The 72,089-nt window shown below is 37.1% G+C and overlaps 3 protein-coding genes across 16 annotated transcripts; 1 reads left to right on the plus strand and 2 right to left on the minus strand.

The window, feature by feature from the left end:
* Positions 1-17,589: 17,589 nt before the first annotated feature.
* Positions 17,590-51,916, plus strand: LOC127810168 (oxysterol-binding protein-related protein 1D). 12 transcript variants are annotated; one of them, XM_052349476.1, is made up of 16 exons: positions 17,590-18,425; positions 21,094-21,450; positions 23,382-23,469; positions 30,007-30,485; positions 32,320-32,475; positions 33,305-33,613; positions 34,089-34,433; positions 45,073-45,399; positions 45,811-45,853; positions 45,998-46,333; positions 47,794-47,923; positions 48,063-48,236; positions 48,729-49,056; positions 50,371-50,496; positions 50,867-50,944; positions 51,036-51,916. In XM_052349476.1, exons 1-13 carry the CDS (start codon positions 17,922-17,924, stop codon positions 48,970-48,972), a joined length of 3,492 nt encoding a protein of 1,163 aa, XP_052205436.1. In that variant the 5' UTR covers positions 17,590-17,921; the 3' UTR covers positions 48,973-49,056; positions 50,371-50,496; positions 50,867-50,944; positions 51,036-51,916. The 12 variants fall into 12 exon arrangements, with proteins under 12 accessions (XP_052205436.1, XP_052205432.1, XP_052205433.1 ...); XM_052349472.1 differs by having other exon boundaries at positions 48,729-50,496; XM_052349473.1 differs by having other exon boundaries at positions 50,355-50,944.
* On the minus strand, positions 30,632-41,556 carry LOC127810169 (uncharacterized). Of its 3 annotated transcripts, none has more exons than XM_052349486.1 (2): positions 38,925-41,512; positions 30,632-31,502 (listed from the first exon to the last, which is right to left on the minus strand). In XM_052349486.1, the coding sequence occupies exons 1-2, from the start codon at positions 39,327-39,329 to the stop codon at positions 31,443-31,445; spliced, it is 465 nt and encodes a 154-aa protein (XP_052205446.1). In that variant the 5' UTR covers positions 39,330-41,512; the 3' UTR covers positions 30,632-31,442. The 3 variants fall into 3 exon arrangements, 2 of the variants coding, with proteins under 2 accessions (XP_052205446.1, XP_052205444.1); XR_008025379.1 differs by lacking the exon at positions 30,632-31,502 and adding an exon at positions 32,471-33,194 and having other exon boundaries at positions 38,925-41,556; XM_052349484.1 differs by lacking the exon at positions 30,632-31,502 and adding an exon at positions 34,408-34,545.
* On the minus strand, positions 49,414-51,450 carry LOC127810170 (vignain-like). Its single transcript, XM_052349487.1, has 4 exons — positions 51,009-51,450; positions 50,655-50,887; positions 50,399-50,539; positions 49,414-50,046 (listed from the first exon to the last, which is right to left on the minus strand). The coding sequence occupies exons 1-4, from the start codon at positions 51,448-51,450 to the stop codon at positions 49,789-49,791; spliced, it is 1,074 nt and encodes a 357-aa protein (XP_052205447.1). The 3' UTR covers positions 49,414-49,788.
* Positions 51,917-72,089: the final 20,173 nt, after the last annotated feature.

Below are 72,089 nucleotides of genomic sequence, written 5' to 3' on the forward strand. Positions count from 1 at the left end.
AATTTTGCGTATTGGACCCTATCAGCTGAGGTCCGTCTTAACTTGGCTAAATAAGACCATTCGCGACCTACCAGGCACACGCCCTATAACGAGCTTCTCAGCCACTACATGTTAGACGAGATCACAAGGCTATCCGACTTTACATATATCTCGGCAAGGCTCTTGTTACTTCGTCAAAATATGCTGAACGGGGTTTCCTGGAAATTGCCTAAGTATGAGTGTTCGCGCTGATTATTACAACTATCATCAACGAGCTAGTTAAAAAGCGTTAGTCTACGAGCTGATAAAACTCTGGATCTACCTGGACCTATGTTCGAACAGTTCGTTATCAAGTTACATACTCAAAAGTTTCTTATCAGTGAATCTTTCAAAAATACGGGAGCTTTGTTGAAATGATTTTCAAGTTATACCATGAAGAAGTTACTTTCAAGTCACCTCATCGAAATTGGTTCAAGAATCGTTATGCCAAAACCTCGTCAGAGTTAACTTGAGTTCGCGAAGAAATCTGAGGCAACGTGCATAAAATGCCAATTTTTATTATTAGATGAAGCTCACGTTACAAAAAAAAAAAAAATATACATGTGGGAATCCTAGCTAAGAGGGGCGTTTGGTTCTATAGGATCAACCTCGACAGGGCGAGCTTAAGTAGATAGGGTCGGCTGGAGATCGACCTCGACAGCCCCGGCTGGACAAACCTCGGCAACCTCCACATGAGGCTCCTTGGCAGTCTCACCAGACTGAGCCGCGGCGACCCCGAATGGCTCGGCCTCGACCTGAGGAGCTTGCGTTGCGACCAAAAATGAGTCAAGGGGACTGGCATCGTCAGCGTCCTCTGCGGCCTCGGCAGCATACCGAGCCACCTCCTCGACAGCCTCCGCATCAAAGAAGGAGAAATCCATCTTAGGATGGTTCACCCAAAGGGTGTACAGAAATGCTGAGCAGGTGTCGGATCTGGTCTCCCTACGCGCAGCGTCCATCCGCTCTCCGACCTCCACCCTTATGTCGTCAATGGTCCTCTTGGCAAACTCCTCGCATCGGACAGCACGATCATCCGCCCGTGTCCGCTCCTCCTTTGCCGCCCTAAGCTCCGCCTCGGTTGATTTGAGTCGCTCCTCAGCCCTGCGCAACTCCGCCTTCGCTCTATTTAGCTCGCCGGTGAGCCTGGAGTTGGCTTGCTCCCACATGTTCTTCGACCTGTGAAGCTTCTCGTCGAGATCTTTATTCTTCTGGACCTCCATCCTCAGACACGTCAAGCAACCCTCCACCTCCTTTTGAGTGGCAAGGAGCTCGACTTGGAGATCTTTCTTCTCGCTCGAGAGCTTCGTTATTTCGGCCTTTTGGGCGTCCTTCTCGTCCTCAAGCTTCGCTATTTCGGCCTGACGGGACATGCTCACCGACTGAAGCCGCTCCTCAAAATCTTTGTACTGAGCTCGGAGCTTCACGGCAGCAAGAGAAGTCTGCAAAAGAAGAAATGTTAGCTCATTAAAAAGTAAACTAAGAAACCAAGGTACGAAGAATTCCCACTTACCACCAGGCTGTGACGGGCCACAAAATCACAAAGGGGGATTCCCTTTAACTTCAAGTCGTCGAGGGGCTTCGAGTTCGGACCCAGGAAGTCGGGCACGGAATCCAGGAGGGGACCAACAAAGACCCCTCCTGGCAGGGCCTCCAGGGCCAGCTCCTTCTCACGGACCTTGACCCATTTGGCCCTGATATCCTCCCCCTGTTGCAGCTAGTCCGATCTCCGTTTCGAGCTGGCGGCAGGAGCGTCTCGAACCTCCACTACGACCTCCTTCCCACGGGCTCCACTCGAACCATGGTCTCGGGAGGCAGGGGGCCGATGCCCCAGCTGCAGATGAGCTTGCTTTGGCTGTTGGGGCTGACGGGACAGAGTTCTTTGCCGCTACTCCTGCTGCCCCCCCCCCCCGTGGCTGTTGGGTTTGCTGCTGCTGAGGGCGTGATTGCGGCTGCGGCTGCTCTGACCTGCCATCCCACGAGCTATAGCTCGGGGTCATGGAGGACGTAGTGCTCGACCTCGCCCTAGGGCGCTTGGGTTGGAGGAGCTCGAGATCAACCATGTTATCGTCTCGGTCGGCTTCCCCTCTTAAATTGTTCGGTTCGGCGACCTGCAAGCCGGAAGGGAGAATCTTCGTACCCAAGTCCCTGAAATGATCTCCCTCGATAGTCTCGGTGCCAAGAGGAGGGGCGAGCTCGTATTCGCGAAGTAGCTCGTCCGAAAGTTCAAGAATTTCTGAACTCGACTCCGCAGCCACGAGTTTGCCAAGGATATCAGTCTCCTCGGCCGATAAAATCGGTTTCTTCCCCCCAAAATCTGCATCAAAGCGTGAGCAAGTTAAAACAAGCACTCTCGAAACAAAGGAAAGATTTATGAGAGCTCATATTCTCTTACCAGGGGTCAGTGCGAAGCTACAATTCCTAAGTAGAGAAAGGGAAGGGCAGGACACGAAGAACCAACTGGACTTGTAATCACCCACGTTGGACTTCCCCTTTGCTTTACCCTGAGGAAGGGCGGCCTTGTACGGGGAAGGACGAGCCGCCAGGTAATACAGCCCGTCCTTGGCATTTTTGAAAGAAAATAAAAATCTTATCAGTTTTGGCGAAGGGAGAGGAAGCTTATTTATAAGGAATAAGACAGCCAAAGAAGTGAGTTGGGCATACGAATTCGGTGTTAGTTGAAAGGGGGCGAGCTTGACGTCGTTCAAAAGGGCAATAAGGTACGGGGCTACTGGGAACCTAAAATCGGACTCGAGGTGTTGGGGGCTAATAGCTACGAAATTGGCTGGCGGGTAAGCTGCATGGGAGCTCGAAGTAGGGATGTATATTTGGCAGGTCCTGGGGAGACGAAACTCCTGAGCACAAGTCATCACCTCGTGAGACTTGACCTTGGATGGGAATCTCTTGAAGACCGCAAGATCAGCACTCCCACCAGCGATCTGATCTTGAACCTTCAGCTCGGTTTCCGGAGAGGTCGGGACACCGACCTCCCTGCATCCCGAGCTCGCACCCTCAAGATTTTGGCCCTCCATAATGAGACAATCTTCAGAGTTCGAAGTGTCATTTTCTCCTACGATATAATTGCAGCGCTTTTGACCTGAATTTCCACGGTGTTGGTCGGACATCTACAAAGGAAAAGAGAGAATAGTCAGGTCGCAAGTCGCGAACCAGACCTCAAGAATCTAGAAAAAACCCTAAAACATCCCCTAGGTCTTCCAGGCCGAGCGCTTCGCAAAGGGGTATCGCCTAGGGCGGAGGGGCTGCAGTCGCACGCCCGGTGTTCCATGAAAAGCTAATCCTAAGGTCATTGGGCCCAAAGGCCCAGCAAACGCCAAACTAAATCGTGTCGTTTCTCCAAAAATGAGAATGACATCGATCGACGAAGCCAGAAAAACCACCGACGGCTAAACAACGATAGGCGGCCTCACAAGAAGAAAATGAAAGTCACAACAAACTTACCTAAAAGCTGCGCCTGACGTCTGAATGGAGACTCGTACCAAGCACCGGACGAGAACGACAGACGTCTGAAAGCACGGCGATAATGGAGGCCTCGAGAGAGGAAAGAGAAAGCAGGGAGGCAAAGGTTTGAGGGAGTTTCAAAATAGCGTGAAAGAAGAAGCGGGTGGACACTCCCCACTATTTATACTGACGGCCTGGTTTATCCCAACCGTCGGATCAAATGACGACTTATCACATGCTCCGCATCCAGCGGCCGCACAACAACTTGTGGGTCACACGGGCGTAATCATGCCCAGAAATGGGGAGGGGGCGCGCATTGAATGCGCTGCCGACAAAGCGTGCTGCGTGGAACGACGAGACTTAAAGTGATTGGGCAGAAGTCGGAGGGATGGAAGAACAACTGGCACGCGTCAGTTCCCAGCGTGAAGATCGCGCCGCGAACTGGGGGGCTTATGTTATATGTATTTCCCGCATCACCCCGCATGGGCCAGACTCGGTCCTATAGACCGGCCCAATCACCCAAGGCCAAGAAGGCCCGGACGACCTCGTCAAGGAAAGTCCAGCCTCCACCAAAGATCCGGAACTCGTAAAGCGAGCATATGGCGAGCTCCTGGTAATCCCCCAACGAGCTCCAAGCAATCGACTAACGAGCTCCTGAAATATCCTTCAGATCGCTGGCCCATCCAGGTCGCTGGCCTAAAACCTCCAACTCGCATGAGTGGCAAAGCTGCTGAGAAGTCAGAGGTAGGGTCCGATCACTTTATCTGTAACAGCCCATGCCCCTCGTAATGAGGATCCCACTCCCGGTCTTGTGAAGGCGATAAGAACTATTTGTCCCCCATTATACAATCACTGTATTTTTATATATTATCTAAATTGTAAAAGCCCCTTAGTATAAATGAGAGTCAAAGAGACCATGAGGAGCAAGGACAGGAGGAATAATCAGATACCGCCACTCTGAGAGAATAATCAGACTGCGGTCGTGGACTAGGCATCGTTCTGGCCGAACCACGTAAAGATTCTGGTGTACACGCTTGGAATTTTGGGGAGGGGGGTTTCCTTTCTTTTAGGTATTTTTAGATTGACTCACCGCGGCCCAAAACGAATCACGGTCGGCCGAAATTGAACGTCAACAGAAATCTTTCAAGATTCAATGGCTATCACGCGATACAACCAACACCTAGATATTTTTCTTACCATGACTGCAAATCCCAATTGGTCAGAAATTACTTCAGCATTATTACTACATCAAAAAACCTATTGATCGTCCTAATTTAATTGCCCATGTTTTTGAGTTGAAGAGAAAATATTTGATGAAGGCGATAAAGACAAATAAAGTGTTTGGAAATAAAGTTACACATGTTTTTACAATTGAATTTAAAAAATGAGGCCTCCCTCATATGCATGCACTTTTATTTTTTCAAGGCCCAGACAAAATTCAAACATGTGCTCAAGTAAATAAATTGGTCTGTGCAGAATTTTCAGGCCCAAAAGATGATCCTATACTTTTTGAAACTATCAAAAGTTGTATGGTACTAAACCATATGGTGCTCAAAATCTGCAAGCACCATGTATGGAAAATGGTAGATGTACTAAAAGATACCCTCGAGTTTTCACAGAAACAACTATGGATCAAGATGGATACTTTATCTATCGTCGTCGTAATAATGGTCAAATACGTACTGTGATGGAGCAAGAAATTGATAACAGGGATGTCGTACTATACAATGTATATCTTTCTAGACTTTTCAATTATTGTATAAATTTGAAAGTTTGTGCTAGGATGAGATGTGTCAAATATATACATAAGTACATTTATAAGGGTTACGATCATACAACGAAGGTGTAACGTCCCGTTTTTCGAGCGCATTACAACTTAGGACAATTCTGGGATAATAATTTTTTTTTTCAATACTACTAAAACTAAACCATATCATTGCTCTTATCCATCCCAAAATTTTCATACATTTATCTCGAAAGAGAATCAACACAAACATTAAATGCGGAAGCAAGAATCGAACCTCAATATATCTCAAACATTAATCATAAATTAATTCTTACATTCTCATTAACCATAAATAAGGTTATGCATCATCATTAATTATAAAATGAGACTATACATTAACATTCCTCAAAACGTTCAGAATTCAAAGTAGCAGAACTTAAATACATGGGCTACATAACATACATTCAACTCATTATACACTTTGCTAAATGCCATTTCATGCCTCATTCATCATCGTTTTTACTACAATCTCCATCTGGAACGTTTGAATATTTCAGAGACAAAGCCCAAGTTAGATGATGAATCATCTAAGTAAGGGAACAAAACATTTAATGCTCATGTATGTATGCAATGCATATAACATCATAACTCTCAGGTTTGAGTCGATTGTACCTTAAGATTACCCCTCATTTTTACAGTCTCCCTGCCAGACTAGGGTGCATGAGTACACCCTTAGCAAAGCAACGACGCCAGTACCTAATCCCAAACCCATGTAACGTATAACCGTGAATCTCATCATGCTCATATGCATATTTCATAAATCAAAACATGTAAATGCAATCTATATGGCATAGTTACATCAAGGCATGACAACTTGACAAAATTATTTATATAAAATTAGATTTTGGGTCGAACCACTTACAAATTAAGCATTTTCATAAAATTAAATCCAGTTAGGAAGTACCACTTACCTTGGAAAAAGATAATTTTACCTTTAACGTAATTTTACCTCAAAATTCGCGTTAGACTTCCAATCGTACTCAATTATGAACGTTGACGTACCCTGGGTATCATAATTACTTAAAAAAAATCAGATTTTTAATTTTCTCTAATTTTCCTAATTTCTCCCATTTTCTCCTATTATTTTCTCAAGATTATGAAATAAATACTTTCTCATAAAATTTTCTCAATTTCTCTTCACAATAATTCCTAAAACAATATTTCTAAGCCCAAAAAATTTCCTCATAATTTTTAGTATCCAAGTTCTATTTATTTCTCATTTTCTCTTTGATTTTCAAGCATCTATTACCTCAAAAATCCATAATAAATACAAATCATGTATTTCTCTTCCAATTTCATCATCAACAATTATAAAATATCATTTTCATATTTCTAGAATTTTTGAAAAAAATTTCAAAGATAACTCACCTTCCTGCGGGGGGATTCAATATTCTTTTATATTGCGACGAAACTTCGATTTGCGTATCCAACGACGTCTTCTGTAACAAATTTTCACATGAACTACTAAAGCCAGCCTATAAGATTTTTCTAGAAATTTTTTGTATTTTTCTCTATATTTTGTTTTTTCTATTTTCTTTCTTTCTTTTTTTCAAATCTCTCTCTCACTCTCAAATCTTTTTTCTTACAACCTTTCTCTTTCTAATTTAAGTTCTCAAAGCTTTCAAGTTTCCTCTATTTATAGAAATTTGAATTAAGCTTAGCATAATTGTAATGACCCACTATCTTTAATTATTTTGTCACATTTCTTAATTCTTTTTCACTAAATCTCTCCGATAATCTTTAATTATTTGTCCACACCCTATTTTGTCTCCCACATTTCTCTATTATTTCACCAATTATTTTTGATTATTTGTCCACACCCTATTTTGTCTCCCATATTTCTCAATTATTTCAGCTCTTATCTTTCATTATTTTGTCACATTTTTAATTATTTTTCACTAAATCTCGCCTATAATATTTAATTATTTGTCCACACCCTATTTTGTCTCTCATATTTCTCAATTATTTCACCCATTATCTTTTATTATTTGTTTACACTCTACTTTGTCTCTCACATTTCTCAATTATTTCACCCATTATCTTTAATTATTTTATCACATTTTTTAATTATTTTTCACTAAATCTTACCCATAATCTTTAATTATTTGTCCACACCCTACTTTGTGTCTCAAAATTTTTAATTATTTCACCCACTATCTTTAATTATTTTGTCACCTTAATTATTTTCCGCTAAATCTTCTTTTGAATAGATTATTCTTTTATTTAGTTCATTAATTTTAAGCCAACTTTTTTAGCCTACTAATTCTAAGGCCATTTACTTAGTCTTTCCTTTTTTCAACTTAACTCACTAACTCTAAGCTCATTTACTTAGCCTTTCCCTTTTCAACTTAGCCCACTAACTCTAAACTCATTAGTTTTCTCAATTATAATCTCTAATGGATGTCAAAATATATTTTAAATACAAAAAAAATAATTATTATTATTCTCAAAATACTAGGATATTACATATGGTGTTAGGAATGATAAATGAGATTAAACAATATCTTGATGCAATGTATATTGGACCTCCAGAAGCTGCTTGGTGAATAGTTGATCATCCTTTGCATGCAGAGATGCCAACAGTTGTATGATTGACACTTCATTTACCTGAAATGCATCGCATTGTTTTTAACCCAAAAGAGTCATTAGAAACAATTCAATCTAGAACTGTTCAACAAATGTCAACTCTTACTGGCTTTTTTACATATTATGCTGGCAGTAAAAATGAATGTCCATTCACTTATCAAGAATTTTCACAACATTTTGTTTGGCTCAAGTCGAAAAAGAGATGAAAACCAAAAAAAGATGGATATGCAATTGGTAGAATGTACTTTGTTACCCCTAATTATGGTGACATATTTTATCTACGTTTGTTATTAACCATTGTCAAAGGACCAAAGTTGTTTCAGTCTTTACGCACAGTTGATAATGTTGTGCATGATATATTTAAATTAGCATGTGTTGCAATGGGGCTTTTAGAAAATGATGAATCCATGTGCATTATGGAATCAATTCTCAACGCATATATGTGATGACCATGCACATAAGATTCGTACATTTTTTTGCCATTTCTAACCCAATTGAGGCTCAAATTGAAGATTATGGTCTTCATCTTTTGAATCAAATGCTTCATGAATCAGGCAAACGTTTAATTGACTTCCTATCCATGCCACAACCTACTACAAATTAGAGTGCAGTAGTTCATAATCGATTGATATTTAAACATCAATAACTATAGAGTAAGGCACAACAGACATATCCATAAATTACTGTTGATTGTCTCAACAATTGATAATAGAATGCTTATAACACAATCACTTCTTCAGTTTTTCAAAATAAAGGAACTATTTTTCTTTCTGAATGAGAGTGCTGGAACAGGGAAAACATTTATGTACAATACGATTGCATTAAAATGTCGCAATCTTAGGCATACCATTATTATTGTGGCTTCATCTAGAATTGCATCATTGTTACTGGTAGGAGATCGCACTGCACATTCAACATTTTCCATTCCGTTATATGTCTTAAACAATTCAAATTGTGGGCTTAACAAACAATCATTACAAGCTGAATTATTTAGAGAAACAAAACTTATAATTTGGGATGAAGTTTCTATGCAACATAGACATTATGTTGAGGCAATTAATCGTACATTTAGGGATATTTGTGATAGTGAAAAACCATTTAGGGGTATTACTGTTGTTCTTAGTTGAGACTTTCGACAAATCTTATCAGTTATACCCGAAAGAGTTAGTGAGCAAATTATGAATGCATCATTAAGACACTCTATTCTTTGGAAGCATATACATATCTTAACTTTGGATTTGAATATGCGCTTGAATCATGAAGGCTATAAAAATGCTAATTTTGCAAATTTCTTGATGGAGGTAACACTACTTTAACCTTTTTTCTTATTATATAAATAATTTTAAATTAATAAATTATGTTTACACTCTTAATTTTTTTATTGATTTCACTTTTTTTAGATTGGAACTAATCCTCAAGAAATCATTAACCTCCCATCAACAATACACAAATGTCAAGATTTGAATGAATTACTCTCTACAGTTTACCCACAGTTGAATATGATAGAGACGTCAACCCCAACATTTTTAACAGAACGCACAATTTTATCTACCTGTAACGATAATATCAGTGACATTAATACTACTGTGTCGAATATCTTTTCAGGAATATTATGTACTTATCTTGTAGTAGATAAAATGTCTGAAGATAATGAAATTGATTCTACCATTATAAATAGATATCCTAATGAATATTTAAATTCATTGGATCCTTCTGGACTGCCAACTTTTAAGTTAGAGTTGAAAGTGGGTTGTCCTATAATATTATTGAGAAACATTGCACCAAAATATGGACTATGTAATGGTACAAGATTGATTGTAACATCCCGCTCGAGCGATAGGAAGAATCAGAACAACTTACCCTGATGGGCCTACGCGAACTTTCCAGGGGGGTCACCCATCCCTGGATTACCCCAGGTCAAGCACGCTTAACTTGGGAGTTCTTTGCCAACATTCAGCCCAAAAGGTATCCAGCTGGTATTGTTTCCTTTCTTACACTATCCTCGATATATTCTAACTTCTCTAGGCTCTCGGGGTATTATATTCTCCCCCCTTAAGCACATGACGTCCTCGTCATGTGACCTTACAACTGGTCCCAGACCTTCTCCCCTTGGGGGCTGCCATCCTAGAAGCCTGCCAAAAGCCACTCCTTGTACAGGCCCTCAAGCCCCCGCGCCATTCCCCGCCCTCATCGGACCGCCTTCGCCAAGGGTCGGCTCTGATACCATTTGTAACATCCCGCTCGAGCTATAGGAAGAATCGAAACAACTTACCCTGATGGGCCTACGCGAACTTCCCAGGGGGGTCACCCATCCCTGGATTACCCCATGTTAAGCACGCTTAACTTGGGAGTTATTTGCCAACATTCAGCCCAAAAGGTATCCAGCTGGTGTTGTTTCCTTTCTTACACTATCCTCGATATATTCTAACTTCTCTGGGCCCTCGGGGTATTACATTGATGGTTATTAGGTGCGACCCTCACATAATTGAAGCTCAAATTTTAACTGGAGAAAAGTTTGGCAATTTGGCATTCATACTAAGGATATCTTTGACACCATCTTTTTCATAAATGACTTTTTAAATGACAAGACGTCAATTTTCAATCTGATTAACATATGCCTTGACCATTAATAAATCTTAAGGACAATTTGTTCAATTTGTTGGGGTTGATTTGCACATGCCAGTGTTTAGTCATGGGCAATTATATGTGACATTGTCCAGATGTACATCATTTAATGGTATAAGTATTTTTCTCCCTAAAGATAGTTTGGATTCAACTAAAAATATTGTTTATTCTAAAGTATTGTTGTAATGTTCTATGTAGATTAAATCACGTTTTATCAGAAGGTAACCATATAGATTTATTTTTATTGATTATATAACTTTTTATAAAATTTCAATTTAATAATAACTTGAAATATGGACTTTTGTAGGATTGGATCGAAATACGACTAGCTTACTTCGATGGGAATATAATAAAGCAATTTCAATCTCAAAAGTATTTTGATATATGTATATTTCCAAAAAATGTATTAATCTATATTTTTTTTTTGTTTCCACAAATTACTAGATTATTGTGCCTGTTCCTCATTGGGGATACATACAAGTTGATACAAAGACTTTTTTGAAATTAATGAGAAGGAAGTTGTTGAATATTGATTCAAAGTTGCTGAGTCAAAATTATCAGTTATGATTGGGTCTTTGATTATGTTTACTGATTTAATGGGTTGAGATAATTTTGTTGTTTTTAAATTTAAATCCATCAGTAAATCCTACTTTCTTGTTATTCAGTTGACATGTATTGCCTATTTAAAGACATGATGATGCGAATAAAAATAATAAGGTTACAACCTTCACATTCATGTTTTTCTTTCTATAGGATTTGTTCTTTAACTTCATAGCTACCAATGTCTCTAAAATTCCAACAGTGGTATCAGAACATTCAATGATATTAAGGGGCCTGTGAGAGAGAACCCATCAATGCCTTCTTTATTTCTATGACTTCTACCAAACACATCATCTCTTTCACCACCAGCTTTTGATAGAAAAAATTATCAAGTATGGGCTGTCAAAAGAAAGCTCATTTGAGAGGTCTCAGTTTATGGCAGTGGGTCGAAAGTGAAAGGGAGATACCTTCGCTTGGCAACAATCCTACGCTCAATCAAATCAGAGCTCATGAAGAAGCAAAAGCTCAAGCTCCGAGGGCTTTATCTCAATTACACACTGCTGTCTCCGAATCAATTTTCTCAAGAATCATGGCTTGTGAAACGACTAAGGAAGCATGGGATGTATTGAAAGAGCTATATCAAGGGAATGCTAGAAAGAAAAGAATACAAGTGTTGAATCTCAAAAGAAATTTTGAGATTCTTAAAATGAATGAAAATGATACAATCCAAGAGTTCTCTGAAAAACTAATGATGGTAGTAAATAAAATTAGACTTATGGAAGAAGAGCTACCTGATAACAGGATCATAGAGAAAGTCTTAATAAGCATACCTAAGAGATTTGAGGCAAAAATCTCTTCCCTTGAAGATTCAAGGGACATTAGCCAAATTACATTAGCAGGATTAATTGGAGCCTTGTAAGCTCAGGAGCAAAGAAGGATTATGAGAAATGAATAAAGTGAAAAGACAATGGATGTAGCTTATCTTGCCAAAAGTTCATCGTCAAAGAAGAAAGGAAAAATTCTAGAATGTGACCATTGCAAAAAGCCTGGTCATAAAAAGAAAGATTGTTGGCACAAAATGAAGCCTCAATGCTTCCAGTGTAAAAGATTTGGGCATTTGAAAAATGATTACAGATTTAACATGAAAGAACAAGCAAATACAGTGAAGGCGGTTGAAGGGGCAATTGAAGAGGAAACGCTCTTCTAGTTGGTGAGAAGTGCAACAAGAAGAATTTTTTGGAGAGAAATGCTCTATGAAACTGAATTGAGTTTTTTTTTTTCAACATTTGAATGAAGTATTAATTGTGATGAAAAGTGCATCAAGAAGTGCTTCACAATTCGGAAGAAATTTGGAGATAAGTGCTCCATAAAAAGTTGAAGTTTTGTAACTTTGAATCAAGGAGGAATGTTGAATATTGATTCAAAGTTGCTGAGTCAAAATTGTCAGTTATGATTGGGTCTTTGATTCTGTTTACTGATTTAATGGGTTGAGATAATTTCGTTGTTTTTAAATTTAAGTCCAGTAGTAAATCTTATTTTCTTATTATTCAGTTGACATGTATTGCTTATTTAAAGGCATGATGACGTGAATAAAAATAATAAGGTTACAACCTTCATATTCATGTTTTTCTTTCTACAATTTTTGTTCGTTAATTTCATAGCTAAATGTCTCTAAAATTCTAACAGAAGTTTGGTCAAACACATGTTTGAAGACATGTTATTGACACATCTTTTGTAAAGCATACATATTTTTAAAATGTTTAACTCACTTTTTGTAAAGTTTTAACCCACTTTTTTGGTGTGATAATATAATGTTCGTTTTTCTTATATAGTTATAATTTGATGTTAGTAGCACTAATTGGTGTGCATTTTAATTTTAATTTCTTTTAAATTGCAGAGTACTGGCTGTTGTACATTATTTTATATTTATTTTTTTTATATTTGATTTGTTTGAAATTGTATAATACAGACTGTTATTTAACTGTAGAATACATGTTAGAATTGTAGAATACGGACAGGTATGTAGAATACAAGTAGCTTTATTATATTGAAATTTATTATAATATAGACTGATATGCAGAATACAGTCTGGTACTTTTTTTCTTTTTATTATAAAACATTAATAGGTATACAATAACTTTAATTTTTATTTTTTGTTCAGTGTTTACAATGTTTTTTTACTTACTCTTATATTTTGATTTGTAATATTGGTGAACATTATAAATTTAATATGCTTGTTTATGATTTAAGTTTTGTAGAGCGTTTAATACAAGCAAAATTATTACAAGTTTTTCACAAATTTTAACATAGACGTATAAATAATTATAACGATATTTTAATTTTAATATTATTTACATCATGCCTTTAAGCACAGGCATACGCTAGTATTATATATTATATATAATAGAAGTGTATTTTTCTTTTCAATAATATATCATATATATTATTTGAAATGCTATTTTTTTCCATATAATATGTCATATATACTGTATAGATAATGGAAATTCTCTTTTATTTTCCATATATCATATAAATAATGAAAATTCTCTTTTAATTTTCATATGTTACATTTAAATTAATTCTCTCAATATAATATAATACATGTATAACTATTATACATAAAATATTATAAAATAATTAATTACCCAATGATAACCATTCTCATTATTAATATCCAGTAAAAATCATTAACTCTTAATGAAGATTATAGCTTTCATCGTTTAGTCATCCACTATACTCGGATATGCGTGTGATCTTTTAGATTCACCACTAAGTAGCAATCAAGACACGTCAAAACTCTTTAATGTTAACCAAACATTTTGGTCTACAATGAGTATATCTATATCTCTTCGATATACTCTAAAAGACCCTGAGTAACAACTAACATTATGTTGGAGCAATTATACTAGTATTGAAGTCCTACTTATTAAAAACCTATTTGGCTTTTCGATTCCCGTGTACTATAATCCTTTCATCGATTAACATCCGATTGAGTAAGAGTCATGGATTGATTAAACTCACTAACTCGATAGTAATTCCAAGATCTAGTGTGGTGTGATCAAGATGACACATCAAAACACATTCCGACATTAGAAATACATTTCTAATCATGTGTTTCATGGTCAGGGGTGTATACGACCACAACCACCATTGATTGTATAAGATGTTCATCTCCTGCTAGAGGTCGATGAATTCCAATAGTAATCACCTACCTTAATATGACACTACACATGAACCACACAGTGCATTTTTCACTTAGTAACCGGATGGTTCTTAGCAACGACAAATCTTTGACACCGACATACAAGACAACTGTGTTGTCTCCGATCTAAGAACCAATAACACAATCGAAGCCAGTGACAAATCATAGATCGTCTCAGCCATGTGATCTATTACCTACGTCACATTCAATACATGTTTAACTAACATTTACCCACATGTTTACCATATCCATCTCATGGATTATGACATGCAATTCACTATCCTTTATTATTAGTATCTCATACTAATAAAATACAGTAACTTACATGTTAGTCCATAATTTCTCAATCATATCCATTTTCTAAGAAATCTAAGGATTGAAAATACTTTTAAGAAATTTTTAATCTAAAAGTATTTGTCATATATTATTAATACTTAAAAATAAAACTATCATTAGGAAATATAAGGGCTTATTCATATAATTGATTTGAGAGGTATGAGTGAAGATATGATCTTAAAATATGAAATTATATTTTATTATATTTGTAAGAATTATATCATTAGTCTCATAATTACAATTTTCAGATACCATCTAAATATAGAATTAGGGCACTAACATTATAAACACTAACAGAAGACTATACCCATACCATCCAATCTTTTTAATCCACACCCTCACTGTTCAACCTCCCATTCCTCTACACCATCACCATCTGGATTGTCTTTTGTTGCTATGATTGGTACGTCCTTACCATTCAAATTGTCTTATTTGGCAAAATTTCTAAAGGTTGGAACCCAAAATTGTTGTATTCAATCGAATCCCGTTTGTGATTGGTAGAACGTTTATGACCAAATCCTATTTTCTTCGACAATGTCTTCGAGTGAATCCTTGTTGCAATCAGCGATCTCTTCTTCCTTTGCATCGTCGATCAAATCCCCATTACTTTTTTGTGTAATCCAAGAACATAACAATCCACTACAAACAAAGTATAAGTTCATTAAACATGATACACTTCAAAAGAAAACTAATTAGTCATTTTTCTAACATTTGCCACATATCATGTTCTTATTTGCATGACCATGGTCTTAGCTGATGAACCCAATCCACACAAATATGTCTCCAATTAAGGGTTAAGAATACAATGAACATTTTGGGCCTCATGGTTGGACGAGGAAATCAAGTTGTTCAAATACATATTTTGGCTTTTATAACTGTATGTTTTTTTATTTAAATATCAAAATTTTTTGTTATTTCAATTATACCCTTAAATTATGTAATTTTGAGTTAATTTAACTCTTACATTGTGATATTTTTTTTTATATAAACACTCGAATTTTTCGTTATTTCGATTACACTTTTAAACTATACATTTTTGGTCAATTTAACTCATTCTAAAAAATAATATTCTATGTGATTAGTGTATCTAACACTTGTATTAATTAGATATGCAACAAAATGCACATTAAATATCATTTTTTTTATAAATCATTATTTTAAATATGTTTTGCAAACTTATAAATTAAATAAATAATAAATATTTTCATATATAATTAAAGAATAAAGTATTCAAATACCAACAGAAAAATAGAGATTTTTTTAAACAAAAAACTACATATAATAAAATTGAAACAACATATAACTATCACTAATTGAAATAGATAACATATATAAATTTAATTTTAATTTATTTTTATAATTGACATATTTATTACATTTTTTTAAAAATATAAATAAATTATTAGTTGATTAGATAGTTTACAACATGATATATTTATTATGAATTAATAAAATTATTTGAATGGTAAAAATAAGATGTAATAAATATATTTTATATAAAAATAAAATAAAATTTATCCCATTTATTAGGATAGTAATTACTATTATTATTTATTTATATATAACATTTTCTAATTAGAAGAGAGTAATTTTATAGCTAAGATAAAAAGATCTAAGAATCGTCTTAAAAGAAATTAATTTTGTCCTATTTGTATTTAATGAAAAAGAAAATATCAGCTACAGAAGCCATTAACACGATGGACGCAACATGCAATCCCCACCTTCCATTGCCGCCATCTTTGCGGATATCCGAACCGTTGCTCACAAATCGTTTTCAACCCAATCAAATTACTGAAGTGACCCCGGTTCGCAAGAAAACGCCCCCGTCCCCCGAGCCGAGGGGAAAGTGACGATGGGCAATCGCGTCATTTAAGAAGCGAGCCCTCGGGTTCTTCCCCTCACCCAACGGACAAAGGCTTCCCCACCCGGTCACTACCTGTGCGCCACTGCGCACGTTAGCTGTCTCCACAATCATTATTTCCCTTCCCCAAGCCAGAAACTACAAAACCGTCCATTTAAATATTTATTGCGCCCTAAGCTTAACCTACACCTGCCCTTTTTATCTCTCCAGTAATTTGTTACGCTGTGGTCGACCTCCTATGCCTGTCCGTGGGCTCTCAACCATTTCTTCTAACATTTTAACGTAATGAATCAAATACAAACTTTTTGTACTTGTATTTTATCTGATGATAAATCTTAATTTAATATCCACACTCAATTCGACTTAAATGAAAAGCATCTTTATTAAAAAACTTCAAATTGAGGTCATTAAAAAATTATTATTATAATCAAAATAGCATTTTTATTTATTAAATTAAATTTGAAGAGTGACTATGAGTCTAACTAGTCTTGAATTGGATAAATTATTTGATACATAACGAATTAACATTATGTTAATCCAACAATTATGTTTTTTTTATAAGACCAATCTTATTATATGGTTCAGAATGTTGGGTAGTTAAATACAAATATGAGTAAAAAACGAGTGTAACGGAGATGATGATGTTAAGATGGATGTACAGTCATACAAGAAAAGATAAAATTAGAAATAAAATTATTCGTAATAAGGTAGTAGTAGTGTCAATCAAGAAGAATATGGGAGAGCTTATACTAAGATGGTTTGATCATGTGAAAATGAGACCAAAAAATGTTTATATGAGGAGAGTTGATAAAATGAAACAATTAGTCAAAAAAAGAGTTAGAGATAGATCCAATAAGACTTTGAGAGAGACATTAAAGCTTAATATGAAGTGTATGGATCTAAATGAAAATATAACAAAAGACAAAAATACATGAAAGTTTAGAATTTATATAACCGACCTCACGTAGTGAGATAAATATTGGATATGTTGTTATTATTGTTGTACAATGTAAAGTGAAAAATGGCAATCCTCGTTAAAAAATCTAAAATTGATGGAAAAATATTGATAAATAAGCTAAAATAATAGTGGCGCAATTGAATTGAGGAATCAGGAGGAGTCCGTATGGATAGAGCCATGGGGAACACCACATCTTAGATCTACCCGTCTTCTCTCTTTCTCTCTCTCTGCGTGTGTGAGTGTTTATATATGGGAAGCGTGGTGACTGCACTGTTTACATACTGAAATTACTACTGAGCAGTGAATTAAATTGGATCTGTCACTCGTCGCCTCTCCGTCGTCGCTCTCATCTGCAGCTCCTTTATTGCCCTCAACTGTAACCAAACCAGCCGATCTACATCCCTCCGATCTCATTCTTATGTCATTTCAAGGACTTTCCGGCCTCCGATCCCCTTCCGACCGCGATCTCTCCCCTAAACGACGCCGTTACGGAGATCGCGCCGCGTTGTCCTCCAGCCGCATTCAATGCGATCTGTAGCCACCCGCCGTTGAGATGAATCCGCTCTGCTGCATTGCTCCGGTCTCGATCGAGCGCGATAGAGCCAATCCGGCGGTGGTGAAGCCCACGGCTCAGCTCGGGTTCGAGAGTTCTGTGAAAAATGTGGCGTTTGGTTCGAAGCCTAGCTTTTCGACTCAGGCTTCGTCGGTCGGCGCCGATTCGGACGGACTCTGTGCTGCTTTGAGTCACGAGGCCGAGGAGAGTGTGGTCGAGCCGAGAGATTCCAAGGTTGGCGGCAGTGTGGCTGGGGTTTTGTACAAGTGGGTGAACTATGCCAAGGGTTGGAGGGCGAGGTGGTTCATGCTGGAAGATGGAGTGCTTTCGTACTACAAGATTCATGGCCCGGATAAGATTGTGATGAGTCCTTCGAGGGAGAAAGGCGTGAAGGTCATCGGAGAGGATTCTCTGAGGTATATGAAAAAATCCAGCTGGAGCAGCAACAATCGATTTGGTGGTTCTGCTAAGCAATGGAAGCCCTTTGGGGAGATACACCTGAAGGTCTGTTCTGTTCTTTTAGTTTGATTTCCATCTCAATTAGAGTACACGCGTTGAGATGTGTTTTTATTTTCATCTGCATACATATCTTTGATTTACTCCTTTATTTTTCTTTGATTTATTGTCTACCGAGAAAACGAAACGGAAACATGGAATGCATGCAGCCATGTCTATACATACTTTCACAAATCACACGTGAAGGACAAGCGCATTGATCTGCTGAACTTTTACGTTGTGTTTGGTTTTTGAATTTGTTGTAAGAATATGAGAGATAAAAAACATAAATGGGAGATGCTTTAAATTTATTAGTTTTGTCATTTTGCTTCGTTGGGCTGGGAAAATCAATGATAAAAGTATATGCTCTTAGCAAGCTTATTTTCTATTGTCTACGTGTACATGATTCTGTTTTGAAGTTAGTTAGAAGTTTGTTATGCAGGCATATAAAAACACAAGAATCTATGTGTTCAGTTAAATACGATCAGAAATTAATTATTCTGTGTGTTCTTTCTTTTCTTCTTTCTTTTCATTCTCTGTTCAATTCTCAATTTCTTTTACAACCAGAACAATAAATATGGATAGGTATTTTTTAAACAATTCAGTTTCAATTTGCTTAGCCATATCTAAGTGAGTAGGAACACGTATAATTTCCTTTTTCCTTTATTTTTCTAAAGTTATACGAGATCCAAAAATTGCATTAGTGATAGGCACTCATACCATACTGAACTTTCTGCTTTGTTGGCCAACAAAAAGAACAAGTTAAATTGTGGAAATGTGATGTCCTATACATTGTTGTTAAAATCCCGATTTTATGCGTACGATTTTACGATTCGAAAACCCCCAAACGATTCAAGTCCCATGTAAAATCCAATTTGGGATAAAATCCTATAAAATCTCTATTTTACATGTACGATTTTACAATTTTACGCTTCAGAGATCCCCAAACGATTTTACGATTCAAAGACCTCCATTGATTTAAGTTGTAATTTAGAGTATGCTTCCAACGTCTCAATGTCACATAGCATCTGACATTGGAACTTATGCAATGAATTGTTATATTTTGCCTCTAAATTGGAACTTGATTTAACATTGATTGCATAAGTTCCAATGTCACATAGCATCTAACATTAATTGCATAAGTTTCAATTTACTTGATTTAAATTATAATTTTTACTTGATTTAACATTGATTGCATAAGTAAATCAAGACAAACAAGTAATTAATTAATGGACCACTCAACTCCAAATCGGGATATTACTTGATTTAATCAATTTTAAATCAAGAAAAATTGCAATCTAAATCTAATGGAAGACGTTAGAAGCATCCTCTAAAGAATTTTAAGCTATATTTTATCTCTAAATTGCCTATATCAACCTGCTAGTTTTTGAGCTATATTTTGGAAATATCATCTTTTGAATTATAATAAGGAATAATTAGGTTATTAAATGATATTAATTCATTTTCTACAAAATTATGTTATTATAAACATATATTTACAAAAATTAAAGGGTATTTTTAATTATCTCTAAAATCTTACGATTTTACGATTTGATTTTACGATACGATTTTATGGACCCTTTGTCGATCCCACTTAAAATCCCGATTTTAACAACCTTGGTCCTATAAGTTGAAGGTGATCATAACTCCTGTAGCTTTTCAGCAAAATAAACAGATGATCTTTAGCTACAAACTGAACTCTCTCTTCAGAAGTTAGTCAAAAATATTAGTTACTGAACCTATGAAGCAAACAGAAGATGGTAATAAACTTAATAAGAAATATTAGGAAACTGCTTGTAATTTGTCAAAGGAAGCTGATTACTTGGAAACAGGATTGTATTCCGGGATCTCCTCCACTTTAGGCTAGACATTTTGTACAGAAGTAGGGTCTAGAACTCAAAGTTGAGATGTGATGATGACAGAAGTTAAAATAGGTGCTGCAGTATTAAAAAAGTGTTGTTCCTTGGCCCTTAATAACAGGGAAACTTTTTGCTGATGTTATAGTTTAGAAGATAAAATGACAGGACATTTTTGTTAAAGTAACCTCATTTATGTGTAGATGTGGAACCCTAGTTGTGGCTTGAAGGAATAAACCACTAAAGAAGTCTGCCCTACTGGAGTGTTTGGGCACGAAAAATTTACTAGCTGTTAACTCTTGCCTCAAACCAATTTCAGTGGGCATAAAAGAAAAAAAAAGAAAGAAAACCAATTTCAATGACTTCCATGTTGTCCTAGATCAAATAATTTGAGATATAGCAGATTTGCCCTCTATTGTCGCCACTGAACCCTGAGACGAAGACATAGAAAAATATTGTACAGTAGGGGTTAATGCTTCATCGTATGATTGCTTAAAGTTGTATCAACTTGGATATTTGCTCCCTTTCTTGAGTCTCTGGATGTGATTGGTATGTTTTAACCTTGAGATACCATGCCATTTCTATAATGTGTTCCTCCAACCCTTATCTTAGATTCTAACCTCCTATAGACAAATTATACATTTTCCTTTGTATCTCAGCATGATATATTTGTTGTTCTACATTTCTAATTTGCAGTATTGTTTTGAAGAACACATGTCTATAATTTTATTCAGTTGGTGTGCAATTCTATGCTTTTGAACATATTTTTGATATTTTTTTTTATGGATGGTTGCTTAAATGATAATTAATACCTTTTATAGGTTTCTTCAATTCGGGCTAGCAAGTCAGATGACAAAAGGCTGTCAATATTTACGGGGACAAAAACTCTTCACCTCCGCTGTCTAACTAAAGAGGATAGAGCTGCATGGATTGATGCCTTGCTAGCTGCTAAAGATCAATTCCCCAGAGTTTTGACAAGCATTGATTTTGCACCATCTGAATACACTGCAGTTTCAACTGATAAGCTACGATCACGATTATTACAAGAAGGCATTAGTGAAATGGTGATAAAAGATTGTGAGTCTATCATGCTATATGAACTCTCTGAGCTGCAAAATCAGTTGAAAGCTCTTCAACTTAAACACATTATGCTGCTGGACAAACTAAGGCAGTTAGAGGCAAGGCATTTTTACTTATGGAGACTAGTTTGAATATTTTTTTAATTAAACTGAAGAAGATTAAATGATTGTGCTAGGCTAACTTGGTTCCTTTTGGTTATTAAGCCTTGTTGAGCCCATATATCTTGCATTTTCTTGTGGGGTCATCATACTTACTGGTATCATCTTTAAAATGTCGGCTATGCATACTGTACAATGTTGCAATTTCTAAAGAAAAGAAAATGCTAAATGTGTTTCTGAAGAAGTGGAGACACTCAAAGAAGTCACCCTATTGTGCTGAACATCATGTTGGATTTCAATATTTTTTTTAGACACTCCTATATGTGTGTTCGACTTGTCCAAGTCCATGCTAGTATGTTTGTTTTATTTTATTTTTTTAACTAAGGGATACTTGGGAAGACCTTGTTCATTCTGAGATCTGTCATGTCCATTGTTTAATCTGATTAGAACCATGTTATAATTTTAAACATAAATAAAAATCAGTTATAAAGAAAGAACAATGTGCATGCATATTTATTAATGCTCTCTCTGTTCGACTGAACAATATTGATGGATATTTATTAATGCTCTCTCTGTTAGGCTTCTTAATTGTAAAAATTGTTATTTCCAAAACTTTTCCTTGAAAGAAATGTTTCTAATATATTTATTAAAAACTTTTTATTCATACTTCCTATCACATAAAATGTAAGTTCTGTTCATATGTAGGCATTGAGTATATACTTTATTATTTAACGGGTCCCTGACTGTGTCTAAAATTCTCAAAAATTACCATATCAACGTATGTTTGTGGTGAGGCGTTTCACAGCCCTTGTGGGATCTGTGCCTTTTAGAATGTTTCAGTCCTGGAACTAGTTTTCTGCCAATGCACCTTTGTCTTTTTTTCTTCTTATGATAGGTACACCTATGTGTGCGATGTCTAGAAGAGCAAAAAATGTCTAATTAAGAAAATTCTGTTGATGTGCTCTCCTGCATTGTGCTCTTAAAACTTGTCCTCCAGATTGCCATTGGTTTTGTATATTCCTTTGCCTGTAACCTCTCTGTTGAGCTGTTGACACCCAAATGATTTATTACATCTATCAGTGAGTCCTAAAATGCAGAGTGAGCGAGAAAGCCTGAATGAAGAAAGAGTTTAAATGTTTCATTTCTGTTTTTGACAGTTTCAACTCTTTGATTCTTGAAAGAAATCTTGCATATAGATTAAAGTTTGAGTTAAAGAATAATTGATCACTTTTTATATGCATTATGCAGGGATGTGGTTTGTATTATATTGTGCTAGAATTCCATTGCGGAGTTCATAAATGATTATTGTAAGTAAAGGTATTGCCTTATGGAATTCTGGAAAATAGTATTTCTATATAACCTTGTCAAATGCTGTCAAAAGTTTTTCATGTCATATTGAAAGGAATGGATTTGAACCATGAAAAAGATGCGTGACCTCTGATTTAAAAGAAGATACAGCCCCAGGAAGAGTTGTTTATAAACAAGGATTCATGAGATGAATCCAACTTACCAAACCTACTGTTTCATTGAGATGGTTGACCCCTTTTAGCCTTTTATATTTATTCCTCAAACTTGATTCAAATTAAAGGTAGTCCATTCATGGTGCAAGGAACTTGGATGCTTCCCCAAAGTATTTGTAGTAATCAGAGATTTTGTTACATGCAACTTAAGTTTGGTCCTCCTTGGTGCTTTCCAATAGATTCACTGAAAAGAATTTAACTATTTATGCCTCCATGATATTGAAATTGGTTGGTTGAAATTATATGCTTTTCCATTATTTCTATTTATTTGAAAAAGTTCATTTATGCTGTGTCTATCTCTAACCATTTTATATGTTTTCCATCTAACATTTATTTCACATACTAGCAAGCACTGAAAACTTTCTTCAAGGAATAAGTTATTCCATTTTCTTCTTGCAACTTCATTTGCAGACAGAGAAAATTGAGTTGGAAGCAACTGTTGTGGATGAAACAAAGGAGCGTAAGTCATTTTGTGTAGAAGGGAATGGAAGATTCAGTGGTCAGTTCTTTTGCATCAATCTTTAATGATTTTGTCTATCAAATAGAAATTTTGTTAAACCAAATCTGATAACATTTTGTCTTTGATATAATAGTGTATATACATATATTGTACTCTACACTTGTATTACATTAGTACAATTGTATTACACTTGTACTGCTCAGTTACTTCCTGTATGTATTTGACTCAATATTAATAAAACACATACAAAATATTCACTCATAGGGTTTTTCATGGTATTAGAGCATAAACCCTTGAGTCCTACTGTGTTTCTCTTTCCAAAAACGTCTATGCTCGATTTTCTCTCTCTTCCCGCACCTGTCCAGGCTTGTTCACCCACTTCTGGTGATGTTTCAGAGATCCACTCACACCATTGTACTCAACAAGGTTTGATCAGCTTGACCTCGGAAGCTCGTTGCCAGAATCGCCGCTATGTGCCACCACGCGTTGCCTCTTCCGTTGCTTGCGCCACATCATCCAACCCTAGATTTGATGATGTCGACCTTTGATCTCGTTTTTTGGTGGTCGGTCTCTCGTCCGTCGCAACCCTGTTCCATTCATTAGATTTGTCTTGTCTAGCCTCGATGTCTCCTCTTTGTCATAGATCCATTGTCGATTGTCGTCACTCTACTCCCTGTACCATCACCATCACCATCATCGTTGCTAAGCTCCCTTCCGACATCGACCGTTTTCGCTTGTGCACAGATCTACTCCCGTCAAATAGGTAGTCTGTTCACTTGTCATAGTCAAAGCATTCCTGCTTTAGTCACACTACTGCGACCATCACTTTGTAGTCATTTGCTGCTCTAGAATACTTAGAGCTGCCTTCCACCCAAATCATGTCTAGCACTAGTTCTTCTGTTGATTTAGGTTCCAAATTTGGTACTTTCTCTTTGATTATCACTCCTTCTCCGGCCATTACTTGTGAAAAGTTGATTGGTAGTGCCCATTATATGTCTTGGGCTGCATATGTTGAATTATGGTTTTTGGGTCAAGGATATGAGGACCATTTGACTAAAAAGGTAGATGATATTCCTCTAGCTGAACAAGCTACTTGGAGGAAAGTTGATGCTCTCCTTTGCAATTTACTATGGCAATCTATTGACCCTAAACTTTATGTTATTTATAAAGCTTATAGGACTTGTTATCAGTTATGGACCATGGCTAAGACTCTTTACACTAATGATATCCAATGGTTCTATAATGTTGTGTTTAACATGGTTCACTTGAAGTGACACAATCTCGACATGTTTGAGTTTATTGGCAAACTTGAATCCCTTAAAGAGGAGTTTAATTCTCTCATGCCCGTTGGAACTAAAGAGGAGTTTAATGTTGAGGAACAACTGCAACAGAGAGACGGGTTTTTTATGGTCCTAGGGTTGATCGGACTTAGACCTGAACTCTCTCTAGTTTGAGATCAAATCCTAACCAGTCCTATCGTTCCATCTCTAAAGGATATTTTTGTTCTATTGCTTCATGTCTCTTCTCCAATCACAATGCCAGAGAGCCCTTCCATCGACTTTTTAGCTTTGGCCTCTCACATTAGTGCTCGAGGAGAGCAAGGAGGAGGATGGAATGGTAATTCAAACAGAGGAAATCGCCCCAAATGCAATGATTGTCACTGGTGGGGTCACACTCGAGAGAGTTGTCATAAATTTCATTGCCGACCTCCTTGTGCTGCTAATGTGGTTCAGGCAGTGTATCCTGACTCTTAGTCCTTGTAGTCCTTGCCATCTCTTCTCTTGACTGGAGCTGATTATGACGAATATCTTCGATATCAAGCCTATGAGTAGTCTACATCCTTTGTTGCTTTGGTCGCTCATATTGGTAATTTTGTTGCTTGCCTCACTTAGTCTTCCTCACATGGCCCTTGGGTTCTCGATTTTGGTGCATCTGACCATATATTTGGTAATTGTATTTTCTCCCATCTCAATCATTTCCCATGTCTTCCTTGTGCCGGTCTTGCCAATAGCTCTAAAGCGGTTTCCAATGGCATTGGTTAAGCTCAACCCCTTCCTTCATTAGCTTTGGATTCTGTTCTTTATGTTCCTAGATGTCCTTTTAATAGTCTCTCTATTATTAAACTAACTCGTGCTCTTAATTGTTCTATTACCTTTGTTGGTAATTTTGTTCTTGTGTAAGATCAGGGTATTGAATTGATGATTGGTATGACGCGAGTCATAGGGATTTTACCATTTTTCCACATCTCCATCACCAATTTCTGGCACTTCTATTGAGAACTCTTATCCACAATCGCTTGGCGCATCCGAGCCTTTCCAAACTCTAGAAGATGGTTTCAGGTCTTTCTAGTTTGTCTTCTTTAGATTGTCAGTTATGTTAGGTTGGTAAACATTGTCGTACTTCGTTTCCAAAGCTTTTCAATAATTGGGTTGCATCCCTCTTTGAATTGGTTCATACTGAAGTTTGGGGTCCTAATCGTTTCCTTTCTATTTTTAGATTTCAATATTTTGTAACCTTCATTGATGACTAGTCTCACTACACTTGGTTATTTTTAATGAAAAATCGTTTTGAATTATTCTCTATTTTTTAAGCTTTGTTGTGCTGAAATTTAGACCCAATTTCAAGCTTCTATATGTGTGTTGCGCAGTGATAATACCTGTGAATATTTTTCTGCTCCTCTCACTACATTTATGTCTTCTCAAGGTATTCTTCGTCAGTCTTCTTATGTTCATACACCTCAACAAAATGGAGTTGCGGAGCGTAAAAATCACCATCTCATTGAAATTGCCTACACTCTTTTGCTCCATCATAGTGTCCCTTCTCGTTTTTGGGTTGATGTGGTTCTTACTACTTGTTATTTGATTAATCACATGCCTTCCTCTATCTTGGAGCACCAAACTCCACACTCCATTTTATTCCCTCCTCAGAACACCTATCTTGTTTCCCTTTGTGTCTTTGGTTGCACTTGTTTCGTTTATGATCTAACCCCTGGGCACAACAAGCTTTCTACCAAGTTCATTAAGTGTATCTTCCCAGGCTATTCTCTCGACACTCGACGTTACTTCATCTCTGCTGACGTTACCTTCTTCGAGTCTTCTCCCTTCTTCCTTTCCCTTACTCCTGAGTAGGGGTGGTAATACGGGTTGGTGGGTCGTAATCGTGTCGTGTTGAGACACACGTATGATACGTATCAGGCTAATCCGAACACGACTCGTTTAATAATCGTGTCAAATTCCTTAAACTCGAACACGACACGTTTATTAAACGTATAACACGACACGACCTGTTTAACTAAACGTGTCGTGTCGTGTAACTTGTTAACCTGTTTAACCCGTTTAATTTAAACAGGTCGTGCTGTGTCACATGTTAAACGTGTTATTTAGTTTTAAACGTGTTATTTCGTGTATAATTGTGTTAACGTGTTCAGATCAACCCACTAACCCTTTTAATTAAACGTGTCATTTCGTATATAATCTTGTTAACGTGTTCGGGTCAACCCGTTTAATTAAACGGGTCATTACGTGTCTAAACGGGTTGACCCGCCTAAGATACGAAAATAATTGTGTCATGAACGGGTTGATTCGTTTATGACCCGAACGTGATTGACCTCAACCCTAACCCGCTTAACTTCGTGTCGTGTCCAAAATTGCCAGCCCTACTCCTGAGGGCATTATCATTTATGAGGTTCTCCTTATCCTTTATCTTGGTCCTCCCCTATTGGGCTATCATCATTGTCTGCATCCTAACCCTCCTCCAGGTACTGTGGATGTTCTCGATGACTCGCCTCCTGCTCCAGCATCTTCCCCTACCATGAACCTGCCCCCTACTTGCCCTTTCGCTTGATGTCATCCGGAAAGGTAATTGTTCTACCTGTAATCCTCATCCTATTTACACTTTTCTTAGTTATCATTGTTTGGTTTTACCCTATTATGCTTTTATGTCTTCTTTATCCTTTTTGTCTATTCCTAAAACAACTTGTGAGGCACTTTCAGATCCTGAGTGGCTCCAAGCCATGGTTGATGAAATGATTGCTTTGCATTCTAGTGGCACTCGGGGATTGGTTCCCTTGCCTCCTGGCAAGTCTACTGTTGGTTGTTACTGGATTTATATTGTGAAAGTTGGTCCTCACGAATAGATTGATCGCCTTAAAGTTCATCTTGTTGCAAAGGGTTACACTTAGATTTATGGCTTGGATTATGGTGAGACTCTCTCCCGTGGCCAAGATTGCTTCTGTTTAGTGGTTTCTTTCCATGGATGTTGTGTCATTGGCCTCTCTATCAGTTGGACATCAAAAATGCTTTTCTTCACGGTGATCTTTAGAAAGAGGTCAATATGGAGCAACTGCCAGGCTTGGTTGCTCAGGGGGAGTTTGGTTTGGTATGTTAGCTCCGTCACTCCCTTTATGGATTGAAACAATCTCCACAAGCTTGTTTTGGGCGATTCAGTGCCATTGTTCAAGTGTTTGGCATGATTTGCAGTGAGGTGGACCATTATATTTTCTTTCATCATTCATCACATGGCAAATGTATCTATCTTATTGTGTATGTAGACGATATTGTCTTCATCAGGAGTGATCAAGATGTTATTCTACAATTGAAGTAGCATCTCTTTAATCATTTCTAGACTAAAGATTTTTGCAGACTTAAGTATTTTCTTGATGTTGAGGTAGCTTAATCTAATAATGGTGTTGTCATCTCGCAGAGGAAATATGCCTTAGATATTCTTGAGGAAACTAGCATGTTAGAATGCAAACTTGTTGATACGCCCATGGATCTGAATGGTAAACTCTTACCAAGTTAGGGGGAGCCTTTGGCGAATCCTAAAAGATATAGAAGACTTGTTGAAAAGCTAAACTATCTGACTATCACTTGGCTAGACTTTTCTTTCGTTGTGAGTGTAGTTGGCCAGTTCCCAGAGTCTCTGTGTGACAGTCATTGGTTGTGATTCACATCCTTAGATATATCAAAGGAGCATCGGGCCAAGGATTGTTGTATAAAGATAAGGGGCATACTTAGGTGATTGGTTATTCTGAGGCAGACTGCCTAGGGTCTCCTTCAAATAAATGCTCTCCTTCGGGCTACTATATTCTCATTGGTGGTAATCTGGTATCCTAGAAGAGTAAAAAGCAAGATGTTGCCAAGGTAAGTGCAGAAGCTGAATATCGTGCTATGGCTCGGGCAACGTGGGAACTTATATGGTTGAGGCAATTACTTCAAGAATTGCAGTTTGGAGAGGTGGTGCAAATGAATTTAATTTGTGATAATCAAGTAGCATTGCATATCTCCTCTAATCTAATTTTTCATGAGGGGATCAAACACATTAAAATCAATTGTCACTTTATAGGAGAGAAGATTTTGTCTGCTTGTATTGCTATTAGTTTTTCAACTCTACTGACCAACAGGCCGATATCTTTTCTAAGTCTCTCAGAGGTTCTCGCATTGGTTTCATTTGTAACAAGCTTGGTGCGTATGACCCATATGCCCTCGCTTGGGGGGGGGGGGGGGGGGGGGGGAGTGTTAGTAGTCTATATACATATATTGTACTCTACACTTGTACTGCACAATTACTTCCTGTATATATTTGACTCGGTAATATCAATAAAACACACAACATATTCACCCATAGGGTTTTTTCAGTCTCTAGCCATTTTGTTTAACTTTTTTTCAATCATTTCACAAGTACTTTAGCATGCGTAAGGTCATATTTGTCAACATACTTCTAGGCCTGCTTGCTAAAATTTATTATGAGATGCTGTTAGCCTGTTACTTGTTCATGTTACCCAGATATGGCTCTTGGCCTCTATTTGGTGCTGTGATCTATTTAGATTGATACAACACTAGAGCTTTATGGACTTTTATAGTGCTTCATATCTGTTGGGCTGCATCCATAACATGTGTATCACTATGTTTGGACAGAAGAAATCAGGGGACAAGGATGTCCTTTGTAGGAACTATGGCTAGTAATAAGACTGCCATGTCAATGCAGGTCAGGTTTTTGGATTAGCCAGAAATGGTTCTTGGGAATATTGTATACATTTAAATGTTGCAGGAGTTAAATATTTTCAGCATTTAACTGGTTAAACTTTGCCTATAATATGAGATTCTTATGCAGGTGGGGGTAATGAGAATTCCAATTGGTACTGAAATCCCTTCCCTATTTAGGACGGTATACAGGATCCCATTCTATGTCTTATGATGCCACAAATAAATAATGGAGACCTGGGATGTGGTCTTTCCTACCAAACATTGGCTTAGTTGAATAACACTTTAATTTAAAGTAACCATTAAATGGGACCTTAGAAGTAAATGCTCACTATGAAGATTTATACTGTGAAATTATGTAATAGAGTCCATTTTCAAATGTCTGTGTTATTGACTGGTGTAATGAAGAAGAAATATTCAATTCACTAGTCCTAAGGTTCTTGCTTCAGAGTTTCCTGTAATATGATAATTAACTAGAGGGATAGTGGGGTTGGTGGAGTGGTTTCTGTAGATCTTTCCTTCATAACATGGTGCTGATGGTATTTGCTTTTTCAAGAGAGTTTTCTGGTTTCTTATCTTCCTTTTAATGTTACAGATTTCTATTCCATCATGTCGGAGGGCAGTGCAAGTGATTCTGATGCAGATAATGAAAGTCGAGATGGAGTAGATGTGGACACGGATGAAGAGGATGGAATGTATTTTGATACAAATGATTTTTTGTCTTCAGAATCTCTGAGAAGTGTGTCCTATCGTAGTAGAGAGAACATGGGAAATGATTGTAGTCCTCTGATGCATAATAAGGAGTCACTCTTTTCTGATCGTTTGCGTGAGGCGCAAATGGAGATAAAGCCAATTGAATACCCATTCATTAAAAGAAGATTTAGTCTGCCTGAACCAAAAGAGAAAGAGAAGCCAGTGGGGTTATGGTCAATAATCAAGGACAATATTGGCAAGGATCTTTCTGGCGTTTGCCTCCCTGTTTACTTTAATGAGCCACTATCCTCCTTGCAGAAATGCTTTGAAGATTTGGAGTACTCATACTTGATTGACCGAGCATTGGAATGGGGAAAGCAGGTCAGGTCCTCAGCTATGCTTTCTTTTGTGGCAAATCAGTTTCTTAAGGCATGATCTGCTTGTTTCATTTTATTCCAGGTAGTTGATTTGCAAGCTTAAGATTTGAAATGTACTTGTTGGTTGTTACTTGTCCAATCTTAGCTTAGCTATCTAGGTTTATCCATCAAGCCTCCTAAAATTTTCTTATGCTTTTTACTTGATGAATAATAATGTAAAAAATGGTTAGATTTAGTTTTAATTGTTGCCAAAAAGAATAAAATAAACTGAAGACTCTTCTAGTTATTAAGTTCGCAAATGCTTGTGTGGCTGTCTCCTTTTGTTCTTCTTTCCTCTAAACAGATTTGGAGGTTTGAGTCCTCTCTGTAAGCAATCTTAATTCTTCTCTGATGAAATAACCTGGGGGCCTCCTGCTGCCCTAGAAGTGATTAATCTTCCATGCAGATCAATTAGCAAAAATTATGTTTGTTAATTGGTAGTCCGTTAACTCCAATCTGGCCTTAAAATCTTAAGTAAACAAAAGAAATGTAGGGCAAATAAGTTTTCCATGTTTAACGGAAATAATTCTCCCTCTTTCTCCTGATGATGTACCACAGAAGGGAGGAAAAAACTGACAATACAAATGCATTCTGATAATAGCTTGTAGAGTTGGGTACATTATTTCATCATCCCACATATTTACTATGCAGGAAGCTGGCTTCCTGTTTACCGAGTCCACTTGGTCCTTTCTTATGGTAGAATTCAGAGTGTGCCTAGCCTTGGACCGAGAATCTAGGGATCAAACAAGGCAATGTCTATCCTAAGATTCAATTAGTGTTGTTTATATCCTCCACTGGGCCTCACCTTCCTATTTTGTATTGTAATGAATTAATGCCTGCCTTGGTATGCAATAGAGAATGGAAGTTCCTAGAACTCAATTCATTGTCCTGCACAGCTTGATATATTTCAATAGGATTCATCTTAAAGTTCAGCTTTGTTCTTCATTAGTGTCCTCATGCCATTGGCCTTGCTGTACAGAAGCTGCAGATTTACATGGTTAGTAAAAATATGGAAATTGGAAAAGATGAATTTAGTTTCACCTTTTTGTGAATGGATAAATATATTTGGCCAAACCGTGGGCAGTGTATTCCTTAGATTAACAGCTACAGGAGATAGACTAGTTTGCTTTTTTGTTATTTTTGTATTTATTCTTTTTGGAACATGCTTCTTTAAAAGAAGAATGCATCAGTTAATTTGGTCCATTATTAGTGTTTCTCTGGTTTATATTCTCATAATTGATAATCAATTTATCTAATTATTTGTTAGGCATTTCTTCAAGAATTAATGACTTGCTCAGATCTTGGCTTTTTCTTCATTTGTGGGTGTAATTGAGCAGCATAAAATTATGTTGAGTGCAGATTTAGTTTATGGTTTAATATTGAAAAGATGCAACTGGGATGAGGTGTCTTGTTAGAAAGCTTTGTAAATAGTTTTTTCACCCCTTATATTATTTTTGGAAATGTTTCATAAAACTAGTGCATATCAGAGTTACTTCTATAGGTTTCAAGTGCTTATGATTAAGGTATATTTTAGTGTCAAGTTTTACATAAATGACATGGTACAGAAATAGGTTTACAAAGGCCTTTAATATGTTGTATTGGAGAGTGGGTTCTTAAAACAGGAAAATTCATTCTGTTCCAAGTGCGGGCTCAGGAATTCTTCTCTTAGCTTTTTTTGTTTCCATTTTTTTTTTTGAGCTCTATCTGTGATGGTTCATTAAGTTTAAGCTATTATTGTTGTTGGTCTCTACTTGGCATTTGGGTTTTGCGACTGAACATAAGGAATATAACTGCTGCAGGGGAATGATTTGATGAGAATTTTAAACGTTGCAGCTTTTGCTGTGTCTGGTTATGCATCCACAGAAGGTCGCCAGTGCAAACCCTTCAATCCTCTTCTTGGGGAGACTTATGAAGCTGACTATCCAGACAAGGGTTTACGTTTCTTCTCCGAGAAGGTTGGTCCTTTCATTCTTTGGTCGGGCATTGATGTACTTTGGGTCTTTTGAAGGATCTAGTTTTAGACCTATGTTTCCGACATTTTTATAATAACAACATCAGCAACACCACAAAACCTGAACACCACTAGGTGGGTAAGTTACATAGTTCTAGCTTGACAATCATTTATTGTGTCTAGGATCCATGTTTAAAATATCTGAAGATTTGCATGTTGATTGCCATTTGATCTAAAAGCTTAAGTTGTTAATTGAGGGTTAATTAAACTTTTATATTATTATTTTTTCTCTCAACATGTCCCCTAATGTGCAGCTAAGCCTTACTGCATAATTGAACTATTTAAATATTAGGTTAGTGTTGAGATTTGAACCTAAGACTTTTGCCTGCTATGATAGCATATTAAATAGTTAACTGTCATCTCATCTAAAAGTTTAATCTGTTAGATAGAGGGTTAATTTTATCTTTTGAATTATTATTTTTACTCTCAATACTTAATGCGTCCCTCTTACTTCATCTGGGCTTTGGGATCAGCTGTGAGTCTGCGACACTAAAATTGTTGAAGGGATTACTGAAACCACATGCAAGTTGTTTCCTACCCTTTCATGATGAAAATATAGGACAAGTAGAATTCACTGCTTTTCTTTGCTTCCTTTCCTTGCTGTCTACAGTGAAATTTGAAGTAAGGCATACTTGATAATAACCACAAGTGTCAATGAAGTGCCTGTAAATAACCACGAGTTTCATTAAAATATTAGATATTTACCATGACTTTTCTAGTAAGACGCTTGAAAATAACAACTTTATGTTGTAAACTAAGTTGTTGTCTTGCAGGTAAGTCACCACCCAATGGTTGTTGCTTGTCATTGTGAGGGTAGAGGCTGGAAATTCTGGGCGGATTCTAACCTTAAAGGCAAGTTTTGGGGACGTTCTATCCAACTTGATCCTGTGGGGGCACTGACCCTACAATTTGAAGATGGTGAAACGTTTCAATGGAGCAAGGTCACTACTTCTATATACAATATCATAATTGGAAAAATCTATTGTGACCACTATGGTACTATGCGAATTAAGGGCAGTGGCAATTACTCTTGCAAGCTCAAATTCAAGGAACAATCAATCATTGACCGAAACCCTCATCAGGTAATTCCTTGAGTTGCTATTCTTGCGAATGAAAGTATCATAAATTAATTTGTTAGCGCTTACCTTGGTTCTGTTATAATAGATTGGCTGCCTAATTTTCATCTTTTTGTTTCCCAGTAATGTGGTCATGGAAACAAGAATGTCAAAAGATGGTGGTTCTAACAGCAGTCTTAAATGATGATCCAACTATCAACTTCCATTGACTGTTATGTTAACGCAGTATAGTCTTGCTAGCTGGTGTCTGTAGTGCATGAAAAACAAATAATTGATTTATCTCCTTTGCATGAAATATCATTAACTTGCAAATTTAAAAGCAGAGTACTTCAGAATATTTTTAATAGGAAAACTTTATTGTTATTCCCTAAAATTCTTAGCTATGTCAAAAGTGATTATTTTCCCCCCTTCTTTTGAGATACACATTCTGATTAGATATACTTTGGCAATTCTAACAATTAAACTTGTTATGCAATTACAGGTTCATGGATTCGTGCAAGATAATAGAACTGGGGAGAAGGCAGCCATTTTGGTAGGAAAATGGGATGAAGCGATGTACTATGTACTTGGAGATCCAACTATAAAGCCAAAGGGCTATGACCCAATGACAGAAGCTGTTTTACTGTGGGAAAGAGACAAATCTGTTACTAAGACAAGATACAACTTGACACCTTTTGCAATATCCTTAAATGAATTGACACCTGGCTTAATGGAGAAGCTGCCACCAACGGACTCAAGATTGAGGCCAGATCAACGGCATTTAGAGAATGGGGAATACGAGTTGGCGAACACAGAGAAGCTCAGACTTGAACATTTACAGAGACAGGTACAGTTCTTGCACTTGAATTATATTGTTTTAAACTTCCCAACTGTTGGTTAACTAAGAGCGATGAACTGAATGAAGGAAAACACCTGGAAATAATTTTTGGCATCCCTACCTGAAAAGTAAAAAAAATTCAAGAAAAATACTTTCCTGAGTTTTACATTGCTGAGCATATGCAAAACTGTAGTACTTCTGAATGTATCTTTTCACATCTAATTTTTATTCTTCTTTACAGCATAGTTACGAGTTTAATCTGTAGTGGAGATAGTATTTTTGTTTGACAATTTCTCATGTTATTTCATTACAATGTTGAGTTTAAGAATAAACAAGAATCAAATGATTCTTTCTGACATGGCTTTTAGAGAGCAATACCCCATTAAGATGTGGGTTCCCTGTACTCTGAGAAAACTTGGATGCTGTCACTTATCATAATCCCCAATTACACTGCAATCAATATCTACCCATAAAATGGAATGCAATAATATATGGGACAAGGAGTGGATATTACAGCACTTCATGGCAAGGAAATGCGATAGGCAAAATAGCTTCGTATCATAGATGAACTGCAAATGATGTGGGCACTACTTAAGAAATGATATTAATCCTATCCCATGAAAAGAAAAGGAAATGAATGTCAGACCTCTGAGTCTGGCAATGGGATTCTCATTGTTTCAGTGAGATTTAGATGAAATTGAAGGGGGATTTAGGAGTATAGGGAAAATTTAAAAGAGCAGAGAGTGAGTAAGAGAAAGAACGAGAGAGAGAATGCTGGGAGAGAATTCTGGAATTTGTATTCATAAAGCATAATCGGATAAGGCTAATCAGGCCTTATATACCGAGTACAAGGGATGGAATCTCCCAGTGACCTGGCTCCCTTTTCTACCTTCTAGAACAATTTGTTATAACCACCTAGGTACAACCCTCCCTCAGCCTAACAGCTAGGGTACAACTCTTCATAGCCTAGGTACATGACAATTTCCCCTCCCTTAAAGAGTCTTTTTGTCCTCAAGAAATGTTGAAAAGCTGGGCAGCACGAGGGAACTGCTTGAGGAGGTCTGGTAAGTATTCCCAAGTGTTGTTGTCCGGGTGGAGGTGAGACCATTTCACCAAAATTTGAGTCAGGGGAGCCCCTTGCTTGTAGATGACCCTCTGATCGATTATAGCCACTGGTTCCTCATTAGGATTGGTGTTTTTTTTAGGAAAGTTGGTATGATTGGACTGACTTGCTGTGTGCCCACTGACCCCTTGAGCATGTAGTTGTGAAATATGGGGTGGAATTGGCAATCATCCGGTAACTGAAGTTGATAGGAAACTCTCCCAAATCTGGCCGTAGCAGAGCATTGTCCATAAAATTTGGGACTGAGTTTAGTGACCTGTCCTTAGAAAGAGCCTTCTGATGAGCGTGCTTCAGCTTTAAATAGACTAAATCCCCCACTTCGAATTCCCTTTCACTCCTCTTTCTATCTGCAAACTGTTTCATCCGATTTGTTGCAGTTGACAACTCCTTTAGTGACTGTAGGTAAGTATCTACAGCTGCCACTGTAGTTGGTCCAACAAGGGCTGGTAGGAGTGGAGGTTTGTAACCATACATAGCCTCAAAGGGGGACATTTTGATCGAGTTGTGGTGGCATGAATTGTACCACCATTGAGCCAACGAGAGCCACTTGTGCCAACTCTTGGGTTGTAAGAAACAGGGGCAGCCCAGGTAGGTTTTGAGGCATTGGTTAACTCTCTCTGTTTGCCTGTTGATTTGGGGGTGGTAAATGTGAAGCTTAATTCCCAAGGATTTCAACAGTTACCTCCACATTAGGCTGGTGAACAACTTGTCTCTGTCTGAGATTATATTCTGTTGTATCCCATGCATCTTTACCACTTGGTCTAGAAAGATCCGAGCCACCTCTTGAGCTGTGAAGGGGTGGGAAAGCCCAAGGGAATGGGCGAATTTCGTGAATCGGTCAACCATCACAAATATGCATTCCTTCCCTTCAGACCGGGGTAAACCCCTTGAGATGCTACTCCATGTTTGGTCAGGGTTTGCCAATGGCTGCAGCAGCCCCAGGGGTGCAACCGTCTCATGCTTGCACCACTTACACATGTCACACGCCATCACAAACTCCATCACAGATTGCTTCATCCTTGGCCAATAGAAAATTTGTTTCACCTTGTGGTAAGTGTTCTGTATCCCTGAATGTCCTCCCAAAGGGGATCCATGCAAGGATTGCGGAATCCTACCTTTGAGTTCATCACTTCCCCCGGCTACCAATCTGCCTTTGGTACCTTAGGAGTCCATTAGTTAGTGTGAACCCCTGTCGGCTGGAAGGGTCAATAGTCAATTGTTCCAGCAGTTCTTTAGTCCACTCATCCCCTTTGTAGCTTGCTTTTAATTCCTGATACCAATCAGGAATCACTGAAGTAATGGTGGCAGATTCTCCTTCTTCAAAGCAGTGAGACAATGCATCAGCTGCCACATTCTCCTTCCGCCTTTTGTATTGTATGACATAATCCAGCCCCATAAGCTTGGCCATTCCCTTCCTCTGCAATTGTGTGTGTAGCTTATGTTGTAGCAAAAATTTTAAACTATAGTGGTCAGTTTTTATGACAAACTGATTTCCCTCGAGGTAATACCGCCATTTCTCCACAGCAGTCAATACGGCCAACAACTCTTTATCATATGTGCTCGAACCTTGGTGCCTAGGGGCTAACGGTTGGCTAATGAAAGCCCGTGGTCTGCCCTCCTACATTAATACAGCCCCGATCCCCATGTTACTCGCATCTGTTTCCAGCACAAATGGTTTACTAAAATCTGGTAGGGCCAACTTTGGAACCTCTTCCATCGCTTTTTTCAGCCTCATAAAGGTATCTTCAGCCTTGGAATCCCAATGGAAATTCCCCTTTTTTAACAGCTCTTTTAGTGGCTTATTGATTATCCCATAATCCTTCACAAACCTCCTATAGTAGCTTGTGAGCCTGAGGAATCCTCTCAATGCTTTTATAGAGGTTGGTCTTGGCCAAGAAGTCATGGAAGCGACCTCCTTCAGGTCTGTGCTAACCCCTGAACTGGAGATGATGTGCCCTAGATATTCAACTTGCCCTTTGGCAAAGGCACATTTTAACCTCTTTAACATATAATCGGTTGGGCCTAAGGACTTCACATGTAACTCTTGGGTGCTCAATATATTTGGAAAAGGATGGGCTATACACTAGGATATCATCAAAGAACACTATGATGAAATCTTGGAGGTAAGGGGCAAAGATTTGGTTCATTAGGGCTTGAAATGTGACTGGGGCGTTGGTAAGGCCAAAGGGCATCGTTGTGAATTCAAAATGCTCGTGGTGTGTTCTAAATGCAGTCTTGGGTATGTCTGTAGGTCTCATTTGAATCTGATGGTAACCCGATTGAAGGTCTAATTTGGAGAATATGGTGGCATTCTTTCATTCATCTAGGAGGTCATCAACAATGGGAATTGGGAACTTATTTTTGACTGTCATGGCGTTAAGTTGATGATAATCAACACAAAATTGCCAGGACCCGTCCCTTTTAACTAGAGATGGGAAATGGGCCTTGCCCGCATCCCGCTTGGCCCACCAATTTGGTGGGCTGGACTGAATTTGGCCCACGAGGGAGATGGGCTGGGCCGGGCCAAGGAAATGGAAACTTGGGCCCGGCACGGCCCTGTGGCCCTTAATAAATGGGCCAAAGTGGGCTGGGCCAAGCCTGTTGGGCAGGGCTGGCCCGTGGGCCTGGCTATTTGGGCTGGCCCGTGAGCTATTTATTTTTAATTTTTTTATATATAATTTTTTAAATATATATATATTTTTATTTTTTCCCAAATGTAACTAATATTTTTTAAAATATTTTTATTAATGTTTACTTATAATTTTGATGTTTGTAAAATTATGATGTTTACAGTAAACATTATGTTTACAAAAATTACACTAAAATTATGTTTACAAACATAATAAACATTATGTTTACAAACATAATTATGTTTACAAACATTACAATAAAATTATGTTTACAAGAAACATAATTTTTAATTATTATGTTTATAATTATTAAATACAAACATAATTTTTTAAATATTTTTTTATTTCTTGGTAGGCCGGGCCGGGCCGTTTTAGTGGGCTGGTTGATGGGCCGGCCCACGGGCTAATTTGGTGGGCTGGGCCACATATTATTGGCCCGGCCCGGCCCTCATTTTGCTAGGCGGGCCGGCCCATTTCCCATCTCTACTTTTAACAAGCAATGCAGGTGAGGTAAAAGGGCTGAGGCTTGGTCGGATGATGGATTTTTGAAGCATTTCCTTGACCAATTTCTCAATTTCAGTCTTTTGAATTGGGGGGTTATTGGTAAGATCGTATGTAGACTGGTTCGGAGTTGGGTTTGAGTGGAATGGTATGGTCAAGGGACCTTGTAGGTGGTAGGGAATTGGGCTCAATGAATAAGTCCTCAAATTCAACTAACAATATGTTGAGAGAATCAAGTTCTTGTACCTTTAAGTTGGGTTGTAATGGGCTGTTGACTGTTAACATGAGCTCTCTCCTTGGCTTGTTATCTTCCTCCAAACACTCCGCGGCTTGAATAGAGAACAGCTGTGCCACCAGGGACAGCTTGTTCTTGAGTATTTTCTGCAATCTCTTCCCCGTGATCATCTTGCATGTACCTGTTTCCAAGCTGGCTGTCAGTGTCATTTTCTTGCCATCCTTTTTGAACATCACCTCCATCTTGTTGAAATCGAAAATTATAGGGCTCACGTTCTTCATCCAGTCCACTCCCAACACTATGTCACATCCCCCTAGCTTTAACAGTCTTAAATCAGCCTCGAACTCTTCTCCTTGCATCTTCCAACAAAACCCAACGCATGCAGATTTGCTGACTACCTGGTTGCCATTATCCATGGTTATGGAAAGGGGATGAGTGCTGGTCGACCTCTCTTTGCTGTACCTTCATCCAAAAAGCTGTGGGTACTCTCACTATCAATTAAGGCCATCAGTTTGCAGTCTGGTATCCTCCCCTCTACCTTAATTATCTTACTGTTGGCCAGCCCTTTCAGTGCATGCAGCGAAATTTCCCCGTTATCCTCGGTTTCAGATTTCCCTTGAAATACAGGCATTCCTTCTTTAGTTTCTATCTCATCTTCCTCCCCCTCCAGCCAAAGTAGCTGTTTCCTGCAAACGTGCCCTGGGGAATATTTTTCTCCACACCGGAAGCATAACCCAGCTTGCCTCCTCTGCTCCATCAGTCTTCCCCCATGTGACTGCCTGGGGTTAACAGCTGTTGGAGCTGTCCAACCTCTCGAACCTGGGTTAAATTTAGTGAATTCCTGGTTAAATCCTTTCCCTTCTTGCTGTTGACCATCAAATTTATCCCCCTCGCCTGCAGCCTCTGTTTTTTCATTAGGGCCTCCACTGTTAATTCTTGCAACTTAGCACTTTCAGCTGCTTGCTTAATGGTTCTTGGCTGTAGCATCTTAACCATGGGCCTTAATTCATCGCTCAAGCCGCTAATGAACCTTGAGACGAAATAAGCCTCAGTTAGATGGGGGTTGTGATTAATCATCAGCGATTTCAACTCTTCAAACCTCAATTGATAGTCCTGTACTTTTCCCCCCTTCTCTAACTTATTTCCTCGATTATATCCGTCATATTACCATCACCAAACCTCTCACATAAATCCTCCACGAATTCAGCCCATTGATAGTTCTCCTTAACCCTCAACCAACCCTGAAACCAAGCATTCCCCAATATCGTTGAGGTATGCGGCAGCCATATTCACCTTCTGCTGCTCTTGTATATTGTACAAACTAAACATTCTTTCACACCTCCCAATCCACCATCTCGGGTGTCATGTACCTTGCTGCTACATTGAATACATTATAATAATTAGTAGCTATAGTCGTAGCTATTTCGTTGATTAGGGGAGGATTGAGCTTGCTGGCAGCATGTGTGGCAAAGCTAACTGTCTACAAGTGGGTAGGGCAAGTTGCTGATTCTAGAAGGGACTTGGGCAACCGTTTTGGCACCTGTTCCCCAGCTGAGCAGTATAACTACCCTGCTTCAGCTCAATTATAATCACTTTTGGATATTTGAATCAGTACTATTTCCCTCTCAAGCTCTCTTTCATTCTCTCTCTTTCTCTCTAACTTTTCCCTCCCAATTCTCGACTCTACCTTCCTTCTTAATTCCTGCAAGTTTCTCTCTTAATTATTGAGAATTCTCACAGTCAGATTCAGGATCTGACATTGGGCTAATACCATCAAACTGGGGAATCTCCATTTTTGGTAGAGGAAAAGGGGACTGATTTTGGGCAACCCGAACTCCCTGCTCCCCTTCAAACATATCCTCCCCATTCACTGCCGGTTCTTCCCCCAACTCTGACGTCCCGGCAGCATGATGGGTCTCCCCAAACCCCAGTAATATTGGCTCGGACCTCTCCCTAGGAGGGACGTTAGGGGAGAGTCTTACCGAATTTTGACCTGCGAACATCACCATGAAGCTTTGTAGTTGCTCCCAAATATGATTTCTGACTTCTCCTCCCAAATATGATTTTTGACCTCAATCGCATCTGGGTGATCGCCACATCCAGCTTCCTCTCCAATCCACTCATTGAATTTTCCAGTTTCCGGTCCAGCAAAGTGATCGCCTTATGATTCCGGTTGGACCCAACCTCCACCCGTTCTACTCTGCCTTGCAGGTCGTCGACGGTCGTGCCGAACGGCTACCGTTGCCGACCTGCTGCAGCTGGGTCTCAAAATTCCTCATTCTTGTTCCGTCCGCCATACGTTGAAGTCGCTGGAAGCTTGACGGCCGAGGATGGTGCTCTGATACCAATATTGTCAGACCTCTGAGTCTGGCAATGGGATTCTCACTGTTATGGTGAGATTTAGATGAAATGGAAGGGGTATTTAGGAGTATAGGGGGAATTTAGAAGACCAGAGAGAGAGCGCTAGGAGAGAATTCTGGAATTTGTATTCATAAAACATAATCGGATAAGGCTAGTCAGGGCTTGTATACCGAGTTCAAGGGATGGAATCTCCCGTACAGTGACCTGGCTCCCTTTTCTACCTTCTAGAACAATTTGTTATAACCACCTAGGTACAACCCTCCCTCAGCCTAACAGCTAGGATACAACTCTTCATAGCCTAGGTACATGACAATGAAGGAGAGAACAGGAGCAGGATTCGGATTGCACAGATATAGGCAGATTTTATGTCATCTTGCTACATGTTTCCTTGGAAAGCCACATGGAAGTTCAAAAAGAGGCACAGGTCTCCGTAGGACTACGCTGTGTGAATTAATTTACAATCGAGTATTTCAATTTTGTTTTGTCTGCATGTGCATGCAGTATTTTTATTTGATCTGTTTACACGTACTTACCATTTGCATATATATTCTTTCGCAAATCAAGTTGCAGAATAATATGATTTCACCTATTGGCTAACCGCTCTGGTGGTGTAAAGTGTGCTGGGCAGGACATCCGATTCTTTACATGGCAATATGTTTACAAATTGACATTTTCCTCCTAGGAATTTCAAAAGATTCTATTGATTCCATTAACATAATTCGCACTGCAGGCTAGGAAGTTGCAGGAAAGAGGCTGGCAGCCAAGATGGTTCCTTAAGGACAAAGAGGATGGCTGTTATCGCTACATTGGTGGGTACTGGGAAACTAGAGAGAGGGGGAACTGGGAAGGAATTCCTGATATATTCAGCCATAACACCGGCTCCCCTTCTTGTGCAGTAGAAGAGGAAGAAGAAGAAGAGTAAATTGTCACATTCCACAGCTAGCTTTTTTTGCCCCTTTTCTCCTCCTTTTGTTTTCCTGTTTCAGCTGTATTTTTCATGGACCTAAACTTAGGCTATATGATCATCATAGTGATTTAGAAGCTCCCTCCGATCTTCTATTCATGTGTACGGGTTTAAGCTCTAGTTACTTGTGTAGGAGCACACGGCCGGAACTTTACAGACAAATCGGATCCACATAGGCTTGAATTTTGTGTATTGGTAAATGGCGTCTGTATCAGCTATGGTTGGTTCCTGTCAAGGTGGCAAGTGATTGTTCCCCATTTGCTTTATGGCCTGCCTGGCTTTCTCAGCATCTAAATGTACACGTTCTGAACATGACAATGGCATTAGGGTACATGTGACTGCCGACATCTTTGAGAGAATGCTAATTTTCTCAAAGCCTCATAAGCAATGCCAAGGTCTACCCAATCAAGTAATCTAGCAGCCCAAGTCCTTGTCCCAATACTTAATGAAAAGGACGGACACTAATACTTAATTTTACAAAAATAAATATGTTTCATTGGTTTTAGAAGTTATTTTTGTGAGAATGAACAGAATATAGAAAGTCAATAATAATATATGAAAACTTTTCCGATGCGAGTCGATCAAGTTCTCATCTCACAATAATCAGTACATTATGATTTAGCTAGAGTCAAAGCATATTAGTCGTTTAAAAATGTTGCTCCGAGTAATCAATTAAAGTAACGCTATCAGTCTCCTTACTCTAATTTGTCAGTTTTATAGAGACCGAGCCAGTTAAACTAGGTGAAGGACACCTGACCTAGACTTGAAATCTCTTTTTAAGTAATAAGTTAGAAATTAGGAATAATTCTAACGGAGCTACCACGTGCTTGTAATTGAGTTTTTTTCTTTTTCTTGTAAATACAATTTAATAATAAACACTTGAATTTCAAACCGTGAAACAAACAGTGCGGCCTATCAGTAAGCAGCTAATTATAGTACGTACATGTACCCACGAACTGGATCAGTTAAAATTCAGCGAAAAACATAATTGTAACTAGATACGTAGGTTATCAAAAAGGTACAACTGGATAGAGGAGGGTCCGGATCACAGACGGCGTAGCGTGGGGTTGAGGTGTGTAGGAGCGTTTACAGGCGTTATCTTCCTTCCCACTTCCCCGACTCCGTTCACTTGTCTTTTAACTCTCCCGAAAATGAAGCTTCAGAATTTCCCCAGAAATTGTCCGATATCAGCCATCACAAATGAGTTTCATTCGGCTAGACTTCCAAACAGTCCCCAGGTCTCTCTCTCTCTCTCTCTCTCTCTCTCTCTCTCCGGGTATGTGTATATGTATATGTGCTTATATTTGCACACATATATAGACAATCCTGTGCAGTATGTATACGGAGGAGGATTATTATCAAGTATTGAAGTGGATATGTGTTCAATTACGTGATTATTATTTTAACTAGTTAAGTTGTCATAATGTATTAAATATAATATGGTGTTGAAAGTGTGGTTGTGCAAATGATTTATTTGGAGGAGTGTTGAGAAATTTTTTGCATTTCTGAACTGAAACGAGATTCTGATTGATTTTAGATGATGATAAGCGAGGTCTCTGTTCGGACAGAGAAAAGACGATCTTGCGGAGGAGGGTTTCTTGCTTTATCAATCCTTTCTTGCTTGAACTACCAATACCAAGTCCACTTTTTCCTGAATTGAGTAGGAGTTATTTGGACTGTTGCATTATTTTGAGACAAGGTGCTTTCTACTAATTGGATAGGATTTGGATAGTCGTTATATTTACAGAGGGAATGGAGATTCATTGCAACTCATAGATGACCATCACTTGATAAAGGCAGAAACGAGGGTTTAGATTCTGCCAATTTAACTCAGGTCAAGTGAATTCATTCGAGGCACACACTTGCTTTAAAAATAGTACTTGCTGGGGGCACTTCTATTTCGCACAAACTGTGAAAGCCAATGTAAAAAAAATGTGGGTGCTGAAGAAAGTTTTCACTGCAATTTATTGAATTGGAACCATCTTGGACTTCTATTCCTGTGTTTGTGTGGATCTCTCTGTTTCCCAGAATGGAGAAGGTAGGGTTTGGGTCCACGAACCAGGACATCAAGGTTGGCTTGGCAATTTTACCCTGTATTTGTTCAGGAGGACAGAAAGGAGGGAAATGAATGAAAAAAAAAAGTACATATCTGGGGAAGCAAATTGTGTCAAAAGAATAAAGGATGATAGAGTTTTATAATTTTTTTAACTATTTTATCTAAAGGATTATGGAAAGATTGAGGGAAAGTGATATTTTGCATGTTTGATAACATATCAGCATTTTGTCCCCTAAAATGTACTACAAGAGAAACATTCTCCCCTTTTTCTCTTCTCTCTTGCCTTCCCCTGACCAAGCCAGAGGAATTGGGCCCTTTCCCTCAACCAGTCCCTTCCCTATCATTCATTCCTCCAATGGAACACAGATGTTAACCATCTGGTCTTGTGAGCGTACACTGGCACATTGGCTGCAAGGTCTTTCATGAATTACTGGTACTTAAAATCGTTGTTTGTACTTGCAGATAATTTGGCCTCACAAGAATTATGTCATCAAATTAGCAGGTGGTTGCTTCTTTTTTGTCTTCTTGTACTATTGGTTGATGGAAAGGGAAGTGGTAGGGTTTACCACCCCTTGGCCATTAAGTTGGATGAAGGCAAGAATCAATGTTAAGTCTTTTGTATTTTTTAATAGACTTGACAAGCTAGAGCAACTTTTTCTATTGTTTACCTGCATCTTTCATTGTCTTAGATTCTTGAAGTGCATGCAACACTTTTGTTGTAGAAAAATATTATAGTTGATCAAAGTCGATAAAATAACTCCTCTTCTCTCAACTTCAGGGGCCTCCCCAAGTCAAATTGTGTGGTGAAGCTTTGATCTCAAAGTTGCTTGACAGAAGGTGGACATTGCTTAACCCAGATACCAAGATTCACCAAATAGTAGTTTCTGCCATGCAAACACAAAATCAAGATGATCCACTTGGAAATACGTTGTTCACAAACAACACTAGTCCATGTTTTGGGGATAGCATGATGAAAAAGAGCAGTCTACAAAAATCCTTCTATGTTGTGAGGGATGATTTGTTGCACCCACTTGTAAATGGTAACAAGGCCAGAAAACTTGATGCACTGTTTCCTCTTGTTGAAGATCATTCAGTGACTGATGTGGTGAGTGACATTGTTATGCTGTTTTGATTTGGCTTCTCAGTCCTGTTTAATATACTATTTTGTTGATTAGGAACAAAGGCTCACCATTTACTTTTGACATGTTCTTGAAAATAGGCTGTGTGCTGCTTTGTGGTCGACACACAAGCACATGACATAATCTTTGTATAATAAGTCTATGTGGTCCACATTGATTTGGATGCTTGGAACAAGTATGAATATAGACTTTAAAGAAATGTGTGCCATGTTTCCTTTTAGTATGTAAGAATGTGTTCTATGGTTGATCTTGGCTGCTTTTCATTTCATATGTTTCTATTTGAATAACAGAATCTTGTGTAACACCTATGAGATTTTATTCCTTGAACTTTGAGGCACCTTTAAGACTGAGTAATATCCAATCAGACATTTTTTTAGGTTACATGTGGAGGTTGTCAGAGTGCACATACTGCAGCAATTGGTTGGTATTTTATTTTTGTTGGGAAGTACAAATATTTCCTTTTCATGTATTTATTTATTTCTTTTTTGCAAACCCATTGTCATCTATCTTCTTGAAGTTAGCCCTAGAAGACTTTTCTTAATAATTGTCTTGTGTATTTGGCAGCCGTTTCATGTGCAGAGAGAGGGATAAGATCACATTTGCTTCTTAGAGGAGAACAGCCTGCAATTCCTACTGGCTATAATCTGATTTCTGCACTATATGGAAATGTCATTTATGTTCCAAGATCTCTTTATGCCAATAGGGAGGAAATGCTTGCTAAACATGCCGATTTAATTGCAGGCTGTCATGGTTCTGTTGTATGGCTTAGTGATATTTTAGAGGCTTCCTTGACTACTGAAATATCTGGTAGTCCAAATTGTGAGCAATTGGATGCTAGGCGTCCTTTCAAAAGGGCTTTTGTTGTCAATGAAGGTGCAGGAGATGCTGTAGGCTTACTAGGTACTCCAAATAAATTGCTTTGTTATTGATCTGTCATTAAATGGTGGTATTTTCCCTTATATTAGAGAACCAGCTGTGATGGGTTGCAGCTTCATTTCATCTATGCCTGACTGAATATCAGAGGAAACTGAAAACAATAACACTAGGCCTTATTCCCATGTGGGGTTGGCAACATGGATTCTAACTCGTCAATCATCTTTTCCTATGATTGTATCTTCTGTAAGCCCCTCATAATCCATGTTATGCCTAAGAGTTTAGAAAACTGAAAACAACAACAGTAAGCCTTATTCCCATGTGGGGCTGCCAACATGAATTCTAACTTGTCATTCATCTTTACCTATGATTGTATCTTCTGTAAGCCCCTCACAATCCATGTTATGCCTAAGAGTTTCCTACCAAGTTTTTCTTGATCTTTCTCTACTTCTTTTGCTACCAAATTCTTCCATTTCATTTACTCTTCTCACAAGAGCATTTATTGGTCTTTTTCTCATATAGTTAATCCATATTAGTAGTGTCTCATGCATCTTATCTTCAATAGGAGCCATTTTGACCTTATTATGGATAACCTTTTTTTTCTAATTCTGTCTTATATGGCTACAGATCGACTAAAACATCCTCATCTTAGTTGCCTCATATTTTGCCCAATATTCCATGCAATATAACAAAGCTGGTTTTACAGCTATCTGAAAAAGTGAAAAAGAAGGGGAAAAAAATAAAAAGAAGAAACTATTTTGGCACATTTGTAACATTTATATGTCACTTTACTAAATATTTATGGCATGATCTCACACTCATTGCTAACATGTGCCTTGATATGACCTGCCCATTTCCTTTCTGCATTTTTTGGGGCTTGTTTTTGGGTTCATTTTTCTTCTTTGCTTTGCCTTGTTTGTTTTGCTTAGTTTTTCAAGTCTTGTCTGTTTCTTTCATGACAAATGACCTGGTTGTGTGACAACTGTCAAATAAAAATTTAAGACTCATCCCAAGCAGTGAGGCTAAAGATTAAAAATAGTCATGGTTATCCTAGTGGTTGTTTCCTAGTGAGGTCCATTAAAGGTTATTTTCATACTGGTGGATAGGGCAGTTGGTTTGTTTCTTTTTCTTATTGATTTTATCCTTGATTTCTTTATATTTATAGTTGTTCTTTACTTCCAATAACTCCCCAGGCTTTTTTTCATGGGGGGTGGTGGTGGTTGTTGGTGGTTGTGGTTTGTGTCTGTGTAAGGTTGTCCTTGGAGCAGGGTTGAAAGTTGCTCTATTGTGACACGAGGGTTATGTGTTCAGACTATTTGAATAATCTCTCTACACATGCATACATTTGACAACCTAAAATTGCGGGAGCCTTGTCCATTTGGTGCCATTTTTCATTTTTACTCATTCTGAATTGGTTCTTTATCTGTACGAACTATTATTTTCTTTTCATACTGATGCAGTAAGCTGTCTAGTTTTCTCTCTTGTAGGCGTCATTCGCCTAGTAAAATACTTGTCCCAAAATCATGTTTTTGGAAGGGAGCAGCCTGTTAAAGTTGTTGTAGATGCTGGTACTGGGACTACAGCCATTGGTTTAGCACTTGGAGCCATATGTTTGGGGTGCGTCCCTATGTTTTATTTAATAACCTACTCAGTCAAATCTCATCATGTTTTGTATTGTTTTGATTATTCTCAAATGAGATTTTTTGTCTGATAGTGAATAGGCTAGCAGCCAAATAAAAGTTGCTGTTTTTATCAGGCTCCCGTGGGAAGTATATGCAATTATGCTAGCTGATAATATTGATGGATACAGAAATCAGGAGGAAAGATTGGTTTCTGAATTCCAAAGGTGTTATGATTTTCCTTTTGTTGACGAAGTCATATTCAGGGAAAGTCTACAACTTCACTGGTTAGAACGCAGCCTCCCAAGAAAGTAAGTAATATGGCTTTTTTTGCTAAATAAGTAATGTGGTTTTTACTAGACAATGACTTTCTACTTTCTCTCCTTTACTTTTGTTTTGTTTTTCTTTTCCCTTTTGGCATAACGGGAGGGGCCTAGGGCATAACAGAGGAGAGTGGAAGTTGATTTTCTTCAGTTCATGGTTCTTTCACACCAAAAATTTCTGCTAGTGGTGGCGTCCTGCCCAAAGTTATGCATTTCCTATATTTTAGATAATTATATTTGGTTCTGTCCCTAGCATGACCTAAAGAAAACACTGACAAAAAATTTAGGGTCACTTCAAATTGCTATGCTTATCTTTATGGAACAAAAGTGTATCATGTTTTGATACATTCATACTTACTTTCAAATAGATAAGAGTACTAGCTTTTTTCGATAAGACAAATCTGGACAACAGTTGGTTTATAGTGGACGTGCTCAAATAACTATGTTTTAATCAGATCTTTTAGCTGTTTGGCCTTTCAGATTTGGCAATGTGTTGCCCGGAGAGGTAAAGGTATGCCAACAAATTGCACAGGAAACTGGAATTCTGATTGATCCAATATACACTTTAGCCTCTTGGGAATTGGCAACACGACTTAGCCAAAGAGAAGCACATGGAGGTGCACAAGTGGTGATGCTCCATACTGGGGGCACATTGGGCATGTTTGGGTTAGCGCAGCGGTACAAGTCTCAGTTTGACTTGCTCAAAGGAGGAGCATGCAGTTAATAGCTATAGATGACTTTGAAAGTCTGGAGCATTCAAAATGCAAACTGAGTTGCAATGAAATCCAAATTCCTTTATATCCAGAGTGTAAGCCTGCTTGTTCATTGCGTTCTCTTTTCCTTTTTACTGTTTAACTCTCATCCTGGGATAAACCTGCCACATTAGAGCAAGTATTTTCATATAATTTTGATCTCACATTTTTGTACTTTACTGTTTAGCTTTCCAAAATTTGGTGCCATATTAGGCAGTTAAGTACCAGCAGTTGCAAAATACTAGTATAACTAAGATGTATAACTAAGATGAAGATATTGTAGTGGGTGTGTGATCATACAAAAAAAAAAAAAAAAAATAGAAATTATTATTAGCAATAAGGTTAAAGTGATGCTTGTCAAAGATAAAATGTGTGAGGGAAGACACATCTAAGATGATCAGGACATGTGAGAAGATCAACACACACTTCTGAGGAGAGTACATGGAATTAAGAAATTTATAACAAAAAGAGATAAAGAGGCAGGGTTAAGAGAACTTGGTGGTAAACTGTTAATAATGGCCTTAAAAGGTTGTGTGTGACAACAACTTAAATTAATAAAAGAAAAAGGATTGGTCTCATGTTTGTGAACTGTCATTTACATTTGGCGCAATCTTATTATCATCCAAACTAGTACATTAAAGTGTAAAACCAACCAAAACTATGCACAACTCCCCTTACAGAACCATATTATCTTACAGACAAAAGATTTATTTGTTCAGATTGAGGATCCTAACCTCTCAGTGTGACCTAAAGCTGCAACAAGGCTACATAGTACTGTGTATGAAAATCTAGAGCTCATCTTTAAAAGGTTCTCTTTGGGGATTGTTTGAGGACAACTTGATGGGGTAAGAGGCTTCCATTGCTATTCCACACAGTCCCTCTTCTGCACCCACCATGCGCTGCATCCTTATGTAGCCATGTTCTCCCCATTCTGGTCCCCATGAATTCTTTACTATCCAGTATTTGGTGCCATCCAGAGTTGTTCCATAGCCCACGACTGCCACCCCATGGTCCAGCTCTGTTCCACAGTGCCCATTGAAAACTCCCTAAAATTGCATCACCATTTCCGACAGTCTTTTAAGTTGATTGTGCAGAAATCCAATAAATTCTCACATAAATCTCGAACTATTAATGATGTTTGTGCAGAAAAGCAATGGTCCTTGGTTTTGGGTTTTGTACTTAATAATTTCAAGTTTCTGAACACCAGGGTTGTGTTTAGGTTGTTTTGGCTTGTGCCATACTGAACTACCTAGGTTGCTATTTTTTTGAAGCTATACTATATTGTGAATCTTATAAAATCAACTAAACACGACCCTTTGAAGTTTGGTTGTTTCTGTTCAATGTTGTTCTGAAGGTTTGAACATTGCCAGCAATTAAAATACGAGAAGCTTTAATTACCTCTGAATAGAATTGAAGATCAGAACCGCCGGCATCTATTGCAACGGACACAGGCTGATGTGCAACAGCTTTCTTCAAGGCGTATTCATTGTTGATAGGTACGTTTTCATGCCCATCAATCATCACCACCGGGGAATTCATCTGCAAAAATGTGAAAGATTAGCAGAAATTACCTATGTTAACTCATGTCACTTTAGATGCTTTACCAAATGATATGAGTTTTTGGTTAAACTTCTGAAGAATAGTTGTAGTATACTTTTGCTGAATCACAGTTGCCATCTCTTGCTCTGTAAGGGTATATCCACTCGGCTGTCAGCCCCCTAGTTTTCTTGATGAACTCAAATGCATTTTCCATTAGTCCTCCATTGCATCCTTCATTATCCTTTTCACAATCCACCAGTTCTTGCTCGGACAAAGAAACTAGCTCATTTGTTTTGATCTTGTTAATGCCCTCCACTGCAACGACAGCTGAGAATGCCCAGCAGCTACCTGTAACACCAAGCAATTGTTGTAAATAGCAAGCAATACTGTGATCAGAAGGCACAGGTAAAATTACATAATTGTTGAACAATATGCTCGAAATAGTAGTTTGATCAGAATTGAAACTAACCACATCTGCCTTGGTCTTTGACACCAGTGACTGCACCATTCCTCCTCCAATCGACGGACGGTGGCAGATTGCTGGCCTTCTCGTACATGAAGCTGGTGCAGCCTCGGCTGCCCCGGAGCATCCGGAAGTGCTTAATGTTGGAGCTGTAACTGCATCTGAACTCGTGGCTGGTCAGGTCTCCAAACTTGTTGAGTTTCAGCTTGTAAGGCCTGTCCATCTTGTTCACCCTGTGAATATACTGCACATTCATCTTGAACACGTTGAAACGCTGCCGCTTCTCGTCGAGGTCCCGGGACACCCGATGCTGGCTCCGCCACCTCTCGTACAAGTCCCACAATCTCTCTTCAGAAGCCAAGTCCTCTTCAGTAAAATCAAAGCTCCTGACCGCCCCAAAAACCAGAGCCAGTGAAAGAACCGCCACCAGAAGCTTTCCCAACTCCATTGTGGGTATTGCAGCTCGGGTTTCTGAAACTGATGATGGAAGAAGATGAACTCTTATCTTGTAGGTATTGCTGATCAAAAGTGGAACTGGTTAATATATAGTGTGGTCTGATGCTCTTTAAAGGCTTAAAGCTGAAAGTGAGGTGAAAAGAGGGTTGTCCTTTCCGAATTTGTTATGCTATTTTTAGAGTTTTGTTCACTTTATATAGGTTGTATGATTCGAGAGTTTCAGAGTTTGTTATGCTCTTGGTGTTGGGCACTCAAGAGTGACAAGTCTGGCTCTGCTGGGAAGGAAAAGAACACAAACCGCCGTGGCTTTCTTGGAACTTTTTTTATTTTTTATTCTTTTTAAATTTTTGTGTAGAAAGCCAGCTTCAGGCTTCAGGCTTCAGCTGTTGAATGCTGGGACTTGCGTACACTGATTTCTGCACTTCGGGCTGATAAACAAACAAAAGTTGTATTCTTCATATTTATGTTATAGCTAGTGGGAAAAAGGTTGTAAGTAGTTTACGTTTAACTTAAAATTTGTTAAGGGTCGAATATCATAAAAAATTTAGATAAATGGAAACAACTTTAGGGTGTAACCCTCTTATATGTTGTACTTCTCAATTAGTAGAATTAATACTTATGATTGCTTTTTTTTAATGTATGCCCTTTTATTGAAAAATAAAAAATAAATAGAAAATAATATACATGATATTATTTTCATGATATATTTAAATAAATACTACAGATCGAGTTGGCTCATATTATGTATAGTAAAAAAATTTGACAAATGTTAAATAAAAATGAGTATAATGGCAATTCTTTTATTGTGACTTAAAAGATAATACTGATCCAAACTTATTTAATAAAAGAGTAGCAAGTTGTTGTGTAAGTATGCCAAGCTAGGGCATGGGGTGTCGCAAGGTAGGGAAAAAAAGGCTCTTAGGAAGAGCTCTTAAACGTATTATAGAAATGCTTTTATATTTCACCCATACTTTATAGGGATTTGAATCTTGTAGGGTTTTGAATAATCAAGAACAGAAACATCAGTGTTTCTATACTTGACAATGTTAGAGCGTTTCTACATTTACATTAAAAATGTGCACCTTATAAACCCATTTTTTTTTTTTTTTATTGGCTAAAATGACTTCGTTTGGATTTGGTAGTTAAAACCACATGAACCTCTCTTTTTCCTCACTTCACAACCCTATCTTCACAGCAAACCCCCACTCATGATGACAACGAGCAACTGCTGAATAGGAGGCGACTACAAGAATCTACGAATGATGATCGACCATCTCATGAACCTTAGCAATCTCATCATTATCATAAGAAGCAACAAGTCAATTTTGTCATGTGTGTATAGATATGTATAAATACATATACTGCACATATTATTTATGTTAGTGATATGCCCTAATACTAGATTTAAATGATGCCATAAGGGCATGTGATGTGCTCTTGTTATTATTAATAAAATAGTCATTTCTTCTTTCATGCTCTCCGTTCTTATAAATGAGACTTTAGATATCTTGTTAAAGATCACATTCTTAAATTGTTAAGTGTTGTTATATTTTTAAGTAATTTTGATGATGAAAAAAAAATAGATAAATTTAGAATTTGAAAATGATTCACATTGATTTATGGTTTGAAGTTTTCAAATAAAAAAGTCTTAGCACAAGGTGTTATTTCCGCTTTATCAAGTCCTACAAAATTTTCTTTAAGGCTTACTCTATGAAAAATATTTCTATCTCTTGAAAAATATGGGTTAAGAATGTATGTTCAATCTTTGTCAAGTTTTCTATTCAAATCACACTGTGTTTCAAAATAATTCAAGTAAAAAATGTCACATTTCCTCTTTAAAATGTCAACTATTTCATGTTCTTATTTTTGTAAAAATTTGTGAGGCTATTTTTTGTCGACCTTCCATTAAAATAAGTCGACTTCTTTTGCTTCTTGAGAAAAATTAGTCAACAATTTTGGTAATCTGTCGACAGCCAAATTTCTGTTAGTGTTGTGTGCTCTAATATTAGATTTGGTGACATTTAGCAGACTTGTAATTTATACATTTATTATATCGTTGTATCTATTAATAAAAGACACATTTATTATCATTCATAAACTCTCTAGTTTGATATATTTGAATGAGTCCCTAGATCTCTTATTTGAGAATCTTATTCTCAAGATGTTGAAAATGTGTGACAAGATTATTTGGTAATAGAACTTCTTAAATGATTCCTGATCCTTAGATTAATTAGATGGGGACTCTGATTAGTCGAGTATGAATTAACATAGTGTTTACTACCTTGCCTAGTATGAGATAGTGATGGGAGAATAGTGCATCACATGTCATATGACATAGGGATGTTTCTAGTAAACTTGTAGATGGTTGTTGGGGAACAACACATTGAATGTGACGTTGATGATTGACCAGATGACATTGTGGATAATGGTCATGTCGTCTAGTTGCAATAGTGTATCTGATCCTTAAACTTGAATCGGCACGGTTGTTTTGTGTATCAATGTGCGAGATTTGCTAATGTGCCAAACCATTCAATTGCGAGGTGAAGAGGTTCATTTATGTGGTTTCGTATTGTTGATATATGGAGACATGTGTTGGGCATAAGATCTATCACCCTAGTTGTAACTAATGAGGTGAACGTCCTATGTGATCTACTATTAGTATGACGGGACAGTCCTTGGCCGGGGCAAATTGATTATCAGGAAATGATTTTTCTTAGGTGTCATCTAGTCGCATTGATAAGGTCAGATACATAGCTACAGAGTTTGTGAGTTTATCACTCCATGTCTTTTGCTCAGTCGGGACGCTAGGTGATGGAAGGATTATAGCACACGATAATCGTTAACTATAATAGGTTTACTTGAAGTGAGACTTTACTATCACCTATATTGTCCTGAACCGTTTCTAGGCGTTATCTAGGACCTTTTAGATCATCATCAGGATATAGAGAGATTCTTGTAATGGGTCAAGGAGTTAGCCAGTATCGAAATGGGTTTTAGTGCTATCTGTTTACTAGCGGACAGTGGACCTAGAAAGTTACACACACCATATAGTGTTACGTCTGATATTGATATTGTGCATTTGATGTGTCTTGATTTTTTCATTAAGTGTTAATGACGACAGTGGGTCAAAAGTTGACTTATTAGAGTAGGAGAGTCGACTCTTGGTGGTTGCCAATCGACTCTCAACCACCGCTTCAGCCTCCTAATCGTGTTCCATGTGGCATGTAATTGGAGAGGCAACTGTGTGGGTGAGGCAGTGAAATTGGAAGTGAGGCTTGATAGAATAGTTAGCTTAAGAAGAGAGGTGAATTAAGCTTTTTCACCTTTTTTAATTAATAAAATTAATTGAAATAAATCAAAGAAGAAATACTATAAATAAATTAAAGAAAGCAGTATGCGAGATGTAGAGTGGTTTAGCCTCAACCGCTTAGTCTACTACCTTGATCCACAACAAAGGATTTTTCAATTACACCTACTAGTGTATTCTATTACCTTGTAGTTTTAGCAAACTCACTACAAACTTTGTTGACTAATACTTGACTAATAAAAATGTATACTTGAGTATGAATATTCCATACTCGATTAATTTTGAAACACAGAAACATAGTCATATTTAGTCAAAGCCTTACTTGATTAACCCATGAAAATACTCGATTGAGTTTAAAGAAACAGAGAGCATGTGTAACTCACTCGATTGACAGATCCTTAATAGTTGATTGAAAGATTTTTGCTAAGAGCATGTAATCAACTAAGTTGAAATGCACATAGAAAAATACTCGATTGATTTTTCAAAAAGAAAAACAGGAGGAGTGTAAAACACTCAACAAACAAATACTGAATTAATTCAAGTATATTAGTCAATTATAACGTAGGCTTTACTTAATTCAATATATGCTCAGATTTTTATACTTTAGAGATACTTGGTTAATCTCAAGGCATACTCAAGTATGACAAGGATTTACCCATGATTATATGAAGTGCCAAACTCGATTGTGTTGGGGGTAGGTTTGGCACGATAAATGGCACCACACACCCAAGAAGGGGGGGGGGGGGGGAATGGGTGATTGAGAAATTAAAAAACTTTTTAGGAGGTTTCTAAAGATAAAAGTGAAAACAGTGAAATGCAAACAAAAACACAATCAAAGTAAATGCAAGATGAACACAACGATATATAGTGGTTCGGCTAAATTAAACCTAATCCACTACCTTAGCTTTTCACTAAGGATTTTAAACAATTTATTAAAATCTTGTACCAAACCCAGTAGGCCATTTAGCATTAATCATTAGAAAATAAAAACCTTCTACTTAGATAAGTAGCCTCTCTAACTACACAAGCTAGGCAATTACAAGAGAAGATCTAAGAGTAGAAGCTCTTAGTTACAAAGATCTCTTAAATATAAACACAAAGTCATGAACAAATGATATAAATGATTTACAAAGTCTTTTGAGATAAAATATGAAAGCATAAAAATGTGAATACAAATGTAAGCTCAAAATAATTTTCCTTGTGGTTCCATTAGCCTTCTCAAGAGATTCATTTGGTTGCATTTATAGGCATTCCAACCATCAAAAGAAACTAGCCGTTATAGAATCGTTAGAGCCAACAAAACTAGCCATTAGAGAATCCTGCAACAAAAGTAGTCAACAGGTTCTAAGAAATGGTCGTCTGGTTAGATTAAAAATAAAGGAGATGGTTGATAGGAAGCAAAAAATAGTCAATAGGTTTGATGTAGAGGCAGTCGGCAGCAAACTCTTGAGAGTAAGCATTGAACCGATCGATAACAAGGTTGAAATCGGTCGACTGATCCTCATGGGCGGTTAACAGATTGACCTCTGCCATTGAAAATATTTCTCCAAAAATACAAGGCTTCAAAACCATTTTTGATACAAAATTTTGAAACAAATTCTTTTAACAAATGAACTTTGATTTTCCAAATTCCATCAAGGAATTTGAGAATAAAATTCTTGACATTGGATTGCATGATGAAATTGATTTTCATTTTGGTGTTAATAGAACATATAAAAGGATTTAAGAGCACCAAAATAAGAACCATTTACAAAATATTTTCATCATCAAAACATAATTGTTTTTCATTATCAAAATCATAACAAAGGCAAAACATCAATCTTCCCCTTTTTGATGATGACAAAACTTACAATGAAATTCCTAAAAGATTGATCCTTTGGAAGAATAGATTTTGTATAACACATACTTGAGTTGGAACTTTGCAATAATTGATTGAATCACTTCAATACTCAATTAATTATAAGGGTAACACTGAGCAATACTTAAAAACCTTAAAAGGGCTTTTTATACTTAGCTGATTTTTCAAAAAAATATTTTCTCAAAAGCTTATTATCATGCTCGATTGATATATAAACATATTTCATCATTTTGGAAATATGTATAGGTATATGAGCATGAAGTTCTTCAATTTAAAATCACTTATAAAAAAATATTTTGAAAATCATTAATAAACCAAATTAATTAAAAATATATTTTCCAAAATTATTTTCTCCATAAATCAAAATATAAATTTCTTAACAAAGGGTATTGGCCTGCACACAAAGGTCTTACTGTGGTGTCATACCCCACACTTATCTAAGATCCATAATCAAATTGATGCTAGTAAGGGTCAAGCCTGGGTTAGATGCAACATTTGTTTAGCAAATGGACACAATCGATGAAAATGCCGCCCCAGGCAGACATCTTAACATTTTCATTTGTATTTGTATTTTGATGCTCATTTACTTTGTAATACATATTCTACTAAACTATTATGTTTCCATGATGATTTTTTGGGAACTTATTGATGTATATTCTTGTTGGCATATCTATGTTTTTCAACACCTGATGTTTGTTTGACATATCTATGTATCTTTATTCTTATACTATAAATTCACATATTTAGTGAACATTTTATATCCTTTGCTAAAATATATTAATCAATATTTATTGTGTTTCTTATAGGGCTACCAGATGCCCTTGATGATGCATATGGTGTAAGAGCCCACTCTCGAATATTGCCGCTAGCATAGGATATTCGAAAGAAGGTCATCACAGAGATGATATATAACAAACCATGAATAAACAGACAACTCATTTCATTACTAGCAGCAAAAACTAAATTAAGATTCAATTACACTTTCAAATCTCATGAGTTTAGGCTCGAAGGCCATACAAAATAAATAAGAGGCTCTAATGTTAACTAACAAAATAAAAATCATTTCATCTCAAGTCTCACCAAAATACTAATAAGGATTTTCAAGTCAGGACACGTTTCCGTACACCACTATCTCTAGGCTATAGTCCTATTGGACTCGCCCCCCAATAACAGACTTTTGTTTATCTAGAATGGTAAAGAAGATCAAGTGAGTCACAACACTCAGCAAGTTTGAGAAACAATAAATAATGAATAGGATCCAAAAACATGATGACACCAAGAAAAGTAATCAAGGACTTTGTAGTTATGTACAAAATTCATAATTCATGAATTTATCAATTCAAACTTAAATATATCATGTCACCATGTACCACTATGCAAATGCACATAACATTTCAATGTCAGTATCAAATCTCACAGGCTCTCAAGCCATAAATCAACACATGCAAAAGTGCATCATTTCAAATGTCAATATCAAATCTCATAGGCTTTCAAGCGATAAATCAACACATGCAAAAGTGCATCATTGAAATAGAATCTCATAAATAATTATGGAGCCAACCTGCCGGGCTATGGCCATCTTGTCCCGTGCCAGGTGCTCTAGGGTACCCTTTCCCTCTGCGCAAAATAGTAAGTGCACAAGATTTATATATATATATATATAACATGTACGTGTATATATCATGTATGCATTTTCCAACCCCATGCACTTAAATTCTCGTTTCCTCAATATTCATAATTTCAACACCATTTACCCATACCGGGTATTTTACCATCATTAGATAATTCAACATATCTTATTTCATAACATTTACCACGATCAAGATGTAAATTATAACATAGAAATAATTTTTGGGAGATGCTATTTAAGGTTAAATCTTAAGGAGTAATATAGATTTAATATGCTAATTTTCCCATCATATAATCTCCGATGATTCATTTAATAATTATGCTAAATTGACATTGATATGTATTTTGGGAAAATTAAATAGGGTATTCAGATTTTAGCATATATATTTGAATATGAGAAAGTGCATTCAGATGGTTTATGGCCTATTCGGATATGTTGGAGGAGCATTCAGTGATATCCGGATGGTTGGAGGCATATTCAGATGTCTCTGGGAGTTTTTGAGAGTGATATCTGGATATGGGGTGAGACATCTGAATGTTCGAAGTCAAGAATGTGAGTGATATCTAGATGCTACAGTAGCGCATTAGATGGATATCCGGATATGGGCTAAGACATTCGGATGCACCATGTTTCAGAAATTCAGCTTCGATGAGGTTTCATATTTTGGGCATATCTCTCTCGTCCGAACTCCGATTGAGATGATTCAAGATGATATGGAAATCCAAGAAAAAGATATACAACTTTAGTGTTTTGAGTTTTAAGAGATTCTGGATTTATCAAGGTCAAAATCAGGTTTGAAGTTTTTGCTATGGTGATCTATTTGGATATGGCTATCTTTGGAGGGTAGCATTCGGATGGGTTGATATATATATATATATATATCCGGATGTTACTCACATGGCTTCCCAAGACTCATTCGGATAAGCCATTGCCTATTCAGATGATTGTAAACGATTCTGCAACTCACTTACAAAGACAATGATTTATACATACATATATATATATAACATAAGCAATACTTATGGCTACACCATTCCGAAAGAAGATTGGGGAAAAAAATCCCAATTGAAAATAATGAAAATCTGGGATGATCCAATGCTAGATTAGAAGGGAATATATAACTGGGTGTATATATGTATATATATATATGTGAACAGTATATTTACAGAGAAGGGAGAAGAAGAATAGTTCAACTGAATATCCAAATGCATAACTCTTATGATCAAAGAACTCCCAAATGGAAGAACGAAATGAAAGTAAAAGAGTGGTGCGAGAAAGAGAACTTTCCTGATGAAGATTCAAAAATCCAGAAAGGTCCCATAACATAATGTATACAATGCTAACATAATGTATACAACGCATGCAGCACAACAAATGAACCATGAAAAAGAAGAAGAAGGATGCTGAATAAGAAGATGTAAACTAAGAAAGCAAGAGGACAAGTGAAAAAGTTGGACGTTGGCAAGGTTACATGGAAGGGGAAAGCTTCGGGCGCAACAGAGGAAAAAAAAGGAAAGGGTTGCAGTCCTGCATGCTGCATCCCCATCGAATTACCTGATTGCCCCTCATCTTTACAATGGTCAAAAGAAAGACCAAGGACACTATTGGCAACTGACACCTATTTTTATTTTAACTTTTCTTTTTTCTTATTCACACAATAAAATTTAAGTCCTTTACTTGGGCCCAACCGAATAATTTATTTAACTCACCTGATAAACCCACAAACCCATTAACTAATTAGATGAGGCCCACTACATTATTCCCCAATTTCCTAAAAATCAGACTTATATACTTATTTTCACGATCACATGCACCATAATATAAAATTATACAATCCAAAATTATTTTTATGCCACCAGAGCAATTTATGATTAAATATTGAAATACTTAGACCCATATTTAAAATGCCATTAAGCAATAAAACACCTAGACCCATTCATAATATAATTAAAATTCTAAACACATCTTAATGGCCCAATTCATTTGGACTTTTCCCACATTTTTGAATCCCATTTGGATGGGCTACCAAATTCTTATTTCCACTTACACTTTATTCTATAAAAAAAAAAAATATTTTCAATTCTCAATTAATTAAAGAAAAAATTTTGAGCCCATAATAAAATACCTGAAAATGCCTAGACCCCCTAATGGGTCGTTATAGTTTCTCCCCCCTTTAAAGAATTTGGTCCCCAAATTCGCATCTGACCACACGAACAACTGGAAAGGAAATGCCTCAGCTCATCCTCAAATTTCCGAGCAACCTCGTCCTGATTGTGATGTTACCACCGGCCATTACAAATGGATTCAATCTATACTCCCATTCATTCTCTTATTGTTCTAGAATGTTCAATGACATTTTCTCATATCACACCTCGCGCATGACCTTTATGGTTTAAAGAAACATCAACCACATGCTAAGGATCCATCACATACTTTCTTATTATTAATACGTGCCACACTGAATGCACATTGGCCAAACAAGGCTAATTTATACGTCAAAGGTCCAATTTGCACTAGGATTCTTGAAAGAGTCAATAGGACGAGGGTTGAGTTTCCCCCGAGCTCTAAACATCACACGTTCCTCATGGCATCACCTTAACCATGCATGGTCTCACATCTCAAATTCTGAATCCCGGCATTTTCGGTCTACATAACTTCCCTATCTATCTTGGGTCGTTCTCACCTAGACCCTAACGGTTCTGATTTCTAAAATGTTTTCCTAATAACCTGGGGTCCCAACAAGGCTCGATATCCATCCTCCTCCCAACACACTAGCGTCCTGCATGGACTACTATAAAATGCCTCATAGGGTGGTGTCCCAATACTGGCATGGTAACTACTATCGTAAACGAACTCCACTAATGGAAGATGATTGCCCTAACTACTAAGGAAATCCAACACATGTGCTAGTAGCATCTCCTCCAATGCCTGAAGAGTTCTCTCATTTTATTGGTAAGTTTGTAGACGAAATGTAGTATTGAACTTCCACCTGGTCCTCGAGGCAACATGTGACACTTCACAAAATATTTGACGGAATACCATGCAGTCCTACTATTTCTTCAATATACATCTCTGCCAAACGATTTAGGGAAAACGTTTTCTTAATTGGCCAAGAAGGGTTGATTTACTCCTCTCGACTACTAGTACCCCAAATGGCCTCGTTTTCTTTGCCATCTTAGGCAATCCCTATGCAAGGTCCATGGGCGCATTATCCCACTCCCACTTTGAGTTGATAACAATTACCATAAATTTGAGAGTTTCTGACGTTCGGCCTTAACTTGCTGACATATTAAACATTGCAAAACAAATCTCGCCACGTCTCTCCTTAAATTGTTCCAAGTGAATAATATAATGTACCTTAAGCCTCAAATAGGGTCCATAAGGAAACCATTTCCTTCAACCAAATTTGCATTTACTAACCATAGCATACATTCTGTAATTTCCCATTTTGTACAAGTAACCCTTAAGTATTCCCAATGAGTCTCTTCACTCGGCGAGTATATGACCATTCCATCGATAGCACTGTAATATTCTTTTTTGAGATGACTTATTTCCCATCTTACCATTTACTGATACCATCCTGACCACATGCCAATCTTAAAAGATACCTCGCCTCAACACCCAATCCAACAATTTATCCACTTATAGTGGAGGTTCTTACTCGTTATAGTTATTTACTTCGAGTGCTACAGTCTATGCATGTTCTAAATCTCCCACGTTTCCTCCTCATAGAACATTAGGACTCTCCGCTAATGAATACACTTGAGCGAGCACTATCCTTGTCTCGAATAATTTCACCATGAGCTCCTACAGCTTCATTTCTTCCAATATATCCTTCTCATTTAATACATTTACTTATCTGATTTGATCGTAGATCCTTCACTTCCCGAGTCACTATAGGTCGTCGCCTGACGTTCTTATTTCCTTTTCCCTAGGTTAACAATGGTGGACTTCTTCTTAGTTAAGCATTACTATATGCATAACCATGCAAAATCGGTATATTACAATATCGTAAACCACATGAATTCGTATATATATATATAGATAACTTTATTGCAATTATTATTATTTCTTGTGGCATTAGAAAATCAAGTCCAGCATCAACACAGTCACCAAATGAAAGAAACACTGGTTTCACGACTGGTTATAGCTCTTTACCATCTGTGGACAGCTGCTATGCTGAATAAAGCTCTCACCTCATTGCTTATTTCCCCTTAGCCACGCATTAGCCTACCATTTTCGTATTACATTTTTCCTCTTATTATAGGCTAACCTATATTTTACATATATACATAATCGTATGCGTATATACTCTTGATCCAAAATCCCAATTAGTTATTTCCATGAGTAATTACACAAGCCACTCTTAGGGTCCCAATCCTAGCTTTTCATTAATACAGCTACGCACTCATCCTGGTAGTTCATTTCTGGGTACTATACTTCTCTCGAAATTTCTTCATTTATTACCAAAATATCTCCTATTCACATGCTTCACAAGTATCTACACTTCTAACCGATTACAGTTATACTATTCATATGTTGCGTCCATTATCCCATGATAATAATTTAATGACATTCGTTTCCTCAAGCCCCCTTTCTCATGAGAGCGGTCCTTCCCTTTTTAAGGCCTCGAGAATTAACATGACACCCTTAGGTTGATTGCTCCAATACACACCAGTCAACCAAGGTCATAATCTATCCAATCCAACATCATGACATACCATTCATTCACCTTGCCATACATGTACTATAATTTCTACACAACTAATATTCATGAATGGTCTTAGTTGCAATAAAACAAAGTTCTGGGTACATTTTGCTTTTACATTCAATACATTCCATTCCTTAAATTTCTTGCAATTTAAACTCCTTAGAGTTGTAATGCAACTTGTTTCCATGTCGTTTGTTCTCTTTTTGTACATGTACATATATTTATGTGAATAGAAATAATGAACACCCATTAAATTTGCCCAGGTCGGGCCACTTAAACTTCCCATTCCATGTCATTGTTAGTCACATCTTACAAATATGCGTCTTTCAAAAGTTACATAGTAGCAAAATCACTTTTCCATTACATTCCCAATTAGAGCAACAAACTCTTACTCTCGTCATTATAGACTATAGCAACACCCTCACTATGCAGTGCTTTCCTCATCCCCAACAGCGTGGGACATTGCCTCATATGCTAAGCAATCTAGGTATCCATCGTTGCCTACGCTTGATTCAGGTCCAGTAGTTTCCTTCCCCTTACAAGTAGGTCCCCACTCCACGGCCTCTGATAGAATTTCCCAAAAAAACGGTTTTACCTTCACCCGAGTCATAAGGTAGGGGTTGTTAAGGTTCCCATAGCTCGACTTGCTGCCTCACCACGCTAGCAAAATCATCATAAAGGAATTGGAGATGCATATCTTGTATTAGGATTCTGACAAGCTACCTCCATACTTCATTCATATACTTCCTCACGATCAACACTTGCTTCTCCGGAAGGCCCTATAGAGGTTCACATATAGTGGATTCGAACACTGCATCCACTCGGTGCAAATAATCTACCACAGGCTCACCCTCTCGTTACCTTCCTCCCTACATCGAAAATAGCTCCTCTTCCCAACAATACCAGAGCAAATCCAGCTCCCCAAGACTTGGGTCAAGCATCCACCATCTCATTTCTCCAAGATCCATGCCAAGGTGTTTCAAAATCTGCACGCAAGGTCGAATGTCAGCTCCCCTACCAAAGTAAACCATTCCTCACCAAAACACCATAATTGGAACACATATGCCTCATTGCTAATACCTTTCTAGCAATTTCTATGGGGTGACAAGAACACTTACGTATATATATGCGTATATAAGAGGGGTGTTCTAACCTTGACCTTGAGTCAGTGGCTTCTTGCTGCTAGCACCCATTTTCTTCATTCCTAGCCGTTTTTGGACATCATTCTAATACACTTCTAAGTTTTGGACTACTAAACATAGCCCTAACTCTACCCATCACGCCTAGGTGTACAGAGACTCCACTTACTCCTAACTTAGTGCTCTGATTCCAAAATTGTAAGGGCCCACTCTCGAATATTCCCGCTAGCATAGGATATTCGAAAGAAGGTCACCACAGAGATGATATAGAACAAACCATGAATAAACAGACAACTTATTTCATGACTACCAGTGGAAACTAAATTAAGGTTCAGTTATACTTTCAAATCTCATGAGTTTGGGCTCGAAGGCTATATAAAATAAATAAGAGGCTCTAATGTTAACTAACAAAATAAAAATTATTTCATCTCAAGCCTCACCAAAATACTAATCAGGATCTTCAAGTTAGGACATGTCTCCGTACAACACTATCCCTGAGCCGTAGTCCTTTTGGACTCGCCCCCAATAATAGACTTTCCTTTACTTAGAATGGTAAAGAAGATCAAGTGAGCCACAAGGCTCAGTAAGTTCGAGAAACAATAAATAATGAATAGGATCCAAGAACATGATGACACTAAGAAGAGTAATCAAGGACTTCGTAGTTATGTACAAGATTCATAATTCATGAATTTATCAATTCAAACTTAAATATATCATGTCACCATGTACCACTATGTAAATGTACAAAACATTTCAATGTCAGTATCAAATCTCACAAGCTTTCAAGACATAAATCAACACATGCAAAAGTGCATCATTTCAATATCAATATCAAATCTCACAAGCTCTCAAGCAATAAATCAACACATGAAAAAATGCATCATTTAAATAGAATCTCACAAATAATTATGGAGCCAACCTGCCGGGCTATGGCCACCTTGTCCCGCGCCAAGTGCTCTAGAGTACCCTTCCCTCCGTGTAAAATAGTAAGTGCGCAAGATTTAAATATATATATATATATGACATGTACGTTTATACATCATGTATGCATTTTCCAACCCCAAGCACTTAAATTCTCATTTTCTCAATATTCATAATTTCAACACCATTTACCCATACTGGGTATTTTACCATCATTAGATAATTCAACATATCTTATTTCATAACATTTACCACGATCAAGATGTAAATTATAATACAAAAATAATTTTTGGGAGATGCTATTTAAGGTTAAATCTTGATTTACCATTTGAGGAGTAATATAGATTTAATATGCTATTTTTCCCATCATATAATCTCTGACGATTCATTTAATAATTATGCTAAATTGACATTGATATGTATTTTGGGAAAATTAAATAGGGTATTCAGATTTTAGCATATATATTAGAATATAAGAAAGTGCATTCGGATGGTTTATGGCCTATTCGGATATGTTGGAGAGTATTCAGTGATATCCGGATGGTTGGAGGCATATTCGGATGTCTCTAGGAGTTTTTGAGAGTGATATCTAGATATGGGGTGAGACATCTGGATGTTCAAAGTCACGAATGTGAGTGACATCCAGATGCTACAGTAGCGCATCGGATGGATATCCGGATATGGGCTAAGACATTCGGATGCACCATGTTTCAGAAATTCAGCTTCGATGAGGTTTCGTATTTTGGGCATAACTTTCTCGTCCAAACTCCGATTGAGATGATTTAAGATGATATGAAAATACAAGAAAAATATATAGAAATTTTATGTTTTGATTTTTCAAAGATTCAGGTTTAATGGAGGTCTAAATTTGGCTTGAAGTTTGCTACTATTGCGATACATTCGAATGTGAATAGACAGTTCGACAACGTTTGGTATTTTGGACATATCTCTCTCGTCCGAACTGCGATTGAGATGATTCAAGATTCTGTGGAAATAAAATAAAAATATCTACAACTTTTATGTTTTGAGTTTTCAAAGATTCAGGTTTAATAGAGGTCGAAATTTGGCTTGAAGTTTGCTGCTATTGCGATACATTAGAATGTGAATATACAGTTTGATAGCATTTGGTATTCTGGGCATATCTCTCTCATCCAAAATTAGATTGAGATGATTCAAGATGATATGGAAATACAAGAAAAATATATACAACTTTCGTGTTTTGGGTTTTAAGAGATTCTGGATTTATCAAGGTCAAAATTGGGTTTGAAGTTGCTGTTATGGTGATCTATCCGGATATGGCTATCTTTGGAGGGTAGCATTGGGATGGGTTGATATATATATATATATATCTGAATGAGACACACACTCATCCAGATGTTACTCACATGGCTTCCTAAGACTCATTCGGATAAGCCATTGCCTATTTGGATGACTGCAAAACGATTCTGCAACTCACTTATGAAGAAAATGATTTATACATATATATATAACACAAGCAATACTTATGGCTACACCATTCTGAAAGAAGATTGGGAAAAACAATCTCAATTGAAAATAATGAAAATCTGGGATGATTCAAAGCTAGATTAGAAGGGAATATATAACTGGGTGTATACATGTATATATATATATGTGAACAATATATTTACAGAGAAGGGAGAGGAAGAATAGTTCAACTGAATATCCAAATGCATAACTCTTATGATCAAAGTGATATTTTACTTTTGGTTATAAAATGGTTTTGATAATGACTATATGAAAATCAATCTCTAAATCTTTATGAGTATATATTTATGGATAAGTTTGTTTTTAATCAATTTATATGAATGTGAAAAACAATCTTTAAATCTCCTTGAAGCAAAGTTATGTAAATTTATATAGGAGATATGTTGAGTATGGTTGAGTGTGGTTTGTTTCAAAATATAGTTTTGATAATCTCAACTTGCTTTCAAAAGAATCTAAATGAGGATTTATTAAGTTTTCAATATTTTCAAAAAGATAGTCGACTATGTGTTTCATTCTGTTGACTATGCTTTAGAATAGTCGACTATGCTGTTAAAGATAGTCGACTATGTATAAGGATAGTCGACTATGCTGATTTGATCTGTCGACTATTTAAGGCTTCTGTCGACTATCTTTGTATCTGTCGACTATCAAGTAAGGATAGTCGACTATGGCTTTTCATCTGTCGACTATTTTTGTTTATAAAATTCAAAATTTTCTTCACATTTTTGCAATAGTCGACTATGCATATGTATCTGTCGACTATGGAATTTTTGTGTTATAAGATAGTCGACTATGCGTTTTTGTCTGTCGACTATGTTCTGTTTTATTTGTAAAAATAGTCAACTATGCATTTTCTTCTGTCGACTATATCTTTTACAGAAAGCTTCCAACGGCTAGTTTTTCAACTCTAACGGTCACAAACGGCTACATTTCTCTTCAATCTTTTGGGAAGCCTATAAATACAAGTCATGGATGATCAAGAGAAGACTAATGGATGGAAACGAGTTGATCTAAAGAGTTCAAATTATTTTTACTCGAGCTTATAATATTTGCGCCTTCACTGTTGTATTTTCTCTCTTCAAGGCTTTGATCCTCACTTGTATTTATTTACTTCAAGCCTTGTATAATTTTTGAGAGACATTGTAACTAAGAGATTTATCTCTTAGATCCTCTCTTTGTTATACTTGTTGTATTTCCTAGCTTGTGTAGCTAGAGGGCCTACTTGGTTTAAGTAGGAGGTTGTATTTCCTAGTTTGTGTAGCTAGAGGGCCTACTTGTGTAAGTAGGAGGTTTTAGTGAATTGGTTTAAAATCCTTAGTGGGAGCTAAGGTAGTGGATTAGGCTTGGTTTAAGCCGAACCACTATAAATTCTTTGTGTCATTTATCCTTCTTGCTTTTACATTCATTGAGCGTTACATTTGTCATTTTATATGTTCTATGTTTTAAATCACTAAAACCTCAATTGGGTCAAAAAGTTTTCAAGTTCTATCAAGATTTTTTAAAATATCCAATTCACCCCCCCTCTTGGTGTGTGCCATAGAACCTACTGTTCTAACACAAAGAACTCCCGAATGGAAGAACGAAATGAAAGTAAAAGAGTGGTGCAAGAAAAAGAACTTGCCTAATGAAGATTTAAAAATCCGGAAAGCTCCTCCAGTGTAATGGAAACAACGCACGCAACACAACAGATGAACCATGAAGAAGAAGAAGAAGAAGAAGAAGAAGAAGAAGAAGGATGCTGAATAAGAAGATGTAAACTAAGAAAGCAAGAGGACAAGTGAAAAAGTTGGACGTTAGCAAGGTTACATGGAAGGGGAAAGCTTCGGGCGTAATAGATGAAAAAGGAGAGGGTTGCAGGCCTGCATGCTGCATCCCCGCCGAATTACTTGATTGCCCTTCACCTTTACAATGGTTAAAAGAAAGACCAAGGACACTATTGGCAACTGACAGCTATTTTTATTTTAACTTTTCATTTTTCTTATTCGAATAATAAAATTTAAGTCCTTTATTTGGGCCCAACCCAATAATTTATTTAGCCCACCTGATAAACCCATGAACCCATTAACTAATTAGATGAGGCCTATTACATTATTTCTCAATTTCCTAAAAATTAGACTTATATACTTATTTTCACGATCACATGCACCATAATATAAAATTATACAATCCAAAATTATTTCTATGCCATCAGAGTAATTTATCATTAAATATTGAAATACTTAGACCCACATTTAAAATGCCATTAAATTGCCATTAAGTAATAAAACACCTAGACCCATTCATAATATAATTAAAATTCTAAACACATCTTTGAATCCCATTTGAATGGGCTACCAAATTCTTATTTCCACTTACACTTTATTCCATAAATAAAAAAATATTTTCAATCCTCAATTAATTAAAGCAAAAATTTTGAGCCCATAATAAAATACCCGAAAATGCCTAGAACCCCTAACAGGTCGTTACATATGGTCTTAGCTCAATTGATGGGCTTGCATTACATGTACAACATTGGTATAGGTTGGAGATTGTGTTGGCGAGGAGTCCATGACTATGTTGTAGAGTCAGTGTAAACAAGTATTTGCTAGGAGTAGATGCACATGCACGGGTTTTATAGTATGTTGATATAGCTGAATTCGATCATGCATGTTGATTGGTAGTTGGAGTAAAGTTGGATTTGACCTTTATTACAACACTAATTGAGAGGTGGCGGCAAGAGGCACATTCCATCTAGTAGTTGGTGAGACAATCGTTGCATTGCATGATGTTTCTATTATCATGGGGCTATATGTAGATGGCCCTCCAGCCATGGAATTGTAGACTAGAATTATGTAGATTTGTGTTAGTAGTTGTTTGGTCGAGTGCCCTTATAACGGTTTTTCGCAACTGTATGGATCGCACAAGTAATAAAGTAGTGAGTAAAAGTATTGTTCCACAAGGATCAATTGATAATTACCAAAATTATATTAACTCAAATGTTATTTAAACAATTGATTAAATGATGAATTAATTAATTTAAGAAAAAATGAAATAATAATACATAAAATAAATACGAAAAAGTTTAAGTTTTGGAAAGCACTAGGGTATTTCAATTTCACCTAAATAATCTAATTTAATTTAAATGGTTGATAATCCAAATTTAATTATTCATGCAATGATAATTAATCACATAAGTCAAATTTTTACTTCCGTTCCAATTATATTCTTGTGGTGTTTATTATCTAGATCAAGTTATAGATTTTTTCTTTCGGTCTAAATCTATATCAACATATCAATCAAATATTGGCCAAGTATTTGATATCATTAAGAACAATAATAAACACTTGCATGAAAATCAAATTATCATATTTAAGTTTCATCAAAACACCCTAGTTATAGAATTTAGTTCATATTACAAATGATAAAATCCATAACAAAACAAATGAACATAAATGTAGAATTTAAAGGAAATGGAAAAAGAGAATAAAAATCTTTTGATTTGTAGAATTTCCTTCTCCAAAAATATTGTCACCAATTCTTGAAGAAAATACAATAAATCCTCCACTAAGAATGCTCCAATTCTCCAATCATTCAAGCTCTCTCACCTCCAACTCTCTCAATTTTCCAGCATTCTCTTTTTATACTCATCTCTTTCTTCTTTTCCTTAATTACCTCCTTAAAACATGGATCAAACCATACCCTACCTTCATAATTTCCTCCTCCATGTTTTCCTCTTTATGTTTTATGCCACCCATGCCCATTCAAACTCTTAAGTCCCACACTCAAAGAAAAATACAAAATAATCTCTCATAATATCACACTACAATAAGAAGTGGTATTGTCGGCAAAATTTTCTCGGCGGTTTGAGTAAGCGTTGGGAAAACACCACAATCCCCGGCGGTTTGGTAAACCGCCGGGGATTTAACATAATAGCCGATGATTTTGAAAATTGTCGGTTATGCCATACACATCTCCGGCGATTTTAATAAACCGCCGGGATACGACTTATATATAACGCCCCCAAAATTCCCCCCGCCTACGCCCAAATCTTCCTCTCACCCTATCACTTCTAAAATACCCCTCTGCAAACCCTAACCTTCTCTCGCTCGCGCCTCGCTGTGTCTCTCTCGCTCGCTCTCGTCGTTGCATTTCGCTCTCTCTCACTGCTGCATTTCGCTCGCTCTCGCCGCTGCATTTCGCTCTCTCTCGCTGCTGCATTTCGCTCACCCTCGCCCTCGCTCACTCACTCTTAGTCGCTCTTGCCCTCGCCCTTGCTCGCTCACTCTCAGTCACTCTCGCTCTCATCCTCGCCCTAGCCCTCGCTTGCTCACTCTCAGTCGCGCTCGCCCTCGCTGCCTGACTGCCTCTCAATCACTCTTGCTTCTCTTTCTTTGACTGTTATTTAACATCTATTATTTTCAGTCATTTCATTTCCTCTAGCTTCGCTATCTCTTTCTCTCTCTGTTTCCAGTCATTTCATTTCCTCTCCCAGCAATCTCTAGCACCGACAAAGCCCGAGAACTCCGCCTATGAACATTTTCGACGAGGACGTGACAAGATTTGATCTCCGCCTCAGGTATCCATTTGGATTTCTCGGATTGTTCATTTGAAATGCTATTGAACTGTTTATGCCATTTCAGAAATTACTCGATGTTTTATCATCGAACTGTTATGCTATTTGAGAAATTACTTGATGTTGTATCTCTGATTCGGTTTTCTCGATGTCATTGTCTCATTGAATTGTTTATGCTATTGAGAAATTACTTATTCATTTGGACACTATTAATTTAAATTATAATTGAACTGTTTATGCTATTTGAGAAATTATTAGATGTTATTGAACTGTTTATGCTATTTGAGAAATTACTAGATGTTATTGAACTGTTTATGCTATTGAGAAATTACTTATTCATTTGGACACTATTAATTTAAATTACAATTGAACTGTTTATGCTATTTGAGAAATTACTAGATGTTATTGAACTGTTTATGCTATTGAGAAATTACTTATTCATTTGGACACTGTTAATTTAAATTACAATTGAACTGTTTATGTTATTTGAGAAATTACTAGATGTTATTGAACTGTTTACGCTATTTGAGAAATTAGCATATAGATGTACCATGTATCCATTCTTGTACCACATTCCTGGTAACTGTGTGTTAAATATATTTTTGTGGAAATTCATTTTGGAACCCTTCTCTTCTGAGAATGATTCTAAGAGGGGCCTGACAGTTTCCTTCTGGGGGAAATCATTTGCCAAGCCTAGTACAAGGTATTTAAGCCTTTTCAAAGGCTTTGTCCTCTTAAGGGAGGTATGCAAATCAAGCATACACATTAAGGTTTGATGATTCACCATATTCAAAAACATGGAATGTAGAAACCAAAAAATTATTTCTTAAACCCTATAAATTATTTTTTAATGTTCTGAGTTTGTGTTGGGAATTATAGATGTCTTGGTTATTCTTCTTTAATGTAATGGCTTCTAATTTCACCACATCTCCTATGCTTTATTGGGCGTTTACTTTGAGAAGTGAATTTGTAAGCTTCCTCCGATGTCTTGGTTATTCTTCTTTAAT

This window comes from Diospyros lotus, chromosome 9 (assembly GCF_014633365.1).
Source record: "Diospyros lotus cultivar Yz01 chromosome 9, ASM1463336v1, whole genome shotgun sequence".
Lineage (NCBI taxonomy): Eukaryota > Viridiplantae > Streptophyta > Magnoliopsida > Ericales > Ebenaceae > Diospyros > Diospyros lotus.

What these genes read in the sequence shown, in the direction of transcription:
- LOC127810170 (XM_052349487.1), bottom strand. Translation starts at nt 51,450, where the DNA reads ATGGAGTTGGGAAAGCTTCTGGTGGCGGTTCTTTCACTGGCTCTGGTT. An exon ending in CAAAGACCAAGGCAGATGTG is followed by an intron (nt 50,888 to 51,008) that starts GTTAGTTTCAAT and finishes TTGGTGTTACAG; the next exon opens with GTAGCTGCTGGGCATTCTCA. An exon ending in GCAACTGTGATTCAGCAAAA is followed by an intron (nt 50,540 to 50,654) that starts GTATACTACAAC and finishes ACATTTTTGCAG; the next exon opens with ATGAATTCCCCGGTGGTGAT.
- LOC127810168 (XM_052349471.1), top strand. Translation starts at nt 17,922, where the DNA reads ATGAATCCGCTCTGCTGCATTGCTCCGGTCTCGATCGAGCGCGATAGA. An exon ending in AGGGAATGGAAGATTCAGTG is followed by an intron (nt 23,470 to 30,006) that starts GTCAGTTCTTTT and finishes TTAATGTTACAG; the next exon opens with ATTTCTATTCCATCATGTCG. An exon ending in AGATGCTGTAGGCTTACTAG is followed by an intron (nt 46,334 to 47,793) that starts GTACTCCAAATA and finishes TCTCTCTTGTAG; the next exon opens with GCGTCATTCGCCTAGTAAAA.
- LOC127810169 (XM_052349484.1), bottom strand. Translation starts at nt 39,329, where the DNA reads ATGGATAATGGCAACCAGGTAGTCAGCAAATCTGCATGCGTTGGGTTT. An exon ending in CATTACAACCCAACTTAAAG is followed by an intron (nt 34,546 to 38,924) that starts GTACAAGAACTT and finishes TTTACTTTTCAG; the next exon opens with GTAGGGATGCCAAAAATTAT.